At 49.8% G+C, this 70138-nt stretch overlaps 2 protein-coding genes across 4 annotated transcripts; one reads left to right on the top strand and one right to left on the bottom strand.

Moving 5' to 3' along the window:
- Positions 1 to 9755: 9755 nt before the first annotated feature.
- Positions 9756 to 31484, bottom strand: LOC100856786 (glycolipid transfer protein). The gene is made up of 5 exons (XM_038575382.1): positions 31296 to 31484; positions 16621 to 16679; positions 15491 to 15624; positions 12638 to 12788; positions 9756 to 10962 (listed from the first exon to the last, which is right to left on the bottom strand). Exons 1-5 carry the CDS (start codon positions 31396 to 31398, stop codon positions 10780 to 10782), a joined length of 630 nt encoding a protein of 209 aa, XP_038431310.1. The 5' UTR covers positions 31399 to 31484; the 3' UTR covers positions 9756 to 10779.
- Positions 31485 to 50537: 19053 nt separating this feature from the next.
- On the top strand, positions 50538 to 69738 carry TCHP (trichoplein keratin filament binding). Of its 3 annotated transcripts, none has more exons than XR_005379282.1 (14): positions 50538 to 50691; positions 52039 to 52232; positions 53042 to 53252; positions 53863 to 53919; positions 56107 to 56175; positions 56857 to 57030; positions 57884 to 57996; positions 58174 to 58240; positions 59178 to 59350; positions 60181 to 60262; positions 62258 to 62443; positions 63023 to 63166; positions 64155 to 64242; positions 69414 to 69738. XR_005379282.1 is itself a non-coding variant. In XM_038575381.1 (13 exons), the coding sequence occupies exons 2-13, from the start codon at positions 52039 to 52041 to the stop codon at positions 64185 to 64187; spliced, it is 1503 nt and encodes a 500-aa protein (XP_038431309.1). In that variant the 5' UTR covers positions 50538 to 50691; the 3' UTR covers positions 64188 to 65505. The 3 variants fall into 3 exon arrangements, 1 of the variants encoding a protein (XP_038431309.1); XR_005379281.1 differs by lacking the exon at positions 69414 to 69738 and adding an exon at positions 65160 to 65505; XM_038575381.1 differs by lacking the exon at positions 69414 to 69738 and having other exon boundaries at positions 64155 to 65505.
- The last annotated feature ends 400 nt before the right edge of the window (positions 69739 to 70138 follow it).

Genomic DNA, 70138 nt, shown 5'->3' with positions numbered 1-70138 from the left:
GCTCCAGAGCCGGGCTCTCTGAGCCCAAGCTGTGGCCTTGTGACTCATCACCACCGAGCGGCCAATCTCTCCACCTCTGAGCCTCTGTCCCCGCTGTAGAGGGGGAGTAGCTATGTGCCCACCCCACCCGCCCGGCGGAGATGCTGGGAGTCTGCGCATCTCTTCTTTCTTATTAAACTGAGCTGACTCCCCAGACACAGTGGGTAGGGCCGTCCCCCTCAGCCTTCAAATAGAAATAGGTGTTGGTTCAGCAACTAGAAAGTGGAATTTTGAAATTGCTGGAAAGAGAGAGAGAATCTGAACCGAAGTGATGTGTTCAGGGCCACCTGGGTGGCTCAGTGGTTGAGCGTCTGCCTTCGGCTCAGGGCATGATCCCCGGGTCCTGGGATCAAGTCCCACATCGGGCTCCCCTGCTTCTCCCTCTGCCTGTGTCTCTGCCTCTTCTCTGTGTGTCTCATGAATAAATAAATAAAATAGGTTTTTTAAAAAAGAAAAGAAATTATGCATTCAAACTGCCAGTGTAAAACATTTACAAAAAAAAAAAATATATATATATACACATACACACCTTAATAATTAACTCACTGAGCATGGTGGGAGAGAATCTTCAACTAAACCTGCTTCCCAGCCAGTTTGAGAGGCAGGGATCGTTATGCCCACTTTACGGATGGGCCTCTGAGGCTTGGAAGGGAGTGCGGCCTCTCCAAAAGCTGCCCCCTCCATAATGGGGTGGGGAGGAGAAGCTTTTCCCTCTGGGTTTCCAAGATCTTAGAGCAAACAAGCAGCTATCTGGCTGTGATGAGGAATGTAAACAGAGGAGGGTCCCTCCTGCCTTCCCGAAGAGAAGGCCTCTCTCTGCTGGGGCTGGATCTGGCTGGGAAGCAGGCGAGCAGCAGGCATCTAGAGCCCGTCCTGCAGGGAGGCCCCTCTGCAGTGAAAGGAAAAGGAGAAGGATGACCCTGGCTACTAGGAGGCTGGCAGAGGGGACAGAGGAGATGGAGAGGAGGAGGTGGGGCCAGGGTTCCTACCTGCTCTTCCCTGAGAGTCAGCAGGGGGGTGGGGCTGAGGTGGCAGGAAGACCCACCCAGTTCCCTACCAACCTGTGCTTCACAGATGGGGCACCTGAGGCCGCATGCAGGGAAGTGACTGGTCCTGGGCCCACAGGCTGGATCTTGGCTGCCAGCTGATTCAACGGGATCCAGCCTCCCCTCCCAGTGCCTGTGTCCTTATCTGGAAAATTGTACCAGTTTTCATGAGGCAAGGGACCACATCTGTCTTGCTCACAATGGCAAGACCAGCTCCTGGCACTCAATAGGTGCACTTTAAAAGTACTGGTTGAGGGCAGCCCGGGTGGCTCAGCGGTTTCGGGCTGCCTTCAGCCCAGGGCCTGATCCTGGAGACCCGGGATCGAGTCCCATGTCGGGCTCCCTGCATGGAGCCTGCGTCTCCCTCTGCCTGTGTCTCTGCCTCTCTCTCTCTCTGTCTCTCTCTCTCATTAATAAATAAGTAAAATCTTTAAAAAAATAAAAGTACTGGTTGAGGGGCACCTGGGTGGCTCAGTCAGTTAAGTGGTTAAGCATCTGCCTTCAGCTTAGGTCTTGATCTCACGATCTTATCAAGCCCTGCATCAGGCTCCCTGCTCAGCGGGAGCCTGCTTGTCCCTTTCCCTCTGCCCTTCACCCCTGCTCATGCTCTCTCCCTCTCTCTCTCTGCTCTCTCTCAAATAAATAAAATCTTTAAAAAAATAAATAAAGTAAAAGTACTGGTTGAGCCAGAGGGAGGGGTGGGGGTGTGGAGTTAGTGTGTCACGGGGACAGAGTTTCAGTTTTGCAAGCTGAAAAGAGTTTTGAGGGTGGACAGTGGTGATATGTGCACAATAGTGTGAACAGCACTTAATGCCACTGACCATGCACTTCAAAATGGTTTCAGATGGTGAATTTTGTTATGTGCATTTTGCCGCAAGGTGGGCAGCTGCGGTTGGTGGTGGAGAAAATGAGACCATAAAGGGTCTCTGCCTTGCAAGGAAGGGGTGAGTAGGAAGAGAACGTGAGGTGTTCAAGAGGATTTACTGAACCAGGGCCACTGCTAGGGTGTGACCACCATTATTTTACCGTTTTTGTCATTGGTGAAGCTCTTTGGCCTCTGGAAAGCCAAGACACTCTTAACAGACAGAAGGAACATCTCCTCTTAAGGAAGGAAAATAATGTCAAGGCCTTTAGCACAGGCAGGACCCAGTAGAGGCTACGCGGGTTCCAGAGCACCCTGGTAGGGCTCAGCCACCACCATGAAGGGAGGACCTGGGCTGCCCCGAGGGTCCACACTGAGCAAGCACTTACTGTATGCAGACTCAGTGCCAGGCACTGGGGAGAGATCAAAAGGCTAGATGGGTCAGCACCTGAGGAATTTAACAAGGCCTTCAGCCCTAGGGATCCAGTTACAAAAACAAGAGGTGTGCACTTCACTCTACAGTTAGCATGGCTCTGACAATGCTGCCAATCCCGTTGTCTCCTGACAGCCTAGAAGGGAAGGATTCTTTTTTTTTTTTTTTAAAGATTTTAGTTTATTTATTCATGAGAGACACACACACACAGATTGAGAGAGAGAGAGAGGCAGAGACACAGGCAGAGGGAGAAGCAGACTCCATGCAGGGAGCCCGACGTGGGACTCGATCCCGGGTCTCCAGGACCAGCCCTGGACTGAAGGCAGCGCTAAACTGCTGAGCCACCCGGGCTGTCCCCCCCCACCTTTTTTTTTTAGATTAAAAAAAAATTTATCCATGAGAGACACAGAGAGACAGAGGCAGAGACATAGGCAGAAGGAGGAGAAGCAGGCTCCCTGTGGGGAGCCCGATGTGGAACTCGATCTCAGGACCCCAGGATCTAAACCTGAGCCAAAGACAGATGTTCAACCACTGAGTCACCCAGGCACCCCAGGAAGGATTCTTATATCATTTTCTGGAAAAGACACAGAGAAGCCATTCTCCTGAGATCCCCTGGCCAGCATTTGACCCCCAGCCTGACTGACCATATTCAGTGTAGCACAGGCAGTGGGAACACGGTCTCAAAAAGACAGACACTAGTAAGTGCCACCAAGGATGTGCAGGACCGGGAGCCCTCATACACCGCTGGTGGGAGTGTGAAATGGTGCAGCTGCCTTGGAAAACAGTCTGGCAGTTCCTCAAAATGTTAAATATAGAGTTACCATATAAGCCAGCAATTCCACTCCTCGAAATAAAGCCAAGAGAAATGAAAACATACAGCCACACCAAAAACTTGAACACGATTGTTCATAGCAGCGTCATTCGTAATTGCCCAAAATAGAAACAACTCAGTTGGCCAATGGATGAACAAAATGTGGTATGTCTATACAATGGAATATTATCCAACCATAGGAAGAGCAAAGTATCGACGCTTGGCTGCACCATGGATGAGCCTGGAAAAGGTGATGCTAAGTGAAAAAAGTCAGAGACTTCAAAGGCCGCACAGTTTGGGATCGCATTTGTACGAGATGACCGGGAGAGGCACATCTATAGAGGCAGAAAGTAGATGAATGGTTGCCAGGGGCCGGGGAGAGGCGAGGCTTGGTGGGTGTTCTCTCAAGAACCTGGGTTTTTTTGGGGGGTGATGACAATGTCCACAAGCTGCCAGGTGACAGTTGTGCTGTGAATAAAGTCAAAGCCCCTGCACAGCACATCTTAAACAGGTGAGTTGCACGGTATGTGAAATTTATCTGGATAAAGCTGTTACAAAACATATGTTTTGAAAAAAAAAAAAACAAAAAACAAAACGTGTCCCTGGGGGGATCTGGGTGCAGGCTCTCCCCTGGGTCTTAGCAGTGTGACCTCAGGCAGATGGCTGTGCTTCTCTGAGCCTCACTTTTTCCTCTGCAAAATGGGGACAGTGACCGCTCCTACCTGGCACGGTTGGGAGGATTAAGCCCCCGAAGCGCTCTGGAGGGCGGGGCAGGGAAGGGACATGGAGCTGCCCAGGAACTGTCCCCTGTGGTCCCCACACTTTCGCCACCACGACCAACTCAACATCCCCTGCCAAGGGCTCTGACATTCACCCAACGTCCTCCCTCACATTACTGTAACGTCTTCCCGCTTGTGAGTCCATCAGCGATCTTGTTAGGTTGGCGCTGCTGTTCCCATTTTACGGATGACAACTATGGAGCCCGGGGGAGAGTCTCCCGGACACTCCCAGGCGGAGACTTCTTTCCTCTCCCTGCATAGCCCATGCGGCTCCGGCCCCGTCAAATTCCCTCTTTCCCTTCACGGGTGATGCCTCAGCCCAGCTGGTGGCCTCCCAGCTCCAGAGCTGGGCTGAGGCCAAGGGCTGGTGGGTCCCCGGGGGGCCTGGCGTGGTTCTCCAAGTAGAGATGCAGCCGAGACCACCCTGTGCAGCCGGATTCCTCTGATCCAGGCTCTCAGCTCCTCCTCCCCACAGCCTCGAGGGGTGAGTATTCTCCAGCCCCTTTTGCAGTTGGACAAACTGAAGCTCCCAGCTTTGAAAATCCCTTGCCCAAGGTACATGCCAGTGATGCTGTCAGGCTTTGTATTCAAAGCCCGGCACCGTCTGAAGCCAAAGGACCACCCGGCCCCTGGCCCCTGGAGCGTCAGCTGGCTCTGTGTGCCTCAGGCCCCTCACCCCTGACAGGGGAAGTCTGCTCACCCCCACTTGGATGAGACTGGGGAGTGTGGGGCTGTTGAGGCGACAATTCTGGCAACTTTTTGCTCTTTCCCTGTGAGCGTGTGACACGGATGAGCTCAAGAAGAAGAAAATGCAGAAGAAACAACCGGGGAAAGTCGCTGAGGAAGGGCCAGGGCAGCATGTATGCATTTGCGCAGGCCTCTCTGTGGGCCAGGAACCAGATTCCTCCCAGCCACAGGACAGGGAGTGCGCCCAGAGAGGTGAAGGAACCTGCCAGAGGTCACACAGCCCAGAGGGCGCTGTGTCTGATCGTCTTCTCTGGGAGCCTGCCCCAGTAGACAGTAGGCCCCCCCATGAAATCATAGTCCCCCCGCATTTACCAAGAAACCACGGAGACCGGATACAAGAGGCTGGAGAGGACGCAGCTGGTTTGTCCTGCTTATGGCTGGTCCAGAGACAGGAGGCCCTGCCCTGCCACACACCTTCAGTGAGGCCCTTCTGGAAGTCTCCCTGGGGCAGAAACCTGAGAGCAGGTGGGGAGGAAGCCCTTCCCTTCCCAGTGACCGTTGCCATGGTCACAGCTGCCCTCCTGTGGGTGTGGTTGGCCCACAGCTGCCCACTGGCATTTCAAACGTAGCCTTCATCTGAAGCTGGCACCGTGAGGGAGGTGGGCATCGAGGCCTTGGTGCCTGCGGGCTCTGAGTGATTCAGGGCTTCCCCACTTCGGTCCCTGGGTAGGCTGCTGGGGGTGCGTGGAGGCCCCTGGACTGATGGGTGAAATGGGCACAGGTGAACTGCCACCTTCTGGAGAGAGGCCTGGGGTTTTCCTGGAGGCCTGGGACCCTACCTCGCTCACACCTACATGTGATGAGGGCTCCATGCTCCCAGCCAGGAAGAGGCATGGGGCGGGGGCAGGGAGATATCCTCTTTCCTGAGTCCAGGAGGAGACCCGTGAAGATCCTAGCAAAGAGTTCTGTAAACTGAATTGGCTTTGTCACCCTCTTCTCACAGGGGTTTATGACTTCCCTTGCTCTTAGAACAAAAACCAAAGTCACATTGGTTCTATCTCTCTGTCCTCTCACCTTAATCCCCAGGCTCCAGCCACTTTGGCCTCACTCTGTCCTTAGAACACGCTGCTTTCTCTCCTGCCTCAGGGCCTTTGCACTAGCTGTAGCCAGCCTCTTTTCATGGCCTGTTCTTTCTCCCCCTTCAGATCTCAGCTCAAATGTTACCTTCTCAGAGAGCCCTCCCCTGTCCTCCCCCTTCTACATCTCCTTCAGTGGTCTATGAGCCTCTTAGAGGGTGGGGCCTTATCTGTCTTGTCCCTGCAGGACTTCCTGAGGCTAGCTCAGGGCCTTGTGCATAGCAGGTGCTCAGCAAACAGCAGTTGAATGACTTGCCTTCCAGACAATGCTCTCTGGGCTGGATCAAGGGATGTCTCAGGGTTCATCATCATCATAGCTGTCCTTTATCAAGCAGCTTCTAAGTGCCAGGCTCTGTGCTAGGTGCTTTGCACGTGTCACCCCTCCCCGCCATTCCGCCCTTCCCAGATGTCACAGGGAAGGACTGATGTCTCCACTTGAGGATGTGGTGCTGATTTCACCGGAGTTATGAACACAAACCAGGGGGTCCTTACAGTGACATGAGGTGTCTGTGCTGTAGACCCACGGGGGGTGGGGAACGGGGGTAGCTTTGAACTATCTAATCTCCTGATTTTGTAGGTGAGCAAACTGAAGCCCAGAGGGGAGAAGGAACTTGCCCAAAGTCCCACAGCACATCAGGGCAGAGTGAGAAAAGCAGCCAGACTGCATGGTGTTTTCCAGGGTTTTCCCGTTCATGTGTCCACCCGGGCCCTGCTGTGTCTTTAAGAACAAGGAGCAAGCGAACACGCTGTGGTTTAACTGCATGAGGGGCCCCTGGTTTGTAATTCATAATGCTATTGTGTTCAGATGCTGTGATGCTGTAGCATCACAATAAATAAAAACACTTGGTAAAGTCCATTTACCAAGAACATCTTCTACCAGCCGGGCACTTCACACACATGATGTTATGCGCTCCTGCCCGGTAGAGGGGTCCCTTTTACAGATGCAGAAACTGAGGCTGAGAGCGCTGAGTGGACTCCCTCGGATCACACAGCTACAAAGTTACAGAACCTGGACCTGAACCCCAAATTTGTGGGGGGGGGGTGGTGATGGTGGTGGAGATGGTGGCCCCGCCCGCGGTAGTGGTAGTAGAAGCAGCGGGATAGACCTTTGACACAGGGGCTGACCTGAAGTCAGGACCCCCACAGCGCTCAAATGGGGCTGGTGCCTTGGCCTGGAAGCCACCCCATCACAGGCAGGGGGCGCGGGCCGGAGCAGGCGCCGAGGGCCGGGGCTCCCCGGGGACCGCGGCCGCGCAGGGTCCGCAGCGCCACCTGCCGGGGCCCGAGGGAGCCGCGGGAGGTCAGCGCGCAGGCGCGGGGCGGTGTCCCCCGGGCCGGGGGTGGGGGGTGGGGGGTGGGGGTGCTCCTCCAGGAGCCCAGCGAACCCAAGGGAGGGACCCTCGCTCTCCCCTCCCGTAGCGCTCCGTAGATGCTAATCGAGCCAACCCCGGACGGTCACGCCGCCCAGCGCCCGGCCAGCGGGTCCCCCAGGGGACGGCTGCACATCCCGGTCGGAAGGACCCGGAGCCGGAGGCTGGGAGGTCTGTCCCGCGCGGCGCAGCGACCGCGGAGCTAGGACTCCAGTGCTCGCGTCGTTAGACGTGCCCCGCTGCGTAAATACAGCCTCGCAGTTTAAGGTAACATTTGGCTAAGACAGCTTTCTATGCTTCTATACTTTTTTTTTTTTTTTTTAAGATTTTATTTATCCACGAGACACACACAGAGTTAGAGACACAGGCACAGGGAGAAGCAGGCTCCCTGCGGGGAGCCTGATGCGGGTCTCGATTCCACGATCCCGGGATCGCGACCTGAGCCGAAGGCAGACGCGCCACCACTGAACCATCCAGGCGTCCCCAAACAGCAGCATTTAATTTAGACCTCACAACCCGTGAGGTGGGTATTAGCAAGACCCCTGTAGTACAGAAAAGGAAACTGAGGCTCCTTAAGGGAGAAATGAGTTTCTGTTCCTTGTCTATAATAGAGATGCATAATGATGGGTTTGAAATATTTTATTTATTTTTTTTAAAGATTTATTTATTTATTTATGACAGACAGAGAGAGAGAGACGCAGAGACACAGGAGGATGGAGAAGCAGGCTCCATGCTGGGAGCCTGACGTGGGACTCGATCCCGGGACTCCAGAATCGAGCCCTGGGCCAAAGGCAGGCGCTAAACCGCTGAGCCACCCAGGGATTCCCCTTGAAATATTTTATTATGGACGTCAGCTATTGTTCAGTGAAGTTTAATGGAATGAACCCAATAGGTGGATAAAGGGGCCAAGCCTTGTCAAACTTCTGGGCTCACTTGGGTTTTTGTGCACTATCAGGTTAATCTGGGTCAGATGAGTGGCTCCCCACAGTGGGAATGTCCTGGCAGGGAGATGTGCTGGAAGGCGAGCTCACTCTGTCAGCTGGCAGGGAAGTGGCCATGGCCAAGGGGGGATATGGAGTCAGATGTGGAACCCTGGTGGCTCCCTCACTCCTGGCCAGGTCACCCTGGCTAAGTCCTCTTGCCCTGTTGTTAGGGGTTCTGTTTCTTCATCTGACAAATGGGGCTCCTAATGCCTCCAACTCAGGTGGTTGTGAGATGGTATTTGTAAAGCACTTGTACAGGGCCAGGTACATACCCGGTGCTCAATGTGTGCTCCTTCCTCCCTGCCCTGGAGCACAGAAATGAAATGAGAGGACACAGATGCACTGCTGGTTTTATCTCTGGGCACCCGAAGTGTTCTTAGGGGCCCATCAGGTACCAGGAGTGAAGAAGACTAGTCTGGGATTTACCAGCCTTCCACAAGGACATTGCCTTCCCAGTCCCACTGGGCTATGTTAGAGACCTGAAGACAGGCTCTTTCAGTAATCTCTACCCCCAACGTGGGGCTCAAACTCACAACCCCAAAATCGAGAGTTGCCTGCTCTACTGATGGAGCCAGCCAGGGACCCCAAGAAAGGCTGTTTTTAAAAGGAAGGTGGAGATTTCTTTTTACATGTTGGCAGAATTTTGTGTTTCTAGGAAACCAATAGTGAAACAAGCCTAAAAAGCAGTTATTGCTTAGAAAGGTCAGTAGCATTCCTATACCAGCAATGTTGGTATAATAAATAAATATAATATTAATAAAATAATAATAGAATATAATGAAATCAGAGACAGGTGTCCGTCCCTTGGCCATGCCCAAGGCAGCCTTCTAAACTGGCTACCTGACTACATTGAGCAGGAGACCCCTGAAGGTGGTCCATCATTTTCCAGGTCATGTTCAAATCCCTTCCTAGTGTGAACACTCATGTGTGGGCATGCGCACATGTACACACACACAACCTGCTGTGTGTCGAGCCACCAGGTCTTTGCCTATACCTTGGAGCGTGCCCTGCCCCTTCTCTGCCAGGCTCTTCCCCACCCTACCCCTTCCGTGGAGGCTCAGTGCCAGCTGTGACTCCCCCAGATGCATCCCAGGATGTGGCCCCTCATCGGTGACCCCATGCACCCTCTGGACACTGGGATACTGGCTACTCTATATCATCATTGTTGATGTGCTGGCCCATCTCGCCCACTAGGTGACTATCAACTTGGTAGGACCAGGAATGAAGTAAAATAAAGATTCTCCGTGTAATGCTAGTATCAGAAAAAGCATCAGCCTATCAGAAAGTGCAATAACCGCAGGTTAGGGAGGCCATGGGGATTGCTGGGGACCGAGGTAAAGTGGAGAATACATTTGTCCACTTGTCCCATCCAGCCAAGGGGGCAGCTATTTCCCAGATCCTGCCATACAGTCCTATTTTTTTTTTTTTGAAAGAAGCTAGAAATTAAGATTTATGTGTGAAATTTCCCTAGTTTCTCACTGTGGCAACCACTTCTATTTTTATAAACCATGGAGGCCAGAATATAGGTTCTTGGCTGGTCCCCGGTTATAAACTCTGTTCCGGAGTGGGGTAGGGGGTGGGGAGAAGAATCACGAACCAAAACAGCACATTGCTGTGATTCCAAAATAGAGATTTATTTATTAAGGATCATTTAGTTTCTGCATAAAAATCACCAATTGTTCCTCATTGGGTTTTCAACACACACACATCAATTCTTCTGGGGTTGCTTCATCTACCCCAACACTTTAAAAAATACAGCTCTTTTTTTAGCGCCAGGAAGGACAGTTAAGGCAGCGAGGCATTTTTCTTGGGTCTCAGCAGATGGAGGATTCACCCTCTCCCCCTTGAGAGAATACACATGGTAGGCAGTTTCTTAGGTTGGAAAAGCTGTCCCTGAAGAAAATAACTATGCAGAAGAATGCAAGTATAGTCATCTGTGGTCACTTATTTGTGCCTGATAGCTTTAAAATACACACACACGCACCCCCTTCGCCATCAAAGGCTTGCTGGTTGGTTTCAGCTATAAAAACACTGCCTGGCAAAAGACAGTAAGAAAGGACAGAATCTGTAATGACAGTGTTGTGAGGTTGGGCCGTGCAAACCACATGAGAAGACACACCAGTTTGCTTTTTTTTAAAAAAAAAAAAAAAAAAAAAAAAAAGAGCCCACCACAGGGGCCCTGTATAATTTCAAATCAAACTCCTCATGGTCCTTAAAATACCCAAAACATCATTCAGCCGGATCCTAAGGACACACGTTTCTTTTTCAAGTGAGGTGTATGACACACAGCTCCCCCAGAGTTAGGCTCTGCGTGGGGGCAAAACCAAAACAAAGAAACCCCTTAGGACTTGATTAGAAACATTAATTGATTTTTACCACACTGAAATGAAGGGATAGTCAGTCTGTGCTGTCATGAAATTCAAAGGGGATTCGGAAGTAGGGTTGTTATTTATTGCTCCGTTAGGATGAACCCCCAAAATGACTTTTAAAAAACCCGGGGTTGATCGTCCCCCTCAGGCCCCCAGTGGGCCCGGGCCCGGCCTCTGGGTGGCTGGGCGGGGTGGGGGGAGGCCCGCCGGTGTGATTCACAGTGATTCGGGTTCCCTGGTGCTACAAGCGGCCCCCGGACGCGCCTACACCTTGTAGTTGAGCTCGGCGTTCATCTTGGTGTACATCTCGTAGATGACGTCGATGGTGGCCGTGTAGTTGACCAGGAAGAGGCGGACCTTCTCCAGGCACTCCTCCTCCGTCACGTTCTGCCCCTTGGAGAGCGCTTTCAGGAAGTCGGACTTGTAGGGGGCCGCGTACAGCGCTGCCTTGAGTCGGGGACAGGGGAGGCGTTAGGGGACGTCCCCCAGGCCGTGCTACTCGTGGCGTGGTCGGCAGGGAAAGGAAGAGGGAGATGTGTGTGCCCTTCTACCCCCGTGACGGACGGCAGGACGGACACCAGCTTTGGGGACCCACAGACCTGGCTTCAACTTCCAGCTTGGGCCGCCGACTAGCTGGGAGCCTTGAGCAAGTTACTTAGCCTCTCTGAGCCTCAGTTTCCTCATCTGTAAAATGGGGATGGTGATGGCACCCGCTGAATCAGGTTGTAAAGGATCGAAGGGGTGGTACCCAGGGCTCCACGCGGCACCGGGCACCCGGCAGTGTCCGGCACCCAGGGGCCTCTGGCCTCTGGCCTCTGGGTTCCCTGCTCTGGAGAAGAAGGTGGACCAGGGAGAGACGACCGCTAATACGGACCGTGGCCTCTCTTGTCCTTCAGGGGACAACACTTCCCTAACTTTTAGGGCTTCCCTCACACTTGAAAAGTACCGAGAACCAGAAATGCACAAAATTGCAGAACCAGAAAGGAAGCGGTGCGGCTGGGTGAGATGCCCAGGCTGAGTTTGAGCGGGGGTGGGGTGGAGGGAGTTATAAATAATATCATCACTATGAACAGCACAGCGTCAAGTTCCTGAGTGTAAACCGTGCGCCCAGCACTCCGTACACAGTAACCTGCTCAATCTTCACCACGACCCTTGGAGGTGGGGCTCAGTTTACACCCACTTGAAAGATGAGTACGCAAAGGCTCAGGGAGGTAGAACCTCAGACCCCATCTTACTGTGTGACCTGGAGCCAGACAGTTAACCTCTCTGAGCGCCAGATTCCTCATCTGAGAAAGGGGGTTAAGGATGTACCCACTTCACGGTGCCTTCGTGAAGGACACCGCCCGTGGGCAGCACACCCTGGGCCAGGTGCACAGGACACCGCTATCATTCGGGCACCGGTTGCTAGGCCTTTGCAAGGGAGCAACGTACTGCAAGGAGGACAGGGCTTCACGGGCTGCCCAGGATGGGCCCTGCCCTCAGCACCACCAGGTGGCACCGCCCAGAGGTGTCCCAGCTTTTTGGGCCTATACCCAGACTGACTCCTGGGCCAGCCTGTGCCTTGTGGGAAAGAGACCAGCCTGTCAGACTCTGGTTCTCAGGGGAATGAGAATGGGCTGCAGGAGAGAGGGTGGCCAGGGCCCCCAAGGGCCTCTTGAGATCTCTGAAGTGGGCCTCTCAGCCTGGCGACCCTGGGGGCCCTCAGGCAACCAGGCTGGTGCTGCAGCCCATTTCCAGAAACTCTGGCTAATGTCATCCCAACATAAGCCACCAAGACCCTGTGGGCCAGTGTCTCTTCAGCAGATGCCCCAGTGGGTACAGGAGCCTTTCTTCTCTTCCCTGCTCAGGGTGAGGATCTGGGCAGATTTCAAAGGGGCCAAACGGGCCTGCCTGCCAGCAAGTCTCTGCCAGGTTTCTCCCACGGCCCCCTAGTCAGGCCTCATGGGACACTCAGCAGAAACCCATGGAGCATCTACAGTGACAGCCCCTGTGGCCAGAGATGGGACTGGGCAGGCACATGTGATAGGGCCCCTCAGCGCACCAGCCTCCCCTATAGACAGGGAGCCCTTCTGGAGCCCAGGCGGGCCACGGCTGAGGAGCGGCAGGTGTGGGGCTAGCTCACCTGGAAGATCTTCTGCACGATCCAGCCATGGTACTTCTTGAGGGCCATCTCGTAGGCTTTGGTGGCATTGACACGGATGAGGTTGGGGTGATTCTCATCCCGCTCCCCATCACAGATGCTCTGGAGGAATACCTGGATGAAGCGGAGGCCTCTGCAGCCCAGGAGAGAGATGGCTCTTCAAGACCGTGCACGTTCCTGCCCGACGCCCAGCCAGCACATCCCCACAGGTGGCAGTCCCTGCCGCATCTGGATGCCAGCACTTGCTGTGCGCCACGTGGCAGTGGTCACTCCTCAAGTGTTGTGCTTAACCTAGCTCACATGTAGCGTGACCACCCGGCTTAATGTGGCATCACTGTGGGGCCGTGTCTACCCAAGGCCGCTGCTGACTGCTGGCCGCTGACTGCGGTCCCTGCTGGGCTGTAAGGTCTACAAGGCCAGGTCTGGGGCTGTCTTACCCGCTTCTGTGTCCACGGGCCTCCCCTGGGCTGGCCCGCAGCAGGCGGCCGTCAGCGCTTGAGGACTGGCCCTTAGAGGGCTCACAGACCACGGACTCTGGACACACTGGGCACACTGACAAGCCTGACCCTGTGCCAGGGGCCCCCCACCTGCACCACTTCCCCAAAGCCACTGTCTGCATCCTCCTGTGGCCATTCCAGCCCTTCCTTCAGGGGAAGGGTGATGCTCTAAGAGCCAGGAGAAGGCCATGGGGCACAGCAGGGTGACAACATCAAAGATGGGTAAGTGCTAGTCCTCTAATGCACAGCATTTCATCTCCTGCTCCCTTAGCCCCACCGTCTACCTATTTCACAGAGGAGAACACTGAGGTGCCCCTGAAAGCCTTGGGCAAAGGCCAGGATGCAAACGCAGCTGTCTCACCCCTGAGCTGGACTCTTCCTTCGCCATCCCTCACTAATCCCCCAGGGTCCCTGGATGAACCCCCCTCCTCCTTCCCTACAGGGAGGTGGGGATCAGGTTGGAGGGCTCTCAGGGGCAGGAGCACTGGTGGACTAAAGTGTTTTCTAACTTTATCACCTGTGAGGTACAGGGAAGTCCTCTGTGCCTGGATCAGCCTGGGCTGTGGGACTGAGCCCAGGGGACAATCCCAGCCCTGTCCCAGTCGGCCACCTCTCTTGAGCCTCTGCCTCCCCCTACCTGGCCCTAATGACCAACCCTCTACCCAGCAGCTGGGATGCAGCACCATCTGACCCTGTTGCTGACCAGCCTCATGGCCCTAGGTGGCTCCCCCACAGCCCTGATCACACTAGGACTCACCCTCGTCCAGCCGACCTGGTCCCTCCCTGCTCCTGCCTCATGTCCAGAGCCTGCTGGACCAGACCCTCCCAGAGCAACAACACACTGGGCCTCTCCTGCCCCTCCCACCTTTCAAAGGCCTCATCCTCTTGGGACCTGCCTGCTCAGTCCCAGAGACTCTGCTTGGCACCCTTCCTCCAGGAAGCCCTCCCTGACTTCTCTCTGCTTTAGGCTCTGCTATCCTGCTGTCAGGATCCACATACCAGCCTGATGTCCCACCCAGGCTGTGGTACTCGCAGTGGGGTCCTGCCTCATTCAGTGCGGCATCCCACACACCCAGCACACAGCAGGCGCTTATTACGTGCTCAGCCTGTTGGCATCTCCTTTCACCTGCCCTCCCAGGCATCTGGCTTTGTCCCTGTCTGATCTGGACACGAACAACCTAACTGAGCTGAACATCATCATCTGCCTTGCTCCTCCTAAGAACCCATGGAGTGTGCTGATGGACAGACCAGGGCAGTTCTCATCCAGGCCTGGGAGTCTCTTGTTGGCAGACCAAAGTGGGCAGCTTGGTGGGGGCAGTTCCTAAAACATGTTGAAAGGGTGTTTGTTACCTATAGCCCACCTACCCTCTGAGGCCCACTCGGCTGCACCCTCCAGGGAGTGGACTCCCTGTTCCGTTTCACCGAGGTAGGTGGCAGGGAGAGGGGACTGGATCCAGGGGATGGGGAAGAGACAGGGGAGGACCCTTCCTGACTCCTGACTCCAGGCCCAAGACAGGGCAACACTGGGAATAGCTGTGGGGCAGAGAGTACACCCCTGGCTGCACTGTGGCTGCCACTGATATTTGCATAGCTAAAGGAGAATTTGTAGCTGGCAGAGAGCAGTGTGAGTGCAGCAAGCAAGGTGCCTGGCCTCTCAGCCTTGGTGGCCTTATCTGTAAAATGGGAACAGTATCTGACTTCAAGTATTTGCTGGAAGGACAATATATATAGTGATTATGAGCATTCTCAAGTCTGGGGTAGGATCATCTGGGTTTAAATCCCGTATCACGGTACCCTGCCCCCAGCCCATAGAACAAATCTGTGCAAATTGGATAGAGTTCCTTTTCCTCAAGATACTGTATTTCTGTCAAGGCACTGTCATAAGAAACAAATCTACCATGCAGGACATCTTTGTGCAGTGCACAACCTGGACAACTGTACTTAGACACTGAATCCCAGCTCTGACCTTGCGACCTGGAGATGTGATTTGGCCTCCAGAGCTCCCAGTGGCCTCCCTCTGTGAGGTGGGGATAATTACCACATCTTACCCCCAGTGTATGAAATACAATCAGGCATATGAAATGTTTAGCACAATGCCCAGAGTATGCACTCACTTGCTACATCTTTGATGGGACTGGAACAGGGAGTGTCACTATCAGTTGGGCCTTGGCCCCTCGGGCACTTTTCCTCAGCTACTAACTAGTATCACACAGGGGAGCCCATGTGAAAGAAAAGGAGGTGACCTCGCAGGGCAATAGGAGGGCTGGACGTTCCTTTCCTGCTGAGCAGGGCCCTCGGGCCACACAGCCACACACACCCTGCCACCCAAGCCTGTCACCTTTTCAGCCACATCAGCGCCAGCGTGGCTCCCACTTTGGGCCACTCTGCTCCGTACATTTCCTTCTCCACCTCTAGGATGTTCTGCAGGGTCCGGAACTTGGCCGGGTTGGTGTCATACACAGCTTTGATTTTCTGAAACAGAGCACGTGTAGTTTTCCCGGTGGAAAAGCTGTCCTCACAGGTGGGCAGCCCACATCTTGGTAGGGGAGCAGCCCTCCCCTTGCCCCCAGCGCCGAGACCAGTAGTAGGGCTCGTAACAGTCACTGGCTGGGGGTATTTACAGAGCACCTCCCGTGAGCTGAGAGGGGCAGAGTGCGCTATGGGCGCTGCTTTATTTGATCCGTACAGCGACGCCAATGTTGCTCTGTCACGATCCCAGTTTGCAGATGAGGACATCGAGGCTCAGAGAGGGGAAGTGATAGCTGGTACAGGTGGCAGCGGGTTACAGCCCAGACGGGCTGCAGACTCCATGTTCTCCAGCCACTACCGCTAGCTCCTCCGACACCCAGTATCTGAAGTGGACAATCGCTTTGGGATACAAGGGTGTCCAGGAACGAGGCTCCTGAGTTGGAGCCAGGCAGTTTGGATCTGAATCCCACCTCTGCCCCTTCCTTGCTGTATGACCTCAGGTGAACCTCAGCTTCCTCATCTGTAAAAATGGGGAGAATGACAGACCAGCCTCAAGGGCTGCTGGGATGATGTGATGGGACATGGTGCACCTGAGCCTGCAGGCCAGGCCCTGTGTGGATCCTCACAGGGAGAGGGTTGGTGGCTGGGAGGAAGCAGTGGGGACTCCTAGGAACAGTAGAGAAGAGGGCTGAGCCGATGCACCGGTGGACTTTGGAGTTCATTTTTTATTCGGTCCGGGGTGCATACAAGAACCAGGGGGTTCCTTCTCGAGTCAGTCCTCCAGACTGCGGGCCTGGTCAGGCTGGGACTGGGGGTGTGACTGCAAAGGATGACCAAGAGCCCTGAGCCGGATGAGCTGGGGTCACACACGTTTTCCACATCTCCTTCCTGTTCCCCAACCCGCGGAGCTCATGACAGGGAGTGGGGCCCTGGTGCCCAGCACGGGTGTAGATTCTCCACGTGGGCTCCCAGCTGTGGCTGCCAGGCCAAGATACATACCGTGATGTTGCCGCTTATGTCTGCCTTGATGGGAGTAAACACTGGGGACCCGAGGCAATCTGAGGGCAAAACAAGAAGAGAGATTCAGATTCCCAGTGAGGATGAGATTCAGGAACTCCATAAACCCTAGAGGCTTGGGAAGAGGAAGCAAGGTCACTTGGTATGTGGAGGGAAAAGCAGAGCTGTTTATAGGTTCTTATTTTACTTATTTATTCATGAGAGACACAGAGACATATAGGCAGAGGGAGAAGCAGCCTCCCTGTGGGAAGCCCGATGTGGGACTCCATCCCAGGACCCTGGCATCGTGACCTGAGCCAAAGGCAGACGCTCAACCACTGAGCCACCCACGTGCCCCTGTGTAAAGGTATTAAAAAGGCTGATGGGCAAACTGATTTGGTGTGCTGGGCTCCCGGTGAGACCAGGTTTCCAGCTGTCGGGCTTGTCAGAGCCTCTAAAATGCAACTGGACTATCTAGGGGGCAAACCCTTTTGTCCACAGCACTGCGTCTCCCTCCGACAGCACCATCTAGAATCTTGTGTGGTGATGGAAATGTTCTGTATCTGCACTAATACGGACCCCGTGCGGCTACTGAGCACTTGAAATGCGGTGTGACTGAGGAACTGGATTTGTAATTTTATTTGACTTCTGTCCACTGAGATGTAAATAGCACATGTGGCCAGTGGCTACCATATTGAGCGGCACAGCTGTATAGCACCTTGCAGAACTAATGCTCTGATAAACCCGTCTTGGCCAACAAGGCAGATCAGTGCTAACTGACCAGCTGGCCAGCAGGCAGATTGAGGGATTTTACGAGGCAGAAGAGGGGCCCGATTGATTACAAATGACCTTCTCATTCACCAGCTCCTAGGAAGGAAATGAGCTGGTGACTCAGAGGCTCCACCGTTCTGAGACCCTGCATTAGAACCCCGGAGAACACACCAACAGTGGGATTCCAGTCACTCACGGAGCACAGGAATGTGGGCTCAATGCCCCCACCCCTGGCAGGGTGGGCTGGGATGTGTCCTTTCAGCTCTGGCCTCGGCCTTCCCACCTAGCCAGTGGGGCAACAGGACCAGACATGCTGCGAGCAGGACTTGAAACAATCCACTTCCCAGATGCGTTTTATCTCTGGAATCGGTATGTTCTAGTTAAGAACATACTAGTTAAGAACTTTTTAGGGAAAAAGCTCCTGGCTCCTTTCTTGGGTGTTGCCAATGACACCTGAGTTGACGGAAGGCAGACCTAGAAATTGGTAGACCTGAAATGTGAACAGCCTTGCGGCCACCCCCCCCCCTCTCCTTTGTGACCCCCCCTACCAGACCATCACGGGGACCAGAGATGAACAAGCTCAACATGGGCTTCACCCTCAGGGCCTGAAGACAACCGAGCTCCCCCATACACATTCTCACTGTCCTCAATGCTGTGTCCAGAGACCCACCATGCCTGATACAGAGCCCAGGGGACAAAGATGCCTGAGCAGGCCAGAGGGTTCCAGACCCACGGGGGGGGGGGGGGGGGGGCGGGGGCGGGCAGGGGACACCAGTGCCAGACTCTCCTTGCCCAGCAGGGGCCTTGGTGTGCATGCCACCTTGACCGCACAAGACCAGAGGAATGGGGGGAAGGACAGCCACAGGCTGAATTCCACCCAAGGTGACCTGGCACACCTGGCCAGCCATCTGGAACAGTCTAAGCATAGCTGTTAAAAGAGGTGCATTGGGGAAACAGCCTTAAGGTGCTATAAATGAAATACCCTAAAACCCAATGGAAAAAAAATGGGGTAGGCATCCAGCCAGGTGGGATTCGAATCCTACCCCAACCACGTCCTAGGTGAGCAAGGCTCCTCGTCTGTGTGCCTCAGTTTCCTCCAATGTCAAAAGGGGGCAGTAATAGTACTTAATTCATAGGGTTGTTATAGGAATTAAAAACCACATGTTGGATGCATGTAGCAGAGTGTCCAGTGCATGAACACTCAGTAAATGGAATTTGATCATTTTTGTGACCTCAAACTACACGGTCCAGCAAACCCAGATGTCACTCGGCTATGCTTATAAACCGCCAAGCCCTGCAGAATCTCTGCTGAATGGGAACCCATTGGGCTTGTGCCTGCATCCCCTCTATGCTCTGCCGAGCTGAGGCCCCTCGTTGGTGGGCCCAGGGTTGGTGCCTCACTTGCCCTGCTGCAGGCTCCAGGCACAGAATCCTCAGGCTGATTGGCCAGCCTTCTCTCAGCCACTGGGCTTCTCTCCCACGCCTGTGGGGGCAAACCCCCCTCCATAGGGCCATGCTGGTGCAGCTCCAAGGCCGAGGTGGTTGGCAGGGGATCCAGGTGGCTGGCCACACAATCCTGAGCACTCTGGCCTCAGAGACCTACCTGCTTATAAGGAGGATAACTACTCCATCCCACTCCCCCACCCTTTTTTTTTTTTTTTTTAAGATTTTATTTATGTATTCATGAGAGACACAGAGACAGAAGCAGGCTCCATGCAGAGCCTGATGTGAGACTCGATCCTAGGATCACACCCTGGGCCAAAGGTGGCACTAAACTGCTGAGCCACCGGGGCTGCCCTCCATCCCGCTCTTTAAGCTTGTCTGAACCACTGACTTCATCTGGCAGAAACCAACCCCCCGGAGAGGTCATGCCCATCCCAACCCTCACTGGGGCCAGGCAAGTGCCATGGATGTGCTGCATGTGGACTGGTGCGGCCCTTCTAAAGGGACGGCTGCTCCCCAGCTCTGGCTGACGGCTTCATGTCCCCACCTTCCAAAAATGTAGACTGTCCAAAGACACAGGGTGAAGGGACAGATGGCCAGAGGGATGTCTAGACAGGTGCAGTAAAATATTACAGAATACAGGTGGTGGGTATACAAATATTCGCCGTAAAATTCTTTCAATTTTGCCTTATGTTTGAAAATTGTCATGGAAGATGCTGGGGGAAAAATCAGCATTTTTTGCTGTTTGTTACTCATAAAGTCATATATTTTCCTTCTTTTTTTCCAAGTCCGTTTCACTGTGATAGCAGACAGTGCTTGAGGTCCCTATGTACCATCTGTTCCCAGCCCCCTTTGGACTTGAGCTCTGAGAGGGTAGAGACCAGATCACCTGGGTTCCCCTGTGTCCCCAATGCCTGGCAAGGAGCTGGACACCATCAGGCACCTGGGTGGCATCTGTGGCACGAAAGAGGTGGGAAACATCCGGTCAGGCTCATTTTCTGTCCACTTTCTCGTACTGCCAATGGACCCAACATATGGTTCTAAGCACCCACACAACCAAGACGGCAGAGACTATGGGAAGGGGCTCAGGCCTGTTTCCCTGTCTGTGAAATGAGAACACTTAGTAGGACCTCCCCCAGTGGGCCGCTGTGAGGGGGAGAGGCGTCCTATGTACCAGGTGAGCGCTTGGCACACTGCCATGATTGCTACAGGCTGATTTCAGGGAAAACCTTCCAAGGGAGGAGACAGAAACCTGGGGCTTGCTTACAAGAGGTCATCATCAACCATGCAGGGGTGGTTTACTGGCTCGTCCCAGTGACTCGGGTCATTCGACATGCATTTCAGCAGAAAAATGTTATCCGACTTCCTTGGCTCTGAAAACAGCTCTTGTGCGGTTCTGGGCAGCCTGGCCCTGGTGGCAGGGAGAAAGGCTTTTTGTTTCCCATTCTCCTGACAGTGCGCTATCCAGGTCACGAGGCCGCCATGGTCAGCAGGAGCTGGGCCCTGACAGCAGCGGTTATTGTGTGTCGCGGCCACCACTCAGGGACAGGGCTTCTGCTCCAGCAGGGGTAGGCATGCAGGCCTCGAGCCTACTTCTGGAGCTGGGAGCAGAGCAGGCGCCGAGAGGGGCGGCAGGGTGGAGGGTGGGGTGCGGACCCCAGAACTGCCTTCCAGCAGGAAAAACATCTCTGTGGATCCGTAAATGTGCCCGCTGAGGTCACGTTAGGAGCACCCTGAAGCAGGCCACCTGGAATCAGGGAGGAAGTGGTGTGGTGCTCTAGAGTCTGCTCTTCTGGGTTCAGATCTAGGTCTGGTATAACTCTGGACAAGGGACGGAGCCATGCCGGGCTCAGGCCCCTCACTGGCCGCAGCCCACAGGTGCCGTGCGAACAGGAGGTGCTGCAGGCCCAGGTGAACTGAAATCTGCTTCAACGTGACCCAGCCAAGGCTCTGGGGCTTGTTTGTCTGTGGTGCATTCCAAGGCCACCAGGCCCAGAAAACCTGTCTAGGGTCACACAGGGGGAGCCAGGCACTCAGACATAATTACAGAACAAAGGCTGGTTCTACTACTCCATCACCTTTCTTTCTGGAATGTTTCCATCCATGTGAACTCAACAAAAGGGAGAGTATTCCGACAGGAAAACCACAAGATGATTTTAATCACCAAGTGCACAGTGGCTTTTCGGATAGTTTAAACTCAGGCTGGTCCCTGCTCTGGATAGAGCGTGACACCATCCAGGCTTACCTTTCCTATAGTATGCAGCCCTGCCCCAAAATTACCTTTCTTGTTTTACCAGTTTTGCAGATACCTCAAAGTTGTGTTTTATTGTTGTTAGCAAACAGGCTCTTTAAAATGTCATCCAGAAGCCCTCTGCCAGAGGGGAGGGAGAGGGCTTGGATGCCTTCCTGGCTCCTCATCTTACCTCCAGGCAGAAAGGAAGTTGTCTTTGAAAAACAAAAACAGGGACTTCTAGGTGGCTCAGTGGTTGAGCGTCTGCCTTTGGCTCAGGGCGTGATCCCCTGGTCCTGGGATTGCATCAGGCTCCCTATAGGGAGCCTGCTTCTCCCTCTGCTTCTCCCTCTGCCTTTGTCTCTGCTTCTCTCTGTGTGTCTCTTGTGAATAAATAAATAAAACCTTTTTTAAAAAATAGAAAATAAAAAAAAAGAAAAATCAGATATAACTCCACCATCTCACTTCATAGGACCAACTCTAATGGGCACAGATTCTAAATACAGATAAGCCTTGGTTATCAGGAATATGTGGCAAATGGCCCCTTCTGTTTGGTGTGGAAGGTTTTTCTAAGCCTGCTACTCAACCCAGAAAGCATAAGGAAAATACCACAAATCTGATTTCAAAATCCAGAGACCTCTTGTATGGAGCATAAGGATAGATCCCATCACTAATCACAGGCAAGCAACAAACTGATGATGACTGGGGTGCTGATCAGTGAAACAAACCATGGACTAAAGATTATTGTCCCTAATATGTAAAGAGCTCTAACAAACCAATAAGAAAAAAAATAGCTCAATAGAAAAATGGCAAATCACAGAACAACAATACCTTATCTCAATAATAAAAAGAAAACAAAATTAAATCAGTGAAGTATTTTTTATCTACCAAGGTTTTATGAATGCACGGACCTTTTCTAGATGAACCATTTTGTATGGAACTCATCAAAATGTAACACAGATATCCCCGCTTTCATACAGCAAGCCAAGCACAGTTTTCTAAACAGGGCCATCACTAACAATATAAATTATGGTAAAGATGTGACCCAGTAACATCGCAGACCTCCTTAACCCTTGACTAAATATGGTTCTGCACAGTTTAAAAGGAACTTTTCTTGATGGGTGGTGGTCACTTCCTCCTGCAGTGCTTTCATTCTGATAGACACTTGGAAAATAAATAGCCAACTGTGTCAGCATCACCTGCAAAATAAGAGGATATAGGTACCAAGCAAGCATTTTGTGTGTGACTCTGTGACCATTCTGGCTGGATAACCTCCTACCTGGGTCTTCACCATAGTTCAGATGAGTGTGACTGCTCAGACAGCAGAATTCCCCACGAGCCAGCAGTCACCATATGCCACTCAGAATCAGATTCATTTCTGCTTTCTCTGGCCTTAAGGTGGTTGGAAAGCAACAAGCGCTGTACACTGAGCAAGACCACAGCATGCTATGCGCAAGCTGCCCAGCAACACCTGCCCGACCCTGGGCAACAGGGTGATGGGACCACCCTGCCTGACCCACCCCCTGTCATTTCATTGCAGGAATAAGAAGCAGTCCATTTCTCAGACACACGCCTTCACTTTCGGCCTGTGTGATTCAGGATGGAAACACCTAGCCCGACCTATAAGTAGTCCAAAAAGGAAGAACAGAATGCCTGTGTCGATGCTAAGAGCCTGGTTTGGGAAGGTTCTATTTCAAATTCAATTTGTTTTTCAATAGCTGAATAATAAGGTTTCATTGTTAAAGATGAGGGGCAGGTTAACTTTACAGGTCCTGGGTTACAAGGACCATAATGAGAGGCACTCAAATTACAGCCGATGGAGATGAATCATTTATTAATCCACAAGTATGTGGGGTGGTGTGGTGTATGTGTGGGTAAGTGGGTGGGTGTGGGTGTGGATGTGATGGCTCAGTTTGCAACAAGGCCTATTTTGAAGAAAATGAACCCTGAAAACACCCACCTTCCTAAAATGAAAACTTACTGAGATAAGGCATTTTATTATTGTTATTCTGTGAATAGCTATTTTAAAAAATCCTAGCTAAAGAAGAAAGAATGTTTACAAAATAGTCTCAAATGTTGCTTAAAAGTCACTCCTATGACATGCCAACTACTCTCTATCCACAGTTGTCCACTTTGGCAAAAACCAGCCTTAAAGTGGGGATGTGGTTGGGGAATGGGTTTTTCTTTACTTGCTCTGTGGCCTGGGAAAAGTTAGTTAACCTCACTGAGTTGTGGTCTCCTCATTTGTAAAGCGAGGCTGATAATGGACCCCACATCATCGGGTTGTTGTGAGGCTTACATCAGGTTGTATAAAGGGCTCCACATGGTCTCTGGTACGTAGCCAGTGCTCCAGAGGAAAGAAAGTATTCTTTATGTTTATTATTATTGTTATTATAACATCATTTTCATCTTTTTCAACAGGCAAAGGAAATCCAGAAAAGAACAATCCCAGTGACTGAGGAATCAAAGGACAAAGAGAGGAAGGGAGGGGAAGAAAGGGGGATCCAGAAATGGGGATGGATACAATTAGCAGGAAACCTCCAGTCATAAAATCACAAATTCAAATGTATTCCGAGCCAGCTAAAAAAAAAAAAAAGAAAAAAAAAAAAAAAAAAAGGCGATCTCAGAAGGGAGTGGAGTAAGGAACTGGGGAGAAGAGCAAGGCAGAAAATGAATCATTTCCGAGCACAGGGAAGTGTGTGCTGGCTGGCTTTTATAGGACCCTGGAGAGGGCTGATCAGCTGTAATGACTTTAAAAGCTCAGCTACAGTTAACACTCTAACAATAAAAAAAAAAAAAAAAAAAAAAAAGCAGAAAAGAAAAAAGGCCCCTGATACAAGTAACGCTGTAAGAAGGTAACAAGAGGAGTTAACACCCACCCAGGCCTTTTTTAAAGGGAAACAATGAAACCTAAGACCATCACCTCACCTTGCCATTCCAAGGCTGGGGAATAAGCACTGTCAGGCCAGATGGGGATGGCCTGGTGTTCCCCTCCCCCCACACTGCCTGGGCCAGAAAAAAGGGCTGTTTTTGCCCGAATAAGACTGCCCTTCCTCGTCACAGGGCCAGCCCACTTCTAAGCCCTATGGACCTACTTTCTAGCTGTGCCACATGGTCAGGTCCCTTCACCACTCTGAACCTCAATGTCTTCTGTAAAATGGTGCCAACTCCTCATTCAAGTAAGGTCATGATAAGGCTTGGAAAGGAAATAGCGGCAAGTTCAAAGCTTGGCATATGGGAACCACTCAAAACGGGGGTTATTATGCTAGCTATGATTGGGCGCATGCATTACACCTTACAAAGCCCTCAGTCATTCATGTCACTTTCTTTCCCTTTTTTTTTTTTTTTTTTTTTACTTTTTTTTTTTTTACTTTCTTTCCCTTTTGCTTTGACACTGGCTGAGCAAATCCCCTGGGCAGGCCCTGGGAGGGCCCACCTTCTGCCCTTGAGGGATTCGCAGTGGGACACTGGAGGTGAGGAGGGGCTGGATAAGCCAGCAAGACACAGAGTGGAACTTAGGTCTTTTCTCTCCTGCTTCTCCATTTTATTCCCTCCAGGAGCAGAGGCCAGACTTCAGCCATTGACCTCAGGGCCAGACTTCTCTGAACATGGAGCTGAGGAAGATCTAATCACTGTCCCTGGGGGACAGAGCAGGCAGGCACCTTGGTCTGTGCTCCGCGCTGACCTTTGGATGTTATAAATGAGGGTGCTGGAGCAATCTCAGACCAGCCGCCAAGCAGCTCTGCTGGCCCTGAGTCCTGGCAGTTGGCCACCAGACCCAGAGAGCTTTTTTTTGGAAGATCTTCATTTCCCAAGGGCTGTGTGGCAAGACATGCAGTGTCTGAAGGCCTGAGGCCTCCCCATCCTATTATGTGTGAAGATGGGAGTGATTCAGGGCACCAAGTACCAAAATCATTTGGGAAGATCACTTCCATTGACCCTCCTGAGAAGGTCGGGGCTGCAAGCCTAGACAGGGGATGAATTTCTACATGCACACAGCCTTGGCACCGTGGAACCAGGACTGGAACTCGGGCTGGCTGAGCCTGACAACAACGCCGGTGTTTCTTTTCATTCATCTACCTATGATGTTCAGAGCAGGGACTTCAGTAGACAACAGACCTAAGGTGTCTTAGTCTGCTGTCTTGGTCACCTGAAGTGACTTCCCCCTTGCTGGGCCTCAAAAGCAGCCAACCACGGCTGTCAGGGAGACAATGGGCTAACACACTGGGGCCAGGGGGTAGTTGGATCTTACTTGGGCCACAGGAGACGGCAAGTGGGATGCGTGAGAACATCAGGCACGTGTAGGTGCTCTTAAAGTCCTGGGCCCTCACTACCTACAAATGCACCACCAACTAACAACAAGAGTCTGCAGGCAGTTTCAAAATTGCAAAAACCCATTGCAGAAAGTGTATTTTTGGCTTCTTCCTCCCACAGGACATAGTTTCTTCCTTCTAGAAGGGTCCCTCCCAGGTACACAGGCTATGTCCCGTCCCTAGAGAATCCAGCCCTTAACAAACACTTGACCAAAATGATAACTAACCTGCTATAGTAAGAGGGTTAATAAATATCTGTGTTTATAAACTTAAAAAACAAAACAAAACATTACAGACATCTGATAGATGGTCAAGTCCTGGAAGGTGCTTGTCACAATGGGGAGAATAACCTCCCCTGAAGAAGGAGAACTTCTTACTCATAGACCAAGGGGTGCTGGTGGAGCTGGTTCCCAGGCAGTTAACACCATGTCCCAATTATAGAAAAATCTGACCTGTTTGAGACCTCCCCATGGGATGACTTCCATATCCTCGTCATTCAAACTTGCATTCAAAGGATCAAGGGTGGGATGCCTGGGTGGCTCAGCGGTTGAGCATTTTCCTTCGGCCCAGGGCGTGATCCTGGGGCCCCAGGATCTAGTCCTGCATTGGGCTCCCTGCATGGAGCCTGCTTCTCTCTCTGCCTGTGTCTCTGCCTCTCTCTCTCTCTCTCTGTGACTATCATAAATTAAAAAAAAAAAAAATCTGTCTCTCATGAATAAATAAATAAAATCTTTTTTTTTTTAAGATTTATTTATTTATTCATTCAGATTCAGAGAGAGCAAGAGAGAGGCAGAGACACAGGCAGAGGGAGAAGCAGGCTCCACGCAGGAAGCCCGATGTGGGACTCATCCAGGGTCTCCAGGATCACACCCCGGGCTGCAGGCGGCGCCAAACCGCTGCGCCACGGAGGCTGCCCCTAAATAAAATCTTAAAAACAAAAACAGAAACAAAACAAAGGAGCAAGGGTTATGGGCAAACCAATGATGGGGCACACACCTCAGATGAAACCTGCATATCTGGTCTGCAGTTCCCAGAATCTTAGATGAGTCCTTGTGGGCCCAGCAGAGTCCTGGACTTCAGTAGCCAAGCAGGCTGGCTCCATGGGGGCACAGGAGATGGGGGTTCTCCTCTTCCAGACAGGAAGCCAGGAGAGCAGGCAAGCACAAGCCAAAACCACTGCATAAGGAGTCCCAAGGCCTGAGTTCTGAGTTCTAGCTGGACTCTACTGGTTACCCGCCCTGGGCTGTGTGACCCTGGGCAAGTCACCTAGCCTCTTGGGCCTCGGTTTTTCTGGTTGTATAATAAGAAGCTAATTCTGTGCTTCTGGGCTGCCACTGGCCCCCCAAAATAGAGCAACCATTGAACCAAAGGGGTGGGAAATCACTCTTTTGGGGGTTTTCCCTATGACTACTTAATGAGCACCAGCTATGTGCAAGACCTAATTCTCTGGACATCCACTTAATTAAATAAGAGATCTGGATAAAGAAAAATCAGCCCCAAAATTTGAATTTCAAGCACTGAGAGATGGGAAGCATTCCCTTCAACCCCTGCATCTCAGTTCCTCCTTAAACAGTGAAAGCAAACAGGTGTGAAGTCATGTACTGTGTCTGGCTGACCTGGAGCAGTGTGTTAAGAAATGCTAAGGTTGTATCTAGACTTAACGGAAAAGAATAGTACCATGACTGATTAATAATGTCTGCCATGGGTATGGTTTGTGAGCTATGTATTTTAATTTAGAAAGAGGGAGAAAAGCCAAACTGCTTCTAGAAAGAACCCAGGGAGAAAAAAATAAGAATGAAACCAAAAGCATTCACTCAGCAAATACCACTAGCTCACCCAGGGCTAGGCACTGAAATAGCTCAAAGTCACAGACTGTGATAGTTCTAGGGTAGTCTAAGGGAATTAGGAGAGACTTTCTGGATGAGGCAACTTTCCTGTGGGAATAAGTGGAATCCAGCCAGGCACAAGGAAGGTGGTAGGCTGGAGAGGAGTGGTGTGCCAGGCAGAGGCAAGTGATGGCATGGTACCATTTGTGGGGCTGTAAGCCATTCAGAGAGGCTATAGAACAGATATGAAGGTAGGGTAATAGGGAGCCATTGAGGCTTTTAGGCAGGGAGTGACAAGATGAAATGACATCTAGGTCTCTCCCTCCGCCTCTCCCACTCCCTGGGCCCTCTGTTAATGCCGGAGGGCATTGCTGCATAATTGACCTAAAAGATGAGAGAGCAGACCTTACAGAAGTCAGTTGCAAGCTGATCACTCAGAGGTGAGATCCAATTACTAGGTCAAGGTGGAGGAACAAGATGGACACAGGGCTGGACATAGTAAAACCTGTACCGCTCCAGGGATTTAGGCTGGAGATAAGGAGGCAGGGCTAGCCCATGACGTGGATGCTCTAAGCCACATCTGACCTCCAGTCCCAAGAATCAGCATCCACCCACGGCCAACCAATTCTGTGACAAACCACACCTGAAAAAAGTGAAAGGGATGTGATTGCTCTAATAGGTTAAAAGCCTTCATATCCTTTGACTCAGAAATTTCACTTCTAAAGGGTAGAACTCATGAAAGAAGTATACAAAGGAACACGTATAAGGATGTTCATTGCAGCGTTGTTTACCGGAGCAGATAATGGGAAGCGACGTAACTGTTCTATAGCAGGGGACTGGTCAAATAAATGACAGCTACATTCAAACAAAAGAGTTCTAAGCAGCTACGAGAAACAATGATTGGCATGGAAAGATGCTGTAGAGCTGGGCAGAAAAAGCAGCTTATACCTTTTCCCTTAAAGATGGATAAGAATGAGTCCAGAAGGAAATAACCTGAAACATCAGCAGAGAGGCTCTCAAAACAAACTAAAAAAAAAGGGATCTCCAAAGGTTCTAAGAGGATTAGTTCCACATAGAGTACTGGCACATAGTAAGTGCTCAAAAAACGACAAGGAGATTTTTATCATTTTTTTCTTGCTCAACTATCCTTTGATAAGCAGAGCTTCCTGGTAGCATTATATACTTTTTAAAAACATAGCTTTCAGGGTGCCCGGGTGACTCAGTCGGTTAAGCATCTGACTCTTGATCTCAGCTCAGATCTTGACATTGTGAGATGTGAGTTCAAGCCCCACTTAAATAAAAAATAAATAAATAAATAAATAAATAAATAAATAAATAAATAAATAAATAAATAAAAAAAAATAACAACACAGCTTTCAGCCCTTTGCCCTCTTTATACCAAGAGCGGTGGTTCTCAACCACATTTTGTCCCCTTCCGGATCTTTTTGGTTGTCACAACTTGGGAGAGGGGGTGCTTCTGGCATCTAGCCAGCCAGAGACGCCACTAAAACATCCTCCAATGTGCAAGACGGCCCCCCCACCACCACAAAGAGTGATCCAGCCTCAGTGGGCAGCAGTGCCATGGTGGAGGAGCCCTGATTTGGAGGCAACTGTCACTGCAACCTTTCTCAGACTTCTAACATCCCTTAAGCCAGCCAGACCTGCTCCGTTCAAGAGACACACATAAACCACCCAGATCATCCAGGTGACCAGATGCTCCCAAGATTTCATAGAGCCCCTGTGTTAGAGCCGACAGTGGATCTCAACTGACCCTTGAGTCTCAGAGAAAGCCCCTGGTGGGAGCATCCTCGTAAACCTTAAATCCTCAGGAGAAACTCTTCTCCCAGAGAGCATAATGGTTCAAAATGGATTATCACATTTTTTTAGAGTGCTAAGAATTATTCTGTGTGGGCCAACCCACTGGGACTTCTGTATAAATGGCGCTTCTGTCAGCAGATGTGATGCCCCACAGCACACAGCTCACAGCAAAGACAAGGGTCCTTTGAGATCAGGGAAAGGGAGGAGGGGATGCTCTTCAGCCCTGGCATCATAGCACGGCTGACTCCAGCACCCACCATCCCCTTCCCTCTAAAACCAGACAGAATCACATCCAATGAGGGTGCTCCCTCTCCCCGCTGCAGAACTGCAGGACATGCACCAATGCTGACCATAAGAGACGAAAAGACCACAGGGCTTAACTTGGGGTTTATCCATCTCCACACTGCTAACATTTGGGGCTGGATCAATTCTTTGTGATGATGCTTGCCCCGTGCAATGTAGGGTATCTTGCAGCATCCCCCACCTCTACCCACTACTTGCCAGCAGCACCTCCTTGCACACTCCCCCTCCCCGTCCCCCAAGCTGCGACAAACAAAAATGCCTCTAAACATTGTTGGATGTCCCCCCCCCCCCCAGGGGCAAAACTGCCCCCAGCGGAGAACCACCACCTTAAACAGACTCTGAATCCTTGTCCAGGGCAAGCTGGTTCTGTCCTGTGAATGTTCCCAGAACAAGAGGCAAGGTGGGAGGCACACAAATGATTAATTCCTCATCGCTGATGCCAGTTAATTCCCAAGGCCCTGCCGGGAGAATCAGTGTTCTGTCAACACTTAAACACCAATAAGAAGCACATCTCATTCATTCCATGAGTATTAACTGAGGACCTACTATGTGCCAGGGCTGTTCTGGGTCCTGAGGATGCAGCAGCAGACACAAAAGCCCAAGATCCTGCTCTCAGGTTGCTTACCCAGGTCTGCAGGTCATACAAACCAGGGGACTGCACCTGATTCATCCAGCACTGATTCATCTACTATGTGAAGGAACCCAAATGGGATCCAGGAACCCATATGATGCACCAGGTGAAGCACTCCCCCCACACCTAGAGCCACACTCAGGGCTCTACACACATTTACTCCCAGCAGCCAGGCTTAAGGATCAGCATCCCCATTTCACAGATAGGGACCACTCACTAGGGGGATCGTGAGTGACCACCTGGGCGCCAAATCTCTTCAGTTGCAAGTCAGTCCGTCGTTCTGTCAGCTTGTGGTTTCAGCTTAACTCTGTCCTGGGGGCTGGTATCTTCCTGGCAAAAGGCCACTGAGTGCACCGGCACGGGGCTGGGCAAGCCCATGTGGAAGAGAGGAAAGCAGAGATTCCGGATGCATCCTTTAGCCAGGACCCAAAAGGCAAAGGGCAGGGAGCAGATGGTATTGTCTGTTATTTCCCATCTTCCATCCAGGGCCGGGGCTGGGCTCCGGGAGGGGAGGAAGGAGGCTCTGAAGCTGGGTTAGGGACTGGTCCAGCCAAGCACCCTGTGTCTGATGTCACCCCCACAAAGCAGCTTCCCCTGTCCCGACCCCTGTCCTAAATGGAGAAAAAACTTTAGGTGGTTCCCCCTAAAAAGGGGCGCCAGACTTTTGCAACTCCATCCTCCTCATCCTTCCCGGCTTCCTCATTCCACCCTTGGGAGTGGGGGTGGGGTGTCTTTGATCTGGAATTGAGGGAATTCTGAGAAAAAAAGAGTTTACAAAGTCCCAAGACGAAAAGACTACGACAATAAGGAAAAGAGAGGGCTTATGAAATAGGAGGATTATCCTAAGGGGAGGAAGCTGAAAGCCATTCTGAAAAGGAAGAAGGGAATGATGGGGTGAGGGATATAAGGGTATGGGACTCGGGGGAGAAGGGGCGGGATGCTTTGAGGGAGATGGAAGATGGGGAAGTTGAGGGTTTGGAAGGGTAAGGGGTGTCTGGGGGAGACGGATGATTGGGGGATCCCAAGGAAGCGGTGAACTGGGGGCATCTGAAGGATTCCGTGGAACGTGAAGTGCCTGGAGATGAAGGAACGGAGACGGAGCTCCGGGTGTCCGGGGAGAGATGGAGGATGTGCCATGTCGGAGAGAGAGAGGATCGGGGAGTGGTCTGGGTTAGGGAGGCCGGGGGTGCCCAGAAGGAAAGGGGTCTAGGTCTTGGGTGCCCGGGGAGATAGGATCGGGGGCGCCCGGGAGAGGGACGGCGGGAGGCTGGAGGCTGCTCGCGGGAGGGGGCTGGGCGTCTGCGGCAGCGCTGCGGGCCGGCTCCCCCCGCACCCCGGCTCACCGAAGAAGGGCGGCAGGTGGGACACCGCCTCCAGGAAGGGCCCCGTCTCGATCTGCTTGTCCGCGGGCAGCGGCTTCAGCAGGTGTTCGGCCAGCAGCGCCATTTCGGGGTCGAGGCCGGCGGTGATGCCCCAGCCGGCGCCGCGGGCGTCCACGCCGCCCCCCGGGCCGCCGCCGTCCGCGCCGGGGCCGTCACTGCCGCCCGCCGCAGGCTCCGGGGACGCCAGCGTCGCCACTTCCGCCCGCGCCGCGCCCCGCGTAGCCGAGCGCTCAGCGCCGCCCGCAGGCCGAGAGCCTAAGCGCCCCGCCGCGCCGCCCCGCCCCCGCCCGCCCGCGCCAATCCGCGCCCGCCGCCGCGCCCGCCCGCCCAATCCGCGCCCGCCGCCGCCCGCCGCCGCGCCGCCATTGGTCAGGGGGCGGGGCCGGCCTGTGCGGCGCGGAAGCGCGCGGCCTCGCGGGGCCAGGTCCGCCCGGGCGAGCCGCTCCCGGGTGAGCCTGCCGCTCCCAGGTGGGCCTGCCGCTCCCGGGTGAGCCTGCCGCTCCCAGGTGGGCCTGCCGCTCCCGGGTGAGCCTGCCGCTCCCAGGTGGGCCTGCCGCTCCCGGGTGAGCCTGCCGCAGGTGTCTCCTGCTGCCTCCCGGCGTATTCCCCCTCCGCCCCCAACCTGGGCGGGCCGGCTCGGGTCCGGTCCTCGCCTCCTGGGGGCGTGAAACCGCTCAGGTTACATCCCAGCCCACCTGCCAGCCCGGGTTTCAGCCCAACGCAGCCAGCGCCCCCGAGGACACCTGTTTCCCCAGAAACAGAGCCCGGCCTCCAACAGCCCCAAATAACCCGTTGGGCACTGCTTGGGTCACAGTTCTCTTTGGCTGCAGCCAATGGGGGCGTTTGATTCTTCTTCAATGATGTTAGACCTATTGGACACTGCTCAAGTCACAAGCTTAGCGCAGCCAGGCCTGGCTGAGACGCCTGTTTCTCAAAATCTGCGGTCCAGCCTGACCCGAACAGCCCGATGTTGCCTGATGGACCCGGCCTGGTTTACAATCCAACTCGACCACCACCCGACTGGACACTCCTTTCGCCAAACCTAACCTCGCCTCTACAGCCCAGGATACATGCTTCTCGCCCCTTAGAGCACAAGTCACATCAGTCACAATCCACCTAGATGCTGGTGGCCTAAAACCCAATGCCCGTCTTCTCCGAAAAATCTAGCGCACAGTTGTTAAGAGCTTCTCATTCATTCCAGAATAAATACTGATTGTGTGCCTCGTAGGTACCACGCACTGTGCTAGGTAGGAATCGTGGATCCAAGTTATGAACAGTACAGCAACCCTCCTGCTCTCTTGGTGCTGGCATTCTGCTTCGGGAGACAACACAATACAATACACAAATAAGATCCTTTCAGACACTCGTAACTAGAGACGAAGAAAATAAAACAGCAGAGTGTCAGAGAGGTACTGAGAGAAAGAGGATATAGGAGGTCGGCGCAATAAGTATCTATGAAGAGTTGAGACCTGAAGGAGAAGTAGGAGACAACCGGAGTGGCTGGAACCTGTGCAACAGCCTTAAGGTGACAAAAAGCCTGGTGTGTGCAAGCAATCCGGTGGGCCAGGGGAGGGAATAGGAGGGGAGAGATAGGAGTTTAGCTCAGGGAGGTGAGCAGGGCATGTTGGGTTAGGTAGGGAGTGATACAGAGTTTGGATTTTATCCTAAGGGCAATGAGAACTCACTAGTGCCAGAAAAATAATGGCCAAACTGTATTGAATATTTGTAAGTTAATCTTTTAGGGGGCAGTTGGAAGAAGAGATTGTTCCAAGACAAGTATAACCCAGGTACAGTCAGGAAGTGAGGGGGTCTGAGGGAGACAAAGCTATCATCGTTCTTGCTCATGACACAGATCCTGACATGCCCCATCAAGTCAGATCTCCCACTGATAGGAGCCCAAGCCATCAGCTTTGGCTTGTTCCCACCCCGCCCAACCTCATCACCTCAGGCATCCTGAGATACCATCTCCTTGAAGGCTTGCCATCCCACCCAGCACCCTGACCCAGTGCCAGTACCCCACCCACATTTCAGACACCTCCTTCAATTCCACAGAGAGATCACAACCTACGATGAGGACCTCCAGCATCAGGCAACACCCTGATTTCACAACGTGGTCCATGCTAGCCAAACGACCCAGAAACTATGGCTAACACAAGAAATTCAAGTCTATAAGAACTGTCTTGCCATGGAACATTAAATGTGCTGAGAAAGGTCATTGCTCCAGATTAATGGAATATCTTGAAAGTTCATCTATCTACCCATCTTGTCTACCCACCCATTCATCCAACAAATGTTTTAAGTGCCTCCTCTGGGGTGATTCCCATAGTTTATGATAGGGAGTGAGCTGATCCCAGGGGCCAGCTGGTAGCATAATGGATGCTGTGGGCTACATGTTATACAGTAAAGAGTGATGGAGACTGTGGAGTAGGGGTCACATGGCCTATCTAAAGGGCACTGTGGGGACACCTGGGTGGCTCAATCAGTTGAGTGTCTTACTCTTGGTTATGGCTCAGGTCAAGATCTCAGGGTTGTGGGATTGAGTGCCACGTCAGGCTCAGCACTCAGAGTCTGCTCGGATCCTCTCCCTCCTCTCCCCTCCCCTCCCCTTCCCTAAACGTTCTCTCTTTCTCTCTCTCTCTCTCTCTCAAATAAATAAGTCTTTTATTTTTTTTATTTTTTTAAATAGGTCTTTTAAATATCTTTAAAAGTCTTTAAAAATAAAGGGCACTGTGGCTATTCACCTGGCCATTCATTGCTCAGATTGTTAGCATTTCAGATTTCTCAAGAAGTCAGAAACCTGGATTAGAGGTAAAGTCTCTTGATTTTTAGTTGTTGGCAACTAATTCAAATTTTTAAAAAACACTGTGTAAGCCACACAGAACATTTTTTTTCTTTTGACACAATCTCAAATTTACAGAGAAGTTAGGAGTACAATTCAAGTAACGTTTTACCCCTAAACCATCTGAGCATATGTTGCTGACACAATGCCCCACCACCCTAAATAGTTCAATGTGTGTTTCCTCCAAACAAAGATATTCTCCAGTGGAATCACAATACATCCATCAATGCCGGAAGTTAACTCTGATACATCATTACCATCTAAACTTCAGACCTATTCAAGTTTCACCATTCTTCTACAGGATGTCCTCTGTAGCCAAAAGGTCCAGTTCAGGATCTCATGTTGCCTATAGTTAGTTGTCCTGTGAGGTCTCTTGAGTCTTTTTCAGTCTGGAACATTCTCGAGTCTTTCTTTGGTTCTCATGACCTGGATAATGTTAGAGAGGGAAGTTATTTGTTTTGGTTTTTTTTTTTTTAGATGCTTTATTCTTTTAATTTAAATTCTATTAACATATAATGTATTATTGGTTTCAGAGGTAGAGATCAGTGATTCACCAGTCTTGTGTAACACCCAGTGCTTATCACATCACGTGTCCTCCTTAATGTTCTTCATGCAGTTACCCCATCTCCCCACCTCCCTCCCCTCCAGCAACCCTCAGTTTGTTTCCTATGATTAAGAGTGTCTTATGGCTTGTCTCCCTCTCTGATTTTGTCTTCTTTTATTCTTTCCTCTCTTCCCCTATGATCCTCTGTTTTGTTTCTTACATTCCACACATGAGTGAAATCATATAATTGTTTTCCTCTGATTGACTTGTTTTGCTTAGTGTAACACCCTCTAGTTCCATCCACATCACTGTAAATGACAAGTTTTCTTTTTTGATGGCTGAGTAGTATTCCATCATTATATATAGACCACATCTTTATCCATTCATCTGTCGAAGGATATCTGGGCTCTTTCCATAGATTGGCTATTGTGGACATTGCTGCTATAAATATTGGGGTGCAGGTGCCCTTCGAAGCACCACATTTGTATCCTTATAGTAAATATCCAGTAGTGCAATTGCTGGGTCATAGGGCAGCTCTATTTTCAACTTTTTGAGGAACGTCCGTACTGTTTTCCAGAGTGGCTGCACCAGCTTGCATTCCCACCAACAGTGTAAGAGGGCTCCCCTTTCTCCACATCCTTGGCAACATGAGATTGGGCAGTTATTTGGAGAATATTTCTGTTTCTGTTTGTCTGACATTTCTTCTTGATTAGATTCAGGTCATGCATCTTTTATTTTTTTAAGATTTTATTTATTTTATTTTGAGAGAGAGAGTGAGAAAGAAGCAGACTCCCCACTGAGCAGGAAGCACAACATGGGGCTCAATCTCAGGACCCAGAGATCATGATCTGAGCTAAAGGCAAACACTTAACCAACTGAGCCACCCAGGCACTCCTCAGATCATATGTTAGATTCTTTTTTTTAAAGTAATCCCTACACCCAATGTGAGGCTCGAACTCACAACCCCAAGATCGAGAGTCACAGGCTCTACTGACCAAGCCAGCCAGACATCCCAGACATCTTAGATTAGAGGTAGATTGGGGATTCTATACATCACAAATTATCACAGAAGTGATGCTGTGTCTTTTTTGTTTGCATCATAACAGATGATACATGACTTCAATTCGTCCCACTACTGGTAATGTTAACTTTGATCAATTGAATGAGGTGCTATCTTCCAGGCTTCTCCACTGTGCAGTGCATCTGCTCTTTTCCTTCTTGAAATTAATAAATATTTCATAGCGAGGGGCACTGGATGGCTCAGTTGGTTGGACATCTGCCTTCGGCTTGGGTCATGATCTCCAGTTTGGGATAGAGCGCGGTGTCAGGCTCCTTGCTCAGCAGGGAGTCTGCTTCTCTGTCTCTCTCCCCCTGCCCCTCCCCATTGCTCGTTCTTTCTCTCTCTCAAAGAAATAAATAAAATCTTTTAAATGAATAAATAAATAATTCATATGGAGGTACTTGGAGACCTGGTAAATGTCCATCATACTTCCCATTTATTTATGTCAGTACAGACTGATGTAAAGGATTCCATGGGTCACAATATGTTACTGTTACTCTTTTTTTTTTTTTTTTTTAGATTTTATTTATTTATTCATGAGAGACACAGAGAGGGGCAGAGAGAAAGGTGCAGGGAGGAGAAGCAAGATCCAGGCAAGGAGCCTGATGTGGAACTCCAGGATCACACCCTGAGCCAAAGGCAGACGCTCAACTACTGAGCCACCCAGTCCCTGTTACTGTTATTCTTTATTTGGATACCCAAATTATCCTAGGTTGGGCCTGTGATGGCCCCTTCAGGCAGGCTTCTGTGTCTGGGAGTACTTCCTTAGTCTCTAGCACAACATATTCCAGGCTCATCTTGCCCTCTTCCTGCCCTTGGCCTGACAGCAGCCATTTCTCCAAAAAGCCAATGTTCTTTAGTGGAGACCAGTGTTCAGACACCAAGACCTAGCTGTGCTTCTTGTTATTGGGGTGTCACTGCTCCTAGATCCTCTCCATGGATAGAATTACACATGTGCACGTTCACATCCATGTACACACACACACATTTACGGCAATATCTGTCTATATTTGTCTACATAGTCCTCTGCTATATTAAAAACCATGAGTTCATCCTAATGGATCCAATTACCATCTAAGTCTGCAGGGCAAATTCCCATTTTTCCCATTCCCACTTTGGTTAATTCCCTCATCTGACTGTGAGAAACCTGTCTTGTTGTTTTCATTGTGTTCACTTATTTGGGCCCCATATGCAACAATTTCCTATTGTTGATGCCACCCTCTTGCCAACAAGGATGGCCTTTACAGCCCACTGGAGCTCAGACTCCACCGGGCTGCCTCTCTGTAAGGATGCCCTCCTCACTCACATAAGCTCTGGCCACCCGTGGTGGGCTACCCTCACCCCACGTGGACACTCTTCTTATCCCATTTGGGTTCTGACACCTCTCTGTGGAGCAGCACATACTCTCTCCCTGTGTCTCTGCTGCTGATGCTTACCTTACTGGGACCCACCAAATGGCTCTTGGATCGAATTGTTCAAGAATAGAAGGGAGGGACGCCTGGGTGGCTCAGTCGGTTAAGCATCTGCCTTCAGCTCAGGTCATGATCCTGGGGTCCTGGGATCGAGCCCCACATTGGGTTCCCTGCTCATTGAGGAGTCTGCTTCTCCCTCTGCCCCTCCCCCTGCTTGTGCACGCTCTCTCTCTGTCTCTGTCTCTCTCAAATAAATAAAATCTTAAAAAAAAAAAAACAGAAAGGAAGGGAAAGGAGGAGGCAAGGAAGGAAGAAGGGGGAAGCCACATAAGGCTTCAGTGAGCAGGCTTGAGCTACAGGCCACCAGTTCCTCCCTACTGTGGTGGGGCAGACATTCACATGTTCAGTAAGTATGCCTTGAGTGTTTATTCTGAACCAAAGAGAACAGAGGATGAAGTCATCAATAAACAGAGTGTTACAGGGGAAATACAGCCAGACACAGAGGAGCTGTGTCGTCTTTTTGGATTGTTGGGGCATCCTAGTTGCTCCACTGGTGGCAAACCCCCTTTCAAGCTGATCTGCAGGCCCAGCTTGGCCAGTGGAGTTTAGTCTTGTGGTTAGAACTGACTCAGTGGGGGTGAGGTGTTCACCCTAAAAGTTTCATCATTTTCCTGAGCCGGCCCCACCCAGGGTTAATAGCTTCTTCCCAAAATGAATCATCAAATCCTGGTTACTCAGACTGTCTCTCCCCAACAGCATCTGTTGGGATGGATAAAGTAGGCCAAATTCATGGTCTTTTTGAGCTTTTATCCTCAGACTTCCCAGAGGCGAGAGTAATTAATAATAATAATAACAACAGGGGCATCTGGGTGGCTCAGTGGTCGAGCATCTGCCTTCAGCTCAGGTCATGATCCTGGGGGTCTGGGATCGAGTCCTGTATTGGGCTCCCCACAGGGAGCCTGCTTCTCCCTCTGCCTATGTCTCTGCCTCTCTCTCTCTGTGTCTCTCATGAATGGATACGCAAAATCTTTAAATAATAATAATAATAACAACAATAACAACAACAGGTAATGCTTTCTGAGCATTTACTATATTTGGAGCCCAATCCCTCTACCTTCCACCTGGGTGGCCTTGGACAAGTCATTTCCTGTGTGAGCTTTCCTGGGGCTGCTCTATAACAAACATCCACAAACCTGCTGGTTTTAAGCAACCAAACATTTATTCTATCTGTTTTGGGGGCCAGAAATCTGAAATCCGTATCACCAGGGTAAAATCAAGGTATCAGCAGCACAACATATCATCGGAAAGCTTTAAAGGAGAATCTACTCCTTGCCTCTTTGAGCTTCTGGGGACTCTGGGCATCCTTTGGCTTGTGGCTGCATGGCTCCGGTATCTGCCTCTGTCTTCACACAGCTTTCCTGATATGTGCACAGTACCCTTCTCTGTCTTATAAGCGTGCTTGTGATGGCAGGTAGGGCCCAGCCAGATAATGCAGGATGATTCCTCCATCGAAGGGTCCTTAACTCGATCACATCTGCAAAGATGCTTTGTCCACGTAAGGTCATATGGGGGGGGGGGTCCAGAGATTGGAAGCTCATCTCTTAGGGGACCCGTTACTCATCCTACCACACTTCCCCTCTCTAACCCTCCATGGTCTTGCTGGGGAACAAGAATCTCCTGTCCTCTCAAGGTCCTAACTGGACCAAGAATCAAATTGTCACAAGATAGACGAACAGGAGAAAAATCAGATTTAATTTTGTATGCACAGGGAATGCACATAAACATGGAAATACCAAAGACAGCCACAATGAGGTATATGTGTCATGGTGAACTAAAGAGAAGGGGGTAGGGGACCTTGGACTTCAAAGAGAAGGAATGTGCCCCTCTCTATGGGGCATACAGACGATTCTGATCAGAGTGGCCTTGCTGGGTCCCTCTCTTTCCGCCACCTCTCGTTCATACCCTAACGTAGTTATATATGGTGCTAGCCCTCTTCCTGGAGCAGGTCCTCCACCTAAATTCTTCTTAGGCTGCTCTTGGTGGGGAACTAAAGAGCTTTTCCTGAAGCTGCTGTGGGGTTTGATGACTTTTTTAACCCACAATAATCATCGTGCCAAAGTGCCCCATCTCAGGGTGCCCTTCTGCCTACAGTCTCACCGGTAAGGGGAGGATGGTAATCGAGGTTACCACCTCTCAGGGCCGATATGAGGCCGAATGGGTTAATGTAAATCAGGCAGTTGGTAAGTTGGCAGGCGGGCAGCCCTCGATGAATGGGGTGGTTATTATGAATTGATTTCTTGAGTTATTTCTACCCAGGACTGGCAGTTGTGGGGTAATTGATTCCAGTGATGTCACCTCTCTCCAACTGCCAGGTTTTCAGCAGGATTAAATGTGCCAAATGGGCTTTGTTGAGCCAACTCCTCTGGGTGTGAAGAGCCGCCATGCCAACCCGCCTTGCTGTTTCCAGGGCCCGTCTGCTGCTTTTCCCTAATTAACGCAAAGGCGACACCCGCCAGCAGGCCCGCTTGCTGCCATCCCGGGAAAACAGCACAGCACACGGCAGCTAAATATTTGAACATTTTTTCAGTTACTGGATGAAAATAGTATTTTGGGCATTTACACAGCACAGAGCAGAGGAAAGGGAGAAATCCCACCTCATCCTCGTGCCCATACGATGGTGATGGGATCTGAGGGGGGTGGGGGATGCTGCAAGCAGACCCAAACCATTGTGTCACTGACCTAACACATCGTTTAGGTGTGTTAACTACCTAAACTTTAGGTTTAGGTGACTACCACCGTTAGTCATTTGGAGAAATATAAAAATGGAAAGCTGGTCTTCTTCATCCCATTCAATTCCAGTCACTTCTTGAGCTTCTCCCCCAGGCCAGACTTTGCTAGGCATTGTGAGCTCAATGGTGGCCCTCCTTCAGGGAGCTCCCAGAACCCTACGTTGTTAGCAAGAATCAACCGTGCACTGAACCTGAGCATCTGAAAATGAGGATAAAAGGAAGCAGATAGGAACATAGACGCTGGGGACACCTGGGTGGCTCAGTGCTTGAGCATCTGCCTTTGGTTCAGGTCGTGATCCCGGGGTCCTGGGATGGGTTCCTCGCAGGGAGCCTGCTTCTCCCTCTGCCTATGTCTCTGCCTTCCTCTCTGTGTCTCTTGTGAATAAATAAATAAAATCTTTTAGGAAAATAAAAATTAAAAGAAAGATCCACCTGGGGCACATGTTGGCACTTGGCAGAGGTCCCATGGGGATGCCAAGGATGATGTTGCTGATGATCAACATGCCTTCTCCAGCTCTCAGAAATTCAGGAGTAAAAGCAGGGGAGTTCAGTAAAGTGGAAAGCATCTAGGCCCACCTGTTAAGGGCCCCCACGATCTGGTTCTAACCCTGTTAATTGGTTTCAAGACTTCCTTTCTGAGCCTCATCTTCCCCGAGGATCAAGAGAGCAGGTCTGGCACAATAATTTCAGAGATCTCCGTGTCAGGAGACAAGTGTGTCTTTCCACAATGGCAGTTTTATTCCGTCATAAAGCAAGGTTAACATCGTTGTAAAGCAGGTTCAGGATTCCTAACTCAATGACATTTCACCATGTGACCAACCTGGCTTCTTACACGGGTACACGGAGCAGAACACAAGTCACCCAGCCGACAAGATAACAGAGGGAATAGGAAGTTGATGAAAAAACAAATACAAAAAACAAAAAGGTGAAGTCAGTCTGTGGGCGTGCAGCTGAGAAGAGACCTGGGTCGGATCCGGGGCAGCCCTTGGTGCTGTTTATTCTGTTCAAGCAGGGAAGGATCTCAGTTCTGTTCGGAGATCAATCTGGCAGCGGCTTCGGTGGCAGCTGCCTTTTTTAAGTGGTCAGACATAGCAGGGTCAGCCAGTTTGCTGCCAACATCCTCTCCCTCCTAAAGGGACTTATCGGTCTTGGGCCGCTGCACACCTGCCCTGCTTCTGCTTGTTATCAGCTCCGGGGTGCTGTCAGCTGGTGCTGGTCCTGGAGATATCTCACCCGAGGTACCCTTAGCTGCTTGTGTCACTGCTTGGCACAGGCCCCTGCTTGACATGAGTGACTCCATCTCGCCCTCTACACCCTCCTACCTTCGAATTCCAATAGTGGTTTTAGGGGTGTGTCCCCCACTCTTGCTGCCCTTCCTCCGGGACCCAGGCCAGTCACGGGAGCACTTTATTGTCCTGGTGAGGGTGGTGTGGAGGCACACCTGAGGAGACAGGACAGGTGGGGAAGATTTTCCCAGGGACAAAGGCTCTTGAAATTCAGTAGAGAACTCTGGGAACACCCCAGGTGCTTGCTCAACTGAGATTGCACTCATTTTCGAGAACCAGTCCCCTGGCACATAGCCCAAGTGAGGGGACAGACATCTCTGGCAAAGGTACAGCCCTCTCGCTCATGCCCCCATGTCCCCGACTACAAGTGTGCTTATGTTAGTGGCCCACTGGCCAGAGTTTCACCTGCTCGTGCATCAAGTATTTATTAAGCACCTACTGTGTACCAATCAGTACAGCAGAGACTGGGGACACATAGTAGGAACAAGGCAGCAAGGTCCCTGCTCTCATGAAGTTCACAGTCCAGTGTGGGCAGGTTATTCATTTTTTTTTTTTTTTTAGATTTTATTTGAGGGGCACCTGAGTGGCTCAGGTCATGATCCCGGGGTCCTGTGATAGAGCCGTGTATAGGGCTCCTCTTGGGGATCCTGCTTCTCCCTCTGCCTATGTCTCTGCCTCTCTGTCTCTCATGAATAAATAAATAAAATCTTTATTTAAAAAAAAAAAGATTATATTTGAGAGAGAGAGAGAGAGAGACGCAGACTCCCCACTGAGCATGAAGCCTGACACGGGGCTCAATTCCAGGACTCGGAGACCACAACTCGAGTCAAAGGCGGAGACCACAACTTGAGTCAAAGGCAGACACCCAACCGACTGAGCTACCTTGGCACCTGGCAGGTTATTAATTAAAAAAAAAAAATTTCTTTCACACTGCAGTGAACACTATGGGAAAAATCCAGTGTGTCCCAAGGCCAGGCAACCTGATCTCATCAGAGAGGATCAAGGGAGGGCTTCCCAGAGAAAGGGGGCATTTACAAAACCTGAAAGATAAAGAGGAGTCAGAAGCGGTACAGAGCCTTTTGGGCAGAAGGAACAGCATAGCAGAAACTCTGGCCATGAGAGCTAAAGGAAAGGCCAACGAGGTTAAGTGTGGTTGGCCAAGCCAGACCATGCTGAGGTCCACTGGCTTGATCACAGTGTGGGCTTCATGCAGAGGGAAATGGGGAGCCCAGGAAGGCTCAAGGTGAAGCAGAGAAGAGAGTTGCTCTGACCACCAGGGCACCATCCACCAATCATCCTGAACTTGGGAACTTTGGAAGTGGAAGGTCTCTGCCATCTGGGGATGGCCAGTGGGTACATGTCTAGGAAAGTCACAGAAGACGCAGGGCTGACTTTTTTTTTTTTAATTTTACTTATTTATTCACGAGAGACACATACAGAGAGGCAGAGACACAGGCAGAGGGAGAAGCAGGCTCCCTGAGGGGAGCTTGATGTGGGACTCGATCCCAGGACCCCAGGATCATGCCCTGAGCTGAAGGTAGACGCTCAAGCACTGAGCCACCCAGGTGCCCTGCAAGGCTGGTTTGATGCCTCATCTCAATAGATGGTGCCCACACCTGACAGCCCAGCAGAATGGAACCGGTGTGGGCTTTGGGGAGAGGACCCTGACTCACAATACTGGCCATAGGAGTCCTCTGGCCCAACCATACTCTAAGCCTCAGTTTTCTCATCTGAAAAGTGGAGTGGTGATAACTCACAGTTCCTGGAGACACTGTGAGGAGGGAAGTCACAGCGGCACAGGAGAGTACCCATTCAATTGCTGCTAAGCAGGCACCTGCTGAGTCTTCTCTGCCGCACGAGGCTACCAGCTGCTCTCACTAGATACACTTGCTCTGCCACTTACCTACCGTGTTTGGGCAAGCCGTCCCTATCTCTGGGTCTCAGGTGCCCCTGTGGAAAGTCAGGGGTGAGCTCCACTAAGGTGGGTCAGGTTGTTCTCCAACTGTGGTCTTGGGTCCCCCAATCCCAGGGAGAACTGGGGTGGGAGTGAAGGTAGGGGCGTGGGTGGGATCCTCCAGCATTGGTTCTCTGGCTGCTATCGTAGTTCAAGAATTAAACTCTGATTTTAAAAGTGAGGGTCTCGCACATCACATTTTTTTTTTTCCCCAAAAGGTATGCTGTTGGCATGTGGTGAAGGTGTGTCTTCTGAAATTCAGCCATGGTCAAGGCAACCAGCCTGAGTGATTCAAGCTCTCTTCTAGGCCCCTGCTGCACCCTTGGGGGGCAGCAGAGGTGTTTTCCCAGCAACCTCTCCTATCTGTGGGCCACGGTAAGCTGCCAACCAGCCTAGGGAAGAGGGCATTTGAATATTTTGTTTTCTGGTGTCTTTTTTAGCCAGTAACACCTCAGGCAAGGGAATACCCATACCGGCCTGAAGTGTGATATGGGCTGTGGGAGCATTATCATTGTTATCAGCTGTTTGTACAACCTGATTTTTGTACATTAGATAACAGTCGAAACGACTGAGATGCTTGTACAACATTGTGAGTGTACTTAATGCCACTGAATTGCACACTTAAAAATGGTTGATTTTAGGGATGCCTGGGTGGCTCAGTGTTTGAGCAGCTGCCTTTGGCTCAGATCATGATCCCGGGGTCCTGGGATCAAGTCCCACATCAGGCTCCCCACAGTGAGCCTGCTTACCCCTCTGTCCTGTGTCCCTCTCTCTCTGTGTCTCTTATAAATAAATAAATAAAAATCTTAAAAAGAGGTTGATTTTATAAGTGTATTTTAATGCCCATCTCTCCAAGTGTCATATATATATAAATATATATATATTTATTTATTTGTATATTTATATATTGCACTGTGAGCAATGCTGCTCTAGAAAAGTCTGTCATGCTTCCTGGTAACTGGAAAATTATTTAAAGCAAGAGGGCTTAAAAAAAAAAAAAAGCAAGAGGGCTCTTTAGCTAATCTTCTTTTTATTTATTTATTTATTATTATTATTTTTAGCTGATCTTCTAAAAAGGAATCCCATGGTATGTATATGCCATGTCTTCTTTATCCATTAATAATTCTGTACTGTACACTTAAAACTTTAAGGGGGTAGATCTCAAGTTTGGTGTATTTCTTTTTAAACATAAAATAGTAGTAATAAGAAAGACTTAGAAGCAAAAGAAAAAAAAGGAAGAAAAAAAAAGAAAGGCCAAGTGATGGGGTTGGGCCCACCACTGGTGGGTTGATGTTGCTTCTGACGTCATCATACCTCCATCAAGGAGCAGGTTCTCTCTTCCTGCCCTGTGATGATCAGTCGGCTGTGTCAGGTGGCTTCCTCTTGGTGGGATTATGGCTGCAGCAGTAGATAAGACAAAACCCAGCAACCACCCTGCACACCCAGCAGACATCCTCTGAAGTGTCATTGGTTACAACTGGGCCCCAGGTCCCCTCCCACACATGATTGTGGGTCCCCCTGTGGTTGGTGTACACATATTGGGATTTCCTCCTGAACCACACAGAAAGGAAGATACTCTACCCCAATCAGGGATGCGGCTTGACAGGGGAACTGGGGGGAACTGCTAGGAGTTGATCAACTACTGGTGTGCGATTGAGTAACAGTTTTCCAGAGCCTTCTTTTAGGGGAGGGGGAACTAAACCCAGCACTCACTGAGGCCTGTGCTACACAGAAAATTGTCAGTATGAGGACAATTGTAACACCAACAGTTATCATTTATCAAGTCTCAATGATGTGCCTGGCTCTGGGCTAAGGGCGGCTGTTAATAACAAACTCGTACTATCACCCCCATTTCACAGATGGGAAAACTAAAGCTCAGAGATATGAAATGATGGAGAGCCGCACAGAGGCTCCTTCCTTTGTGTTGGCTTGGCCTTGAAAAATAAAAGGAATACCAAAAAACAGTTATTGCCATTCCATCAGATGGATGTATTCCAGCAGGTGGAAGCAGGCTGACTACCTGAGAGCTCTGAATGGGAGGCTCTGCAACATGATTTCATTTTGTAGCTTCCTCTGCACATAGGAACAGGGTCTGATGAGTTCACCTGATTCGCAGATGGAGCATCGATGGTAATGGGAGGTCCCCTGGCCATGCACCTGAAGAGGGCAGGGCTTATCTGTGCGGGTTTCCCTCAGGGCGATGACCTCTACACTGGGAGGAATGAGGTAACTGTAGGTCAGGCTTGCTCAGGGGGATAAATGATGTGGTGGTGATATACCTTTCCTTTGGGTGGGGAGAGAAGGTCAAAAACAAAAACAAATTGATGATGTTTTTGAATAATAATAAGATGAAATTGAATAATAGTAATTAAAAGTGTCCCCCTTTCCTCCTGTGGTGGGTGGTATAATGACCTCCAAAGATGCTCACCTCCCAATCCCAGAAGCTATATGTTACCTTGTCTACATGGAAGAAGGGGCTCTGCAGACGGCATTAAGGTGAGAAACCCTGGAGGTTATCCTGAATTACCCAGGTGGGTACATGAATCCTTAAAAGTGGAGAAGCTTCCTCAGCTGATGTGACTAGTGACGAATGGTCAGAGGGAGAGGCTCTGCTGTGAGCTGTGAAGATGGAGGAAGGCCAAGGAACGGGGTGGCCTTTAGAAGCCTGAAGAAGGCAAAGAAACCCGTTCTCCACTACAGCCTCAAGAAAGGAGTGCAGCCCCACTGACACCTTGAACTCAACCCCATGAGACTTCTGTCCTTCTGTCCCAGGAGTATATGAACATAAGATGTTAGTAATGGAAAAATGGGTATCAGGTAAGAGGGGACTCCCTCTACTCTCTTTGAATTTTTCTGTAAATCTCAAACTATCCTCACATAAAGTTTGTTAAAAATATGGAGGAGCTTCCAGTTAAATAAAGAAGTCATGGAGATGATAAGTATCTCAAAGGGAATACAGTCAACAATATTGTAACAATTTTAGCAACAGATGGTGACCACATTCAAAGGGGTGAGCATTTTGCTATGTATACAATTCTTGGATGGCTAAGTTGTACACCTGAAAATAACATGATATTGTGTATCGACCCTACTTCAAGAAAACTTTAATTAAAAAGAGGGTCACCTGGGTGGCTCAGTTGGTTAAGCTTCTGACTTTGACTCAGGTCATGATTTCCGGGTCCTGGGATTGAGCCCCATGACAGGCTCCCTGCTCAGTGGGGAGCCTGCTTCTCCGCCTCCCTCTGGTCCTTCCCCACCCTACACGGCACGTACTTTCTCTCTCAAATAAATAAATAAAATATTTTTAAAAAACTTTTTATTTTTTTTGAAGATTTTTTATTTATTCATGAGACACACAGTGAGGGAGGCAGAGGGAGAAGCAGGCTCCATGTAAGGAGCCCGATATGGGACTCAAACCCGGGAATCCAGGATCTCGCCCTGGGCCAAAGGCAGGCACCCAACCACTGAGCCACTCAGGCGGTTCCTAAAAAAAAAAACTTTTTAAATTAAGAAGATAAACTGCCCCATCCCTGACCAATTACATCAGAACCTCTGTCTTGGGGATCAAGTATCAGGATTTTAAAAAGTCTCTCTAGGGGCTTCAAACCTGTAACCGAGGTTGAGAGCCACTCATGCATTGAAAGCATCTCATAAACTCAGAAGCAAGATGAAAGTGCAGGTTGTTGTGATTCACCAACCAATGTATTATCTTTAGTTACACAAGTACCACTGACCATCGTAAATTTAAAGATCTAGGGAGAGGAGGGTGCCTGGGTGGCTCAGCTGGTTAAGCATCTGTCTTTGGCTCAGGTCATGATCCCAGGGTCTTGGAATTGAGCCTCATTTTAGGGTCCCTGCTCAGAGAGGAGTCTGCTTCTCCCTCTGCCCCTCCCCTTGTTTGTGCTTGCTCGCTCTCTCTCAATAAATAAATAAATAAATAAATAAATAAACAAACAAACAAACAAATAAATAAATAAATAAATAAATAAATAAAACCTAGGGAGAAATAAAAATTAAAATCCCCCTGAATCCTGCCCCCTAGTGGTATCTCCATCCTCTGTTTTCGGTGAACGCCTTTTTACACTTTTTGTTCTCCTGGATATCTCCATTTTTGATTATTCCTGTTATTATCAAAACACAAAACTAGGGCTGTGATGGGCAGCCGCATACCCCCGGGGGCCTGGAGCTTCCGGCCTACTGCAGTATCCTTCATCTTTAGGGAAAGGATGGGGAGCCCAGCCCTAGTGAGAAGAGAGAAGCTGGAGGAGTGGCTGACGGAATGCTGTGAACACCCAGCGTGGACCAATGTGCCTTGGCAATGCCACCTACTAAGTAAGTGAGGAAACGGCATGGCCTCCGATGCCATCACACTTCAGCCAATGGGGAACCGCTCCCATGTCGTCACGCCATATCTCCAGCCCTGTTTTCTCCTCCTGTGCTAGGACACCCAAAGACACAGGTCCAAGAACAGCCCTCCTCACTGTGCTGGCCCAGGGCCCGGCCTGAGCGGCATCCACCTGCCAGGGCTTCCCCTCTCCGCCCCCCGTGGGCTGTAGTCATCAACCTGTCATGAAATATTTAATATTGTTGAACTCTTTAAATGGCCCAGCTGGTCCGCATCTGCTGGCCTCTTTTAAGAGCGACACCTGCAAGTCACAAGATCCTGGAAACACAATCTGAAGAGGAAGCAGCAAGCTCTGAAGGTTGCGTGTAAATCCTGGCTTGCACAGTCCTGGCTGTGTGACCTCAAAAGAGTGTCTTGGCTTATCGAGGGTCTCAGTTTCCTCCTAGACAGAATGGAGGCAGAACTCCCAGGGGCTGGAGGAAGGCTTACGTGAGGGAATATATCCCAAAGTGTCTGGCACATGGTATTCAAATAATGTTAGTTCTGTTTCGTCTTTCTTTTTGCTTTCTTTCTATGTTATGCTTCCCTATTTCTTTAGAAGAAGAAGGGGTTCAAAAGCAGGTAATCTACTCATTCCTTCCCAACAAATATTTATGGTGAGCCTACTCTGCGCTGGATGCCCTGAGGATAGGAGGGAAGGTGGTGATCCCTGCTGCGAAGGCCCGGCCTAGGACCAGACAGGGTGAGGCTTCTACCACCTTCCTTGGGGCAAGGACACCACCCTCTGAGGCTCAGTTTAGACAACTGTAAAACAGGAATGATAAGGGGTGCCTGGGGTCAGCTGGGTGGCTCAGTGGTTGGGCATTGGTCTTTGGCTGGGGTCATGATCCCGGGGTCCCAGGATCGAGTCCCACATTGGGCTCCCTGCAGGAAGCCTGCTTCTCCCTTTGCCTGTGTCTCTGCCTCTCTCTCTGGGTCTCTCATGAATAAATAAATAAAATCTTAAAATGAAAAAAAGAAAGGAAGAAAACAAGGCTCAGGGAACAGAGGGGACTCACTCAAAAGGCATAAAATCATAAGCCAGGTCTTCCCCTACCCAATGCACATATTTCTTTCCACCCCCCCACCCCAACATCCACATATTTCTGAAGTTCCTACCACATTCACAGAGACCCACCAACAAGCATTTATGTATTGGGCTCTTCTGCTGGGCTGACCCCAGGGGGCAGCTGCCTCCCTGGTCCACTGGGGACATAATATGGGAAAGTGGCCATGAGCCTGGCCAAAGAGATAGGGGCCAACAGGAGGGGCCATGCATGCCTCATGCATGGGGCAGGGCTGATCCTGGGTCAGCACGAGTGGAGTCATGGGAGATGTGAAGAAAGAGTACTTACCTGAGATGCACCAGGTGCTCTGCTACCGTGTGCTCTCCACTGAAACCTTCATTTTGTCCCATAAGGGCAACTCTAAAAAATAGCACTGCTGGTATTCTTGTTAAAAGGTAAACTGAGGCACATTAATTTTTTTTTTCAAGAGTGTACTTGGAATATATCAATTTTAACTGGGTAGTGCCAGGCCAATGTGGGTAGGAACTCTCTGCCACACACAGGACCTGGGGGAGAGCTTTTTATTTTATTTTATTTTATTTTATTTTATTTTATTTTATTTTATTTTATTTTATTTTATAGAGAAGAGACAAAAGCAAAGCAAGGAAATCATTTTATTGGCTACAGCTTAAGTAGTTGCTTTATTTGGGCAAGGCTAGGTGGCTGTTTGACCTCACGTTTACTTTTTCTCAGATTTGAGAGCCTTGATTCTGGTGTTGGTTTTGGTTTGCTTGCTGGGCTAGCAAGGCATCAGAGCTGCCTCATCTAATGGTCTCCCTGTTCAATTACTTGACCATTCTCTTTTCCCAGAGAGGTGAGGTGAGGTGACCTGCCCGAGACCTCATAACTGGCTTGTGGGGGGGTCGGAATAGAGGCCAAAATGTTCAAGATACTGACTATGCTGTACCCAGAAAAAAACCCAGACAGATGAAAGAGAATGAAGGGAGGAATTAAGAGAATTAAACATGAAGAATGAGCAAACAAAAGAGGATAAATGAGTGAAGTCATCTTTATGACTTTTTTTAAGGTAAGTTTATTTAAACAAAATTTTAAACTATGCTTTATGGCCAACATGGGGCTTGAACTCATGATCTAGACATCAGGAGTGCGCAGGTTCCCCCAAATGAGCCAAGTGCACACCCCTTTACCACCGTTTTCATACATAAAATAATACATGGAACACATGTGAGTCCTGAAGCACCAATGAACACCCTTGTACCCACCACCAAGCTAGACAACAGTTACCAATAGCTTGTATGCACTTAGGTGACCGTTCTTGGAACCCGGGGCACACTGAGTGCATCTGGGGGCCCGACAACCCTGACAACTGGAGAACCTGATGGGATCGGCCTGGAGTTTGGTTCTTGCATCTGAATTTATTTGTTTCTTGTTTAAAGGCATCTGGACTTAAAAAAAAGAAAGCTCTATTTACTCCTGAGAGACACAGGCAGAGGGAGAGGCAGGCTCCGCGCAGGGCGCCCGACGCGGGGCTCGATCCCAGGTCCCCAGGATCACGCCCAACCGCGGAGCCCCGCAGGCGCCTCGGCAGCGGCCGTTTAAGACCCCCCCCCCCCCCCCCGGGTAATCTCCGTGTGCAGCCAGGCCCGAGACCCGCCCAGTCCTCACCTCGATCACCACCCCCCACCCGCGCCCTCCCGGGTAACTACCATCCTGAATTTTGCCTAGTCGTGAAGAGGCTTCTTTTTGCCTTCATCCTTCCTTGGTTCCGGGACTAGCGATGTTTGGGATTGATCTCCCGCCCCACCGCGAGAGGGCGCCAGAGGAAAAAAAGAAAAACCCAAACCAGCCTCCTTTCTCTCCGCGCGTTTGGGATCGCGCTGGAGGCAGCTTGGCCCTCGCGGCGCTCCGTCGTCGATCCGTTGCCCGGGCAACGGGCGGGGAAACCGCCGGCGTGGGGGCCGTGCGGCGCCGGGAAGGTGGCGGCGGGACGGGGCGGGCGTGGCTGGGGCATGCACGAGCTCGGCGGGGGCGCTTTTCGGAAACTCCGGGGCGCTGAGAAACGTGAGTCGGACGGTGGGCTCGGCCGGGCGGGTGTGGGCGCCGGGACCCCGTGGCCCCGCGCGGGCGGGAACCGTGGCGGACGTCCTGGGGCCCGGCCTCCCCGCGCCGTCCCCGCGCCGTCCCCGCGCCCCCTGCGGCCGTCCTGCGCCCTCCCCGCACCCACCCTGCGTCTGTCCCGCTCCCCCCCCCCCCCCCGCGCGTTCCTTGCGCCCCCTGCGGCGGTCCTGCGCCCTCCCTGCGCCCTCCCTGCGCCCTCCCTGCGCCTTGCTCTGCAACTCCTTTTGTCTTAGGAGGCTGTCTTAGGGGCTGAGAGAAAGAGGCGATCCGGGACCAGTCTTGTTTCTTGATTCCTGGTGCAGAGCTTTTCATGGGGTGCTTTTGGGGCAGGGAAAACGTGATGCCAGTCCGCCCCAGTTTCAAGACAGGCTGTAAACTGGCAGCCGCAGACCATGAACGCACATTATGTTCTTGCAGGTCTGAGCACTGAGTTTGAGGCTTGGCCTGGACCCAGACTTCTAAGCATATTCAGGAAACATTCCATGAGCACTGTGGTAGCCAGACACTGTGTAGGCCCTGCCCATCGGGGCAGCCCTGGGGTCAGGGAGAGGGGTGCCTGGACTGAGACTGCTGCCTGCTTTCAAGTCTCCATTGTGTCCCCGTTTTGCGTCGTGACCTGGGCAACTCGATTCCTTTCTGGGTCTCAGTTTCTCCATTTCTAAGTGGAGGAATGTCACCCCCGTGCTAATCCAGAACACTTCCAGGTGTGACAGCCAGGCTGGAGCACTCCCTGGGGGTTGCCTGACCCAGGGCCTGTTGGTCCCCATGGGCAGCCTATTGACATCTACAGAGCCCAGGCCCTGGTCTGACACTGGCGTGAATTAGGTTCCCAGCCCTTTCATCTCTTCTGCTTCCTGGCTCTGTGGTCTTGGGCAAGTCACTTTACCATTTTGAACTTGAGTTTGCTCACCTGCCAAATAATGGGGTGATTTTAACAATGAAAAAGATCATGTATGCCAAGAGCTTGGCACATATATACATTCCTGAAATCGTTATCCCTGTTACTTGGTGGAGAACATAGAAGCCCCCAAGTGCTTGGGTCAGCATTGGTTCCAGTCTTCGTCTGCAACGCCCTTGATGATGTCTGGCTCACAGCTGGGTGCAGTCCAGGCTCATTTAAAATAATGATATGCAAGTCATTTTAAAAATGCTGATGCCTGGGGGCGGGCACTAAGACTTCTGGTGTCATTGGTTTGGAGTGGGGTAATTCCAGGGGGCAGCCAAGGGGTGAGGACCGCTCATTAGGGAGCTGCAGCAGGCCCATTTTCGTACCATTGCCATTCTCTTCAGATGGCACTTCCCACGCTGCCCTCCTACTGGTGCAGCCGGAGGCTCCTGGACCAGCAGATGGCCCGACAGCGACACCGAGAGCAGGAGGCCCGGCTTCGGCAGCAGTGGGACCAGAACAGCCGCTACTTCAGGATGTCTGATATCTGTAGCTCCAAACAGGCGGAATGGAGCTCCAAGACCTCCTACCAGCGGAGGTACCTGCTGGGACCTTGGTGGGACAAAGGCAGGAAGCCACTTGTTGGTTACGGCTTGTGGCTTTAAGAACCCCTGGCGGGGGATGGGAAGGTAGAACATGGCTTAACAGCATGTTTTCTTGAATTTGCTGGACGGCATAGATGACTTGCATGGTGATGTTTACTGACCATTGAAAAGGAAGATCATCATGAAATGATATGTTTGCACTGAAAAGGAGAAAAGAATAGGAAATACATGTAGAATTTGGGAGTCTCCTGGTAACCCTAGATCCCCTGAGGGAACTACAATTAACAGTCTAATATGGATCCTCCTGTGCTTTTCCCCAGTTGTGTGTGTATAAATATACATATACATGTACATCCTTTGTTGCAGAAATATGTGTAAAGATGTGAAAGTTAAAAGCATAGGCTTCAGAGTCAGACAAACCTAGATGGAAATCCTGACTGTGTCACTTGCTGTAGGAATGAGCCTCAGTTTCTTCTTCAGTGAAGTAGGGCTACAACAGGACCTCCTTTGTAGGACTTTTGATTAATAGAAAGCCATCCATGTACATAGTATCTGGTACATGGTTACTGGTCAAAGTTAGCTGGTACATGCATATATGAGACCACTGTACATTTTCTTTTCACAAAAACCAGATTCTGTTATGCATAGTGTTCTGTGACCCGCTGTCTTTGCTTCGGCTGGAAGACACTTGCCCGTGTCACCATGTCATGTCCGCCTCAGCCTCCTTTGCCACGCATCAGAGCAGAGCATGCCATGTGTGGCTCTAGTGCGGCTGATTTAGGGAGGGCTCCCTCTCACCCAGCATGTATGCCTATCAGCGTGAGAAGATGAAGGAGGAGAAGAGGAAGCAGCTGGAAGGCAGACGGGAGAGGCTCAGGCAGCTGCTGCTGGAGGAGCAGGAGCTGCTGGCCAGAGAACTCGAGGCGCTGCGGTTAAGCATGGACTTGCGGGAGGGAAGAATCCGGGAGCGGCACGGCAGTCTGAAGTCGGCCCGAGAAGAGCAAAGAAAACTGGTAACTTCTAGCCCTTTAGGAGCAACAGAGCAGGAGTGTCCCCAGCTTGTCAGTGACATGTGGGATCACGGCTGGGCACTCTGGGCTGATCAGACAGCAGTTAACTGCAAAGCCAGCAGGGGGAGGTACTTGTGCTGCATTGTTCGTGATGTGTGTTTCGCACAAGCCACCTCTGTTCTCTTTGGCCCCTTAAATCATTATGTCAGAGTCCTTTGTCTTCATTCCAGTCCTGTGGTCCCACAAAGGCTTGGCACTGGTGTATTTTATCTTCCAAGTAGTTGTGGGGAATGGTGAGCACCAGTCTGTGTATTTAAGCCTGCTGTATATTTTGCAGCAGATCTGTCACATCTGGGACGCATCTGTAGCATCAGATCTTGGCACCCTTCCATCACTATTGTGGGAGTCATTTGTCAAGGCTGTCTGGTTCCACTCTGATGTCTCCCAGAGCCGGGGGTGTAAGGCAGGCAGGAGGTCTGAAGGGCAGGTGCAGTGATGGCGTGCCAGTGGAGGGGCTCTCAGCCTGAGCTGAACTTCCACTGGGAGTTATCCAAAATATGAATGGATTTGAAAAGTGAAATCAGGCTTCCTTTTTTGTGTGTTTTCTTGACAGATTGCTGAACAACTTTTGTATGAACATTGGAAGAAGAACAACCCCAAACTTCGAGAGGTGAAAATCTTTGATTTGCCTAAGTAGATGAAATCATGTTTCCCTTCTTGTTTTTTTAAGCTGGCATCTCTTGCTGGGGTGAAACAAGAGAGAACACCCCAGCCACCTGAAAAATGTACCATACAGATCTGGTTTGTTTGGTGTTCAGCCAACACTTACTGAACATTTGCCGTATGGTCCACCACCTGGGCATGTGGAGATTAGATGGGGCCCCACTCTTCAGGAGCTTGTGTCCAGTGCAGGTTGCAGTGGGCTGGGCAGGCCCAGAAAGCTGGGCATCAGGGCAGTGCCCCCAACTCAGTTGGGGGTTAGAGAGGCATCTCAGAGGAGTTGCTGGGGTGGAGGAGTTTGGAAGGACATGGGCATTAACTTGATGGTGTCGAGGTGAGGAAAGGACATTCCAGCTTGAGGCAGCTGAGCAAGGATCAGGTCTGAGAGAGTCCAGGGAGCAACAGTGGCTGGGGGTTGTGCCATCAGAGAGGGAGGGGCTGTTGCAGGATTGAGGCTAATGAGGCAGGCAGGCCCAGACTGGCCAGCCTTGTGTGACCTCCTGGAAGCACTGAGGAGCCACCTGGATAGTTTTTTTGTTTTTTTTTTAATTTTTTAAAATTTATTTATGATAGTCACAGAGAGAGAGAGAGAGAGAGAGAGAGAGAGAGGCGCAGAGATACAGGCAGAGGGAGAAACAGGCTCCATGCACCGGGAGCCCGATGTGGGACTCGATCCCAGGTCTCCAGGATCGCGCCCTGGGCCAAAGGCAGGCGCCAAACCACTGCGCCACCCAGGGATCCCCCACCTGGATAGTTTTAAGCAGGGGTATAGCAGGATTCCAGCTACCTTTCGAGGAGGAGTAGCTTTGGCAGCAGTGTTGAGGTGGACAGGAGGGGATGAGGCCAGGGCAGTGGTAGTGGAGGCCAGAATGGGGTGGCAGGAGAAAGGAGGGCAATGTGCAAGACCTGGGGGCAAGGGAGGGCATCCTTCCACGGAGACTGGCCTAGGGGAAGATGATCCTTGATGATGTCAATAATTTATTTCAACTCAAACTTTGTATCTCTGTTTGGTGGTGTGCGTTTATTTATTCGTAATTATATTTAGAAATTGCTAGTCACTAAGTAATGGAGCAATTTGGTGCTTTTGAGTCTTGTGCAGCTAGCATTCAGACTTTCCCTGGCCATTTGAGGGTTTAGGTGTGGGTGCTCCAAAGTCTTTTACTCAGAAGTGTTTATTTGGGACGCTTAATTAAATGTTAGAAATTAAAATTTTTTTTTTTTTTAGAAGTTAAAAATTTTTATAAATGACTTCCCAAACAAAAGCTTTTAGACAGTGCTACAATTCATTTTCTGATTCAAAAGATTCTCTAAACCCAAATCTCTTCCTTTTTTTTTTTTTTTTTTTTTTTTTTTAAATGGGAGGCTTGAACTTAGGACCCTAAAATCATGACCTGAGCTAAGATCAAGAGTTGGATACTTAACTGACTGAGCCACCCAGGCGTCCCCCCAAATCTCTTAACCCCAGAAGTGTTGCATCATTGCTACAGGGAACACATGTTTATGCAACTCTGCTTTGCAGAGGGAATTCTTTTTTTTTTTTTTAATTTTTATTTATTTATGATAGTCACAGAGAGAGAGAGAGAGGCAGAGACATAGGCAGAGGGAGAAGCAGGCTCCATGCACTGGGAGCCCGACGTGGGATTCGATCCCGGGTCTCCAGGATCGCGCCCTGGGCCAAAGGCAGGCGCTAAACCGCTGCGCCACCCAGGGATCCCCTGCAGAGGGAATTCTGAGTAGACAGGTACAAGGCGGCGTCTGTGCCTCAGTCAGCTCCTGCTGACTGGGGCCTGGCATGCTTTGGAGCAGGCAGGGGTGGCCTTTCTGATTGTATTTCCATTTCAGTGTACACTGACCTGCTCCTCTTCAACCCCAGGGGTGCAGGGAGAAAAGTTTGTGTTCCTTTGTTACAGCACTTAAGATTAGTTTAGAACTGCCTGGTCTTTTGGTTTACTGACTGACTGGCATTTAGACTGTATATATGTTGGGGTCACCTTGTGCTCCCTTGTAAGACTCCTCCGCCTGTTCCCATGCCTAGGGAACTTATGGTCACTGCCATTGTGTGGCCCTGCGCTGTGCAGTGTGCATCTGTCAGATGAACCAGTGAGGAAGTTAATCTCCTCTGCCTTCTCACCCTCAGATTGAATCAGCCCTTCACAAGGAGCATGTGATAAACTCCTGGAAAATGCAGAAAGAAGAAAAAAAACAGGTGTGGTATATGGCTCTGGAAATAGTCCTGCGTGCTGTGGTCGGAGTGCCACGTCTCCATGGTTTTGAAGTTTTCTTGTTTTTGATGTTAATGACGCCAGTCCAGGAATAGACTTTATCTCAGCTTACGTAACATGCTAAAGCTGAACAGCGCTTGCTCTTACACGTACGGAATCCTTTGTGATCGTTCTCGGGGCAAAGTAACACCAGGTGACCATTCCACTGGCGGGAACGTGCATCTTAAAGGTTGCTGTTGTTGCTGGCAGTCTCTTTTGATGTAGTTTGCATCATAAACTCTCAGCCTTGGCCCACAGCAGCACCTCTGGGGACAAAAGTCCACACCTGCATAGAGCTGCAGCATTGCCTCTGAGTTGATTTTGGAGAGTATTTTGCTGACTTTTGGAAGGAGCAGGAACCCTGGCCTTTTTAACCCCTCTGTTGTGCCGGTCACTGTGCTGAGTAATTTCCCCAGCGTCGTCTCTGAGGGAAGCATCACTCCCATGGTTCCCACCGTGAGAGCAGAGCCCAGGAAGATGCACCCTTGGCCAAGGTCACACTGCTGCTAAGTGGCACGACCCACTCTGGCGTAGATATGTCCAAATGAGGAACAGTGGTGGGGAACTGGGTCTTTGCTGGCCTTATTACAGATACTGATCTCCTGGGTTCTTTTGGGTCCATGTAGCAAGAAGCCACTAAAGAGGAAGAGAACAAACGGTCTGAAAATGAGTATGAACGGGCCCGAAGGGAAGCACTGGAGCGGATGAAAGCGGAGGAAGAGAGAAGGCAGTTGGAGGGCAAACTCCAGGCTGAGGCGCTGCTCCAGCAGATGGAGGAGCTGAAGCTGAAGGAGAAGGAGGTGAGGGCATGGCCCTGGCCACACAGCCTCCTCTTCTGCAGCCGTCTGTCATTATAAAACAGGCATTTCAAAAACTGCTGGATAGGTCCTGTTGAGGGGACTAGGGGATGATTCTAGGTTCTCTCTTCTGACATGTATTCCCAGCTGTGGGTTTTCCATCCTCCTGGGTTTAAGGCCCAGATTCTAGAATGTTCACGATGTAGAGAGAATACCTGTTCTCTCCTAGGTGTGTTTTGAGAGCGGCTGTGTGAGTGCCTTCTTAGAACTTGGATTTTCCAGGGCATTAAGTAGACTTGACTTAGTCTGATGTTCTAGCACATAGCTACAGCTCTCCCCAGCTGGCAGGTTTGGGATCTCAAGGCATAAACTATGAGGATCTTTGGTTCCCGAGGCCATTCTGAAAATAGTGTGCACTTTCCCTGAGCTAGAATCCTGGGCTGGATCTTGCCATTTGGATGAGGGAAGCCTGTCCCTCCTCAAGCCCAAATGATTCAGGAACCAGGTCCTGAATGTGCCCACTCTTTGCCCAATACTGAGCCAGGCCCACAGCCCTGGCCTTCATGGCAGGAGCCGTGTCAGTTGGGGAGACAGGTTAAGTTATAGTAAGGTGTGGATGAGTGCAGAGGTCCTGTGGGAGCATGGAGCATGGGTCTCATCCTTGTCCACAGGCTCAGGAAAGGCTCTTGTAGGAAATGAGTGAGACGGGGCTCAGAGCCCAGATGTGGGAGGGGGTTCTACTTACCCCTGGCCAGGCCAGCCCTGTTGATTTGTGTCTACTGAAAATGCGGATGAAGAACGTAGGGAGCTGTGATTCTGATGACCTTAATTGGGGTTACTGTCATCGTCACCACAGGCCACCAAACTGAAGAAGGAGCAGGAGAATCTGCTGAAGCAGCGGTGGGAGCTGGAGAGGCTGGAGGAAGAGAGGAAGCAAGTGGCAGCCTTCCGGCAGAAGGCGGAGCTAGGGTATGTGTGAGAAGGGCCCCGGACGGCTGGCCTGGCCTGGCGGGAGAGCCTCTCACTTTGCCAGTCTTGCGTGGGTGTCCCAAACCAGAAAGGATACAGTTTGTAGTAAGTAGTTGTCTGACCTCTGTTAATTGTTTATAAGACACTGAAGGCAGCACCTATTTTGCTCATTTCTAGACGCTTCCTGCGACATCAGTATAATGTGCAACTCAATAGGCGTACACAGCAGATCCAAGAGGAACTGGTGAGTCTAAGTCAGCCTGGCATTTCTTTCGCCCTTTTTGGAAGAAAATGCTTTTCATTGCTCAGTAGCTGAGTGTGTCCTCATAATAAAACACCAGGGGAGATTCCGCCTTCACCAGCCCTGCAATCCCTGCCCCTCCCCAGCAGTGTCTGCGTCAGTATCCTTCTAGATATATTTACACGATGCAGAGGGAAGTGGTGAAGCTCTTTAAAAATTAAAGTGGCGTTCCTCATGATGTTTACCTAACATTAAACCTCAAACACTGGGCGTGAGCTTGTTCTTTTTTACTAGCTGCTTGGTATTCCTGTTACGCATGTCTGTGACTTGCTAGTGACACAGGAACAGGGAGAGTGAATGAGCAAACCCATTTGCCTCCATCCTTGCCCGCTACATCAGAGTGGCCTGGGTGTGGCACTGCCACTGCTGGTGCTGGCATGCAGCTCTTCCCGAGGATGTCTTTCCCATCTCAGGACCCCCCAGAATTCCCTCATTCTTTACAGCACCCCACTGAGAGATGTGCATAACAGCTGGTTTCCTACTATTGTGTGTTTGGGTCATTCTCTTACAGAATAGCTGCAGTGAGCATATTGTGCACATGTCTTTGTGCCTTCGGGTGTCCAGTCTGTGCTCGCAGCAGTGAGACTGCTGCCCAATTATGTTCTCAGAAACTGCTACCAGGCATGTCCACAGGCAGGGACATGTGGCAGATGGGTCTCCCTTGGCAGAGTAAAGCCCCTGGGCCTCTCCTGTGTTGTTTTAAACCATACCTAAGTGGTTATACCCTGAATCTTCCCATCTCTGTCTTGAGAACCTTTGGAAGCATCACAAATGTCTGCTCTTAGGGCTGAGTGCAGAAAGGAGGGGCTGTGGGAGTGGGGCTATGGGTGCAGACAGGCTCCCCCAACGTGCCCACTATGCTTCCTCCTCCACCCTTCAGGAGGCGGACAAACGCATCCTGCAGGCGCTCATTGAGAAGGACGATGAGAACCAGCGCATGCACTTGGCCAGGCGGGAGCAGGCCCTGGCTGATGCGGCCTGGATGAAGCAGGTCATTGAAGAGCAGCTGCAGCTGGAGAGGGAGCGGGAGGCAGAGCTGCAGCTGCTGTTGAGGTGAGAGGTGGCACCTGTGTGGGCCTGACACTCCTGGCCTCTGCTCTGGTCCCTCACCTCCCACGGGGCACCCAGAGGGTCTCCCATTGTTACTGAAACATCTGTCTGTCGGACCTGGCTTGTCGGGGGTGTTTCCCTGAAGTTATTTAAGGTAGAAATCATTAGGGTTTGTTTTGTTTATTTATTTATTTATTTTTAGAGTCATTAGGGTTTAGAATAAGGATCTGTTCATTTAAAATCTTAGAAATTTAAAGCAAATTGTTATAAACTGCACAGATGCTGAATGCTTTTTAGGTCTCTATCATAAATGGTTTTGCATCCTAAAAATTAATCTAGTAGATTGAAATAATCAAATAATAGGTAACATTTGTTGAGCACTGATTGTGGGTCAGACACTAGGCAAAGCACTTTCCCATCCTCATCTTATGAATCCTGACATCCAGCCAAGTGGTAGGTACTCAGGTCACCAGGACTCGAGGAGGGCGAGCCAGCAGTGACCCCACGGGCAGGGCGACAGAGTTCAGTCAGGACTCCTCTCCATCTTCAGGGTCCTGACAGCTTCAGTTGCCTTGGTGTCTGAATGGCCTGGGAGCAGGTCATCCCAGATGCATTTTGTAAGGAGGTGGGAGCAAACTCAGGCACCCTAAAGCCCTTACTATGGGAGTACTCCCAGGGAGCTTATCCGTAGTTGTCACCTGTGAACAGTTTGGGTGCAGAAACTGGTCTGAAGGCTGGCCCCACGGAAGACGTGTGTACCTGCTGGTCCTTTAGTTGCTCTCTGTCCCGCAGTGGTGGCAGGGAGCCTGCTGTCATCTGCTCTGTGTTCCCAGGGAGGAGGCCAAGGAGATGTGGGAAAAGAGAGAGGCGGAGTGGGCCCGGGAGAGGAGCGCACGAGACAGACTGATGAGTGAGGTAATCCTGGCTGTGAGCTTGGACTGATCCTGCTAAATGTTCCGGAACACCGGCCTTGCTGGTTATCTTAAAGAGGCTTTTAATGTCATTATGAAAGAAATATCAACTTATCAGAAAAAGATTCCTAAGTACAGGAAGTAAAAACTGAATTACCCAGACTCATCTACACAGTCATCAGTAATTGATTTCATTCGACTCTTCCTGTTTCTGTGCATAACCTGTGTTTCTGTGCATTCCCTGTTATACTGTGCGATTTGATTTCAAACCTTTTAACATACTTTTACATCTTCCTGGTAGATATCTTGATATCTGCATACTGTGTCATGTGGGTATACTGTAGTTTGTGCTCTACTTCCCTCTTGTGGGTATTCTTTTTTTCTAATTTTGAGGCATTACATGAAACATTGCAGGGGCATCTGGGTGACTCAGTTAAGCGCCTGCCTTTGGCTTAGGTCATGATCCCAGGGTCCTGGGACTGAGCCTTGTGTTGGGCTCCCTGCTCAGCTGGGATCTGCTTCTACCTCTCCCCCAGCTTGTGCTTGCTTTCTCTCTCTCTGTCAAATAAAGTCTTAAAAAAAAGAAAAAAGAAACATTGTAGTGAACGTCTTGATGCATAAGGCTTTCCATTTTCCACATTTAGGATTTTTTTTTTCTTGGGGTGCATACCAGAAGTGGATTCATGGAGGAATGTAACTATTTTCTTTATCAGGACTTAAGTAAGTCATATGCATAAGGCATATCCCATTTAGAAAGAAATCTTTTAGGGGCTCCTGGCTGGCTCAGTTGGTGGAGCATGTGCCTCTTAATCCCGGGGTCATGAATTTGAGCCCCACATTGTGGGTAGAGATTACTTAATAAAAAAAAAAAATTTCTTAAAGGAAATCTTTTAGAAAAAAGCCTTCATTATCCATGTATTGAAAGTTAAAGTGGGGACACCTGGGTGGTTCAGTCGTTGAACATCTGCCTTTGGCTCAGGTCATGATCCCAGGATCCTGGGATTGAGTCCTGCATCAGGCTCCTGGAGGGAGCCCGCTTCTCCCTCTGCCCATGTCTCTGCCTCTCTTTCTGTGTCTCTCATGAATAAATACGTAAAATTTTTTTTTTTTAAAGATTTTACGTATTTATTCATGACAGAGAGAGAGAGGCAGAGACACAGGCAGAGGGAGAAGCAGGCTCCACGCAGGGAGCCTGCAGGGAGCCTGATGTGGGACGCAATCCCGGGTCTCCAGGATCAGGCCCTAGGCTGAAGGCGGTGCTAAACCACTGGGCCACTGGGGCTGCCCAATACGTTAAAAAAAAAAAAAAGTTAAACTGCTTTAAAATGGAAATTATATTTTATGCATGTTATTTTGGAATTCATGGGAAGTTGGGTTCCCAGTAGCGCTTTCCTGCTTTTGTGGATATTGATACTCTCCAGCACCTTTTGATTTTGCCTATTCAAAATGTTTTTCCTTGTTGTGGCCATTTTACATATCCCCTCCAGGGAGCATAATTGTGGGCTGTGGCAGGTGGCTTCCCACCGTTCCTGGTTCTTGAGGCCTGACCATGCCCTGGAGGTAGTCCTGTGCTGTGGCCAGGTCTCAAACCCAGAAGGTGTCTGCTACTCTGAGCAATAGATTTAAATCCAAAGGGTTGAGGGGATGACCCAGACTCTGTCTCTGGTCATCTGCATAGCTTGTGGTTTCTTTTTCCAGAACTGATGGGAAGTGAGACTCACAACCTTGTTTCTGCCTTGGGGAGGGGGCTCCATCCCCTCCTCTGACCTTGTAGGCACCCAGCTGCCTCTCCCAAATGCATAGTCTGTGTGTGTTTTGTGTGTGGCAAGGATGGGTAGGAAGTGGGGCTGACACTGCATGGGCCAGTCCTGTGGTCTGGACTCGCCTTCCTCTGGCATATTCAGGCCTGAAGCTGAGGACGAGGCTGGGTCTTGGGGCAGCCATGGTTACCTATGAGTGTCACACTGAAATCTGCCCTTTGCTTTCCTGCTGCGCGTAGGTTCTGACAGGGAGACAACAACAAATACAAGAAAAGCTTGAAGAAAACAGACGGGCACAAGAGGAGTCCCTGAGACACAGGGAACAGCTTATTCAAAATCTTGAGGAGGCAAGAGAGTCAGCTCGTCGTGAGAAAGAGAAGAGTGAGGAACTGAAATCGGCCAGGAAACAGGAGCTTGAGGCCCAGGTGGGCTCAGCCAGAGGGCAGGTGGGGGTGGGGGGAGGCAGCTTCGGCAAAGGCCACAGCCCGCCTTGCTATGGCCCTATCCCCCCCGAGGCACTGGAGGCCGAGACCCTTGACTTATTTCTGCAGCCTGTCACTAGGACCTTGTCTGAGAAACCCACATTTGTGAGCTCAGTGCACCCTTTTTTCTTTCCAGCTGAAACCCTGACCCTCCTAATTAGCTCCAGCTCCACTCCAGGTCCCCCATCTCTATAGGAGCAAGGCTGTCATGCCTAGCCAGCATGTTTCTTTCCAATCTTGCATCTGCATGCCTTTGGCTCCCTGGGCCACAGTTCCTATTTATTCAGTTTGGTACTTGATAGGGAGCACAAAATACTCTTCCAAGCACTTGGGCGCACCTGGAGCTTTTACACGCAGCCTTTCCAGTCTCATAAATGCCCTTACCTCTTCTGGCGCTTGCTGTCACTGTTCCTTAGCTGGGATTCTCCAGCCAGCAGAGATCCACAGGTTTTCCCTCCTGACCCGAGGCAGGGCTCTGCCCCTGGAAGCTTGGTCCTGGATGACTGTGCTCTTGGTGGCCAGGTTGCAGAGCGCCAGCTGCAGGCATGGGAGGAGGACCAGCAGCAGGAGGAAGAGGAAGAGGAAGCGAGGCAGGCAGAGCAGCTCACCGACACCCTGCTGCAGGAGGAGGCGAAGATGATGGCCGAGCGGGGCTACCGGCCCCAGGTAGGGAGTCTGCAGGTGACGGGCCCCTGCTGTCCCGGGCCTGTTCGTCACCCTGTGCACGGTGGGAGGTGAAGGAGCAGCGGTGCTAGGTCCTGGCTGTGTAGACAGTGGCATCCAGGTGACAGCAGCCTGGTTTCCCTCCCTCACAGCAACTCTGCGTGCCCCTTCCCCACTTGTCAATCCACTCTTCTCCTTTCGTCCTTCCCTGTTTCTCAGAGTACTTGAGTGACCCCTGTGCAGGACCACACAGGGCACACAGAGAAGTAAAGGCTGTCCCCCTGCTCCTAGGATGCTGATAACTATAGCCCCTGGGAACTGAGGGATGGCCCAACAGGCACATCACCTCTGCTCCTCCTGCACCAGGGCCGCTCTGGCCACCCTGGTGCTCTAAAGTGCTGCAACAATGCAAAGAGTCTGGCTCCTCTGTAGGCAGATATCTCTGGGAAGCCATTGAGGCAGGTTAAGCAGGTGTTATGCGGGCTACAGAACTGTTTTGTCCTGACTGGGGCCCTCGAGGTTCAGGGAACAGCATGTTCTCAACTCACTGGACCATGGATCAGTGAGTGCCTTGGGACCAGGCTTTCACACAGTGAAATGTGGAAATGTCACTAAAAAAGGTAATACGGCCACCTGTGTGGCTCAGTTGGTTAAGCATCTGCCTTCAGTTCAGGTCATGATCCCAGGGAACCACATGTCTGGCTCCCTGCTCAGCGGGAGGAGTCTGCTTCTCCCACTCCTGCTCCCCCCACTTCTGCACTCGCTTGCACTCTCTCTCTCTCTCTCTCTCTCTCAAATAAATGAATAAAATCTTTTAGAAAATAAAAAAGTTAATGAAGTGCTCAATTCTGGCTTAGGGTCAAAGTTTTATCACTGGTAAATGAAAACAGCCATTTCTAGTGCACTTTAGCTCTTATTTAGGTTGGGATTAGTCCCCAGTGCTCCAGACACTGCTGATCTGATCAGACTTGTATTTTCTTTCTTTCCTCAGCCCTACGGACATCCCAGAATTGCTTGGAACTGACTTCGTTGGTACCATAAGCACAGAGAGCAGGGACGCTGAGGCTCTTGATGCGCAGGTGCCAGATGGTTGTACAGTGTTCTGTTTGAGTGTTTGGGTCACTGCAAAACAGTTCAGTGAGCCTATTTGGGTCCATAGTTAAACGGAGCAAGGGCCACACCAGACTAAGGTGGTGTGGATAGGCAGCATCCAGCAGGAGGCTGTTTCCTGCCTTTTGTGTCCAAGGTGGGTCTCTTCTAGTCACACGACAGTGCTGTCGCCCAGTCCCATGATAGATTTAGAAAGTCAGACTCTGCATCCCAGCTAGGAGCTGTGGAGTGTGTCCTGTGACAGGATATATTTTTCTTGTTGCCTCATGCTAATTGTCAGCCTCCAGTGAAGACTCCCGCTGGAGAGATGAAGGAAGTTTCTCAGTTTTTAAACTTGCCATTTAAATTTCACTGTTCTGTTGAGAACAAATTGGTAAGCCTTGGTGCACTTCATTTTAGGTTTATCAATTTAGTGGTCCCAGAAGGATCACGTCTTGTTTTCTGGAAGAAAAAACTATGAACTCCAAGACAGGCTGATGTGCTCCATGAGTGCTTTCCGGAAAGGCAGCAAGAAATAGGTCTTTCCTCCTTCAGGAATCATTTGGTAGAATTTCCATAGATCACCCTGTGTGAGGTGATCCCAACATGTATGTTACTGAATCCCAGAAGGGGGCCTCAAAAGGCCACCTGGGTGGCTAGCCTTTTGGCATGACGTTTTTTTTTTTTGGCATGACACTTTGGACCTCTTGTGTCTTGTGAAGGTCTCAGCGCCACGCAGCCTTCTGGGATGTGTGTGCCCTGAGCCTGAAGGAGGTAGATTGTACTCAACCAGATTGGCTAGAACTTGCTCTTCCCACCGTGACACAGTTCTAGATTAATCTCTGCAAGGAGTACAAGTTCCCTGCAGCAATAATCATATTTTTATGACTTGTATATTTTTTTTCAGATTCTTCCTCTGAGACTTCAGTTTTCATTTATTGTATTTAAGGTTGCACATCTCAGTAAATTACAGCTAATTAAAGGGCTATGTGCCAGGTTATTAAAAACCAGAGTTTATTAAAAAAAAGTCCAGAGTGTAATGGGCTGTATTGCCTTCCACATACATTGTGCACTATAAAAACAAATGGAGCAGCAAACTGTATCCTTAATCTGTTTTTCTTTTTTTTTGTCTTGAATTTCTTTGGATATGATCCCCTGAGCACCACTTCCATCACTTCCATTATTCTTGCTCCTATATGCTTCCCCGTTTCAAATGTTCATTTATTGTGAAATAAAGTTCTAGTGTGAAGGGATTGCTTTCCAAGCTTTGTTACTGTTGCTTTTAGTAATTGTTGCAAAGTGGGCTGCATAGAATGAAAGATTTTTACTTTCCTACAGCTTTATTTCCTAGGACTGCTCACATTTTCTAGGTTATAGTCATTTTTCTTGTAGAAGTGCTGTTGTCTCCCCTCTAATTTCCACTGGATCGTCTTCTAAGTAAACCATAGAGTATTATTGGGAGTCATATACTGTCTGAGCTTCAGTATAGAGTTGATGTGGACAAAATGTCTGGTAAATAGGCATGTAGATATTTACTGAATATTTCTTTCTTTCTATTTCTTGTTTTTGAGGCCTGCCAGTAATATTCCTTAATAGCATTAAAAGTCTGTGTGATGCTGGTTCTCTAATTCATTTACATGTTTCCTCTCTATACTTGGTCAGAATAATAGTTTGTAAGTTTAGAGCTTCCATTGCTTTACTGGTTCCAGTATAGCCCAGAGTCCTCTTCTCTCATTTATAGTTTGTACCATGATTATGTGTGTCTATTGGGTTTGTTGTTTTTAAGCATCTTTTTCTGTTTCTTGTAAAATCAGTGAGTTTTGGATTATTCTTCACAGATTCTTCTATGAAGTTCAGTTCCTTTAGAACAGATGGTGCTGGGCAGCCCGGGTGGCTCAGCGGTTTAGCGCTGCCTTCAGCCTAGGGCCTGATCCTGGAGACCCAGGATCGAGTCCCACGTCGGGCTCCCTGCATGGAGCCTGCTTCTCCCTCTGCCTGTGTCTCTGCCTCTCTCTCTGTGTCTCATGAATAAATGAATAAAATCTTAAAAAGAAAAAAAAAAAAACAGATGGTGCTGAAGCCACCACTAATAAGAAGTGATTCTTATTTCCACTCTTTCTGCTCATTCAGCATATTATTTTGAGTTAATTTTTGTGAAGGGTGTCAGGTCTGTGTCTGTATATTCTTAGGCATGTAGATGTCCAGTTGTTCCAGCACCATTTGTTTAAAAGAATACTTGCCTCATCATATCACCTTGGCTCCTTTGTCAAATATCAGTTGACTGTATTTATGTCAGTGTATTTCTAGGCTCCTTAATCTGTTCCATTGACCTGTTTATTCTTTTGTCAGTACCACAAACTTCTGTAGTCAATTCCACTGTCCTGATTACTGTTGCTTTATTGTAAGTCTTGAAGTTGAGTAGTTATCATTTGTTCTTTTTCTTTAGTATTGTACTGGCTCTTCTGGGTCTTTGCCTCTCCACATAAACTTCAGAATCAGTATGTTAATAACTACAAAATACCTTGCTGGAATTTTTTTAAGCTTTTTTATTTTTAAGTAATTTCTGCACCCTTGTGCGACTCCAGCTTGTAACTCCAAGATCAAGAGTTGCATGCTCCACTAAGCCAGGTGCCTCAGTTGCTGGGATTTTGACTAGGATTGCATCGAATCTATAGATCAAGTTGGAAGAACAGACATCTTAACAAACTTCCTGTCCACAAGGATGGAACTTTCTTTTTAAAGATTTATGTATTTATTCATGAGAGACACAGACTGAGAGAGAGAGAGACAGAGACATAGGCAGAGGGAGAAGCAGTCTCCTCGCAGGGAGCCCGATGCAGGACTCGACCCTGGATCCCAGGATCACGACCTGAGGTGACAGCATGTGTCCAACCGCTGAGCCACTCAGGCATCCCACATGGGATATTTTTTTTTTTTTAAGATTTTATTTATTTATTCATGAGAGATACAGAGAGAGAGGCAGAGACACAGGCAGAGGGAGAAGCAGGTCCTCGAGGGGAACCTGATGTGGGACTTGATCCCAGGGCCCCGGGCTCAAACCCTGAGCCAAAGGCAGATGCTCAACCACTGCGCCACCCAGGTGTCCCACATGGAATATTTCTTTCTAAAATTTCATCATCAGAATTTTGTACCTCCCATAGCTCTTGTAATTTCTTTTTTTTTTAAGATTTATACCTATAGTATTTCTTTTTTTTTTGGTGCTAATGTAAATGGTACTGTTTTTAATTTCAAATTCCACCTCTTCATTGCTAGTATATAGAAAAATGATAACACTAACTTTCTAACCTATAACCTTGCTATAATTGCTTATTGGTTTCAGGAGTTTTTTTGGTTAATTCTTTCAGATTCTCTACATAGAGATGATTATATCATTTGTGAACAAAGAGAATTTTATTTCTTCCTTCCCGATCTATATCTTTTACTTCCTTTTCTTGTCTTAACTGCATTAGCTAGAACTTCTATGTTGAAAAGGAGTGGTGAGAAGGGGACATCTTTGCCTTGGACCTGACCTTAGTGGTAAAGCTTTGAGTTCCTCACCATTAGGTATGATGTTAACTGTAGGTTTTTTTTTTTTTTTAATCAAGTTGAAGTTCCCTTCTCTTCCTAGTTCACTAAGAGTTTTTATTATGAATGGGTGTTGGATTTTTTTTTTTTTGCATGTTTTTTCTGCATCTATTGATGTAATGTGATTTTTCTTTTTTAGTTTGTTGATGTGATGGATTACATTAATTGATTTTTGAATGTTGAACCAGCCTTGCATACCCAGGATAAATCCCACCAGTTGTGGTATATAATTCCTTTTATACACTAATGGATTCATTCAATTTGCTAATATTTTGCTGAGGATTTTTGCATTTATGTTCATAAGAGAGATTGATTTATAATTTTTTCCTGTGGTAATGTCCTTTGCCTACATTTGGTTTTAGGGTAATGCTGGTCTCACAGAATGGGTTGGGAAGTATTCCTTCTGCATCTATCTTCTGAAAAAGACTAGAGAGAATTGGTATACTTTCTTCCGTAAACATTTGGTAGAACTCACCAGTGAATCCATCTGGGCCAGCCTGGTACTTTATTTTTGGAAGGTTATTAATTATTGATTGAATTTTGTAAGTTGATGTAGGCCTGTGTAGATTGTTTCTTCTTGTGTGACTTTTGACAGGTTATGTCTTTCAAGGAATTGGTCCATTTCCTCTAGGTTATCAATTTGTGGGCGTGGAGTTGGTCAATAGTATTCCTTTATTGTCCTTTTGATTTTGATGTCCATGGGACCTGTAGTGATTTTTCCTCTTCAGTTTTGATATTATGATTTGTATCTTCTCCTTTTATCTTGGTCTAGAGGCTTATTGATTTTACTGATCTTTTTTTTTTTTTAATATTTTATTTATTTATTCAAGAGACACACAGAGAGGCAGAGACAGAGGCAGAGGGAGAAGCAGGCTCCACGCAGGAAGCCTGATATGGGACTCGATCCCAGATCTTGGGATCATGACCTGAACCAAAGGCAGAGGTTCAACCACTGAGCCACAGAATCCCTTTATTGATCTTTGTAAAGAACTTTTGGCTTTGTTGATTTTTCTCTACTGATTGCTTGTTTTCTAATTCTACACCAGTTACATATACATTATATAATAGACTTACAGTTAACTTACTTTTTGCTCCCTCTGGGTTGCCAATACAAATGTGGTTCTTTGGGCATTTTTGCAGTCATTCTGGACTTTGCCAGTTCTAATCCAAGGAGTGCCAGTTTGTAGGTCTAGGCTTCTTGTTACCACATAGGCCTTCCTACATCATGTGAGCCAGACCTTTGGCTTCTAGCGCCATCTCCACATCAGTACGTCCTGGATCTGTATCTCTAGTCCAGACTCCTACATCCACCAACCCTATGATATCCCTACTTTGATATGCATCTCAAAGGCACCTCCAACTCAGCACAAAACTATCTAATGATCTCTCCTACTAAACTCCTGTCATTAACCAAACAATAGCAACAACCTGGCGCTTCTCCAGTGTTTTCAGATAAAGTACACAGCACCACCATCCATTCTGCCAGCTGTAGGAATCATAAGCCTAGGAGCACTGAGTCCTGCTACTTTGACCTCTAGCAACCTCCAAGTCCATTTGCTTTGTTCCCTCTGCCCAGGTCTTTCATGGCTACCATCCATCCACCTCACCTTCTTCGTCCTGCAGTCAGAGATCTTTTACAAATACCTGAAATGAAAATCTCCCACCTTCTTCAGGTTCCTCTGCATTTAGACCAAGACTCAGATGCTTCCATGGCCTACCAGGGTCCCTCCCTGAATGTGCTGTGCTGCCTCTTGGCCTAGGAAATAATCAGATTGGGACGAAGGTGTTTCTCACAGCATTAGTTACAATATCAGAAACTGATAACCTGGATGTCAAACACTAGGAGGCTCTTTGAATTTGGGATGTTATGCAGTACATTAAAAGGAACATGGAATACTGTTTTTTGTTTGTTTGTTTTTTGTTTTTTAAGAAATATTCATGCTGTTAAATTAAGCTGTCCAAAAGTGGCATGCCTGGCTGGCTTAGAACATGTAACTCTTGATCTTGAGGTCATGAGTTTGAATCCCATGTTGGGCTAGAGATTACTTTAAATTTTTTTTAATATTTAAAAAAAATTATGTGTTTATTCATAAGAGACAGAGAGAGAGAGATAGGCAGAGGGAGAAGCAGGCTCCATGCAGGGAGCCTGATGTGGAACTCTATCCCAGGACTCCAGGATTATGCCCTGGGCCGAAGGCAGGCGCTAAATCGCTGAGCAACCTAGGGATCCCTAAAAATGTTTTAAATAAAATTCAAAAGCAATATTTGTATAATTCCCCTCTTAAGAAAAATAACACTCTG

This window comes from Canis lupus, chromosome 26 (genome assembly GCF_011100685.1).
Source record: "Canis lupus familiaris isolate Mischka breed German Shepherd chromosome 26, alternate assembly UU_Cfam_GSD_1.0, whole genome shotgun sequence".
In the NCBI taxonomy this organism is placed as follows: Eukaryota; Metazoa; Chordata; class Mammalia; order Carnivora; family Canidae; genus Canis; species Canis lupus.
This window is presented reverse-complemented; position numbering and strand designations above follow the sequence as displayed.

Bases quoted from the DNA above. Each gene is read 5' to 3' on its own strand.
- LOC100856786 (XM_038575382.1), bottom strand. From the start codon at position 31,398: ATGGCGCTGCTGGCCGAACACCTGCTGAAGCCGCTGCCCGCGGACAAG. The intron at 12,789-15,490 runs GTGACAGGCTTG...CCTGGGCTGCAG, and splicing joins GCGCTGATGTGGCTGAAAAG to AGGCCTCCGCTTCATCCAGG. The intron at 10,963-12,637 runs GTGAGCTAGCCC...CCCCGACTCAAG, and splicing joins TCGTGCAGAAGATCTTCCAG to GCAGCGCTGTACGCGGCCCC.
- TCHP (XM_038575381.1), top strand. From the start codon at position 52,039: ATGGCACTTCCCACGCTGCCCTCCTACTGGTGCAGCCGGAGGCTCCTG. The intron at 56,176-56,856 runs GTGTGGTATATG...GGGTCCATGTAG, and splicing joins AGAAAGAAGAAAAAAAACAG to CAAGAAGCCACTAAAGAGGA. The intron at 63,167-64,154 runs GTAGGGAGTCTG...TTCTTTCCTCAG, and splicing joins AGCGGGGCTACCGGCCCCAG to CCCTACGGACATCCCAGAAT.